Source organism: Scleropages formosus, chromosome 20 (assembly GCF_900964775.1).
Source record: "Scleropages formosus chromosome 20, fSclFor1.1, whole genome shotgun sequence".
NCBI classification, from domain to species: Eukaryota; Metazoa; Chordata; class Actinopteri; order Osteoglossiformes; family Osteoglossidae; genus Scleropages; species Scleropages formosus.
In genome coordinates this window covers 8,641,682-8,713,770 of record NC_041825.1, presented here as the reverse complement: position 1 = coordinate 8,713,770, position 72,089 = coordinate 8,641,682, and positions in this window count along the sequence as shown.

The following is a 72,089-nucleotide window of genomic DNA, read 5'->3' as shown; positions in this document are numbered from 1 at the left end:
ATTCAGGGGACAGCAGCTATGCCATAAAGCATAAACTGTGCAGTCTGTGAGTTTATCCTGAGAATAAGGCAGAGACCTGTGCCAAGACTAAAGCCTGCCTGATGTTAACTGGGAAATGTGTTTGTATGGAATTTTGATTCACCAGCACCACCACCACAACAACAACAACAACTTCAGTACACTGAGTATTATTCTTCAAAATTAATTATTACTATTTTATTGCTGAACTTATTTAAATTATATCACATAAACATCATGGTATGTTCTTAAACCTTCGCAATGTAATTTTAATGACTAACACTGGCTATTTCAGCTAAAATTTTTACCAGCCCTCTATCTCTGTACTCCTATGAAATGCTGAGCAATTGTTTAATTTTACAAATGTCTCTGTGATTTGCATTGTTTTCTTGACCTTAGAAGACAAAAAAGTGTGCTTTGTGGCTTTCGAATTTATAATCCTCTTTTGGCAGGTGACAGCAGTGCCAGGTCAAGCAGTCATTATTTGCTTTTTTTTTAAAAAAAAGGGATTATTGTCATCTTAGTTACATTTTTGATCCATCTTGTGATTGTTACAGTTTATAATTTATACAACCAAAAAGCTCCATCAAATTATGTAGACACTATGCCACTGGAGTGCCCAAAAATCACATTGTAGATAATTAATTATATTTAATTATTGAATGACTGCACAGTTCAATAGTGATTCATTAAAGGTTATTAAAGTAAAAGTAACAATAATAAAATTTACACTCAGTCCCAGCGGGACAGGCAACCGTGTTGTTGCTCAGCACCCCTAATCTGGCGTAAATAATAACGTCTCTCTTCACACTCCCTCCTCCAGCCAATTCTCTAATTATTTATTCTGGAATCACATGGCTGAGCTTCATAACTCATATCAGCACGTGCCAGTTACCTAGTGATTGGCATTTCTGCACGTCTGCTGTAATCTGTAAATATATAAGCACATTTGGAGAGAAGAAGTTGCCATCACAATGTTCTGGTAATGCGGAAACATGCTGGAAAATGAATGTTGCACTTTTCTCTAAGGTGTTCCTGTGACCGCCTCTCATGGAATATTTGGATTTGGCCACGTGAACAGTGGTAATGTACCTCACAAAAAGACTTTGAAAGGTCTGGAAGGGCTCTGTTTATTCAAGTCTTCATCTTCTTAAAGCAGCAACCTGCCATATGGGGTGAAACATAGCTCTCCCCTTATTTGGCATGTAAACAGAAGCGCCAGCCACATTCTCAAACAGCACAAAATGCTGAGCATTGGTTTTTTAATACAAGACAAGACATGAAAATAAGCCAGGTAAATACATAAGCTCATAAGTAAGTTTTTTGGTGTGTTTAAAGAAGCTTTTAGTGTTGAACATCTAGAGCTAATATCCAAACATGGTACTCACCTATTTAGAGGGTTTTTACGTGCAACACAACAACTGTATTCTTTTATTTGAAAGTGGAGATACAGCACATGTGCTTCATATAAGAAAAAAGATTTTCTTTTTGCTCTGTCATAAATACGGATGAACTAACTGATCTAACGGCAAAACACCGTAAGTCAAAGTGCAGTAAGTAAACATGAATTTTGCAGAGTGAAAGTGCAGTTTTTGGTGGCTTGTTTGACTTTTTTCCCCAAGTAATTTATCATGGACTATTGAGTGGAGACACAGGAGCTTTGCTGAGTTGTTGGAAGCGAGGTGAGAGACGACTCAATGCTGGAGACTGGCATCAATAAATCTTTCCAACAGAAAATATAACACCTGCCCAATTTTCCTTAGCCAATAATTGTTTGTCACTGTGAGGGGCGAGTAAAACAAACAAATAAAAAAAAAAACATACAACACAGTACATTACTACATACTTCAAGGCCAGTGATAACGCAAACAAATAAAAAAAAAAAATACAACATTGTACATTATTACATACTTCAAGGCTAGTGATAATGCAGATACCTACTGTTCCAGCCATAAACTTTATCTGTTTGTATCTTATCAATTGACAGTTCAAGTGTATTTTCATATAATACTTGGAAACTGTACATTGCCATCTGTATTTACTCTTCCCCTGAAATGTTTTCATGTGTGGTCATCAACAACGACATAGAAAATGTACATTGTTTGTCTAAGATATCATCTGAAGGATTTCCCAGTGCACGTTTAAAATGAAAGTGCTGTCTGTGAATACAATTTTGAATCATGTTATAAAAGAGAAACAATGAGTGAACTGTAGTCATTGTGGAAGGGCGGCAATTCTCATTTCAGACCAATAGTGGTTTCCTCTGTGCAAAACTACTCTAGTCATGTTTCTGCACAGCTTTTTCTGCATCTCACCTTCAGATTATACCAGCCATGTTTTCACATTGCTTCATTTGTTTTATTGATCTTGAAGCAAAGATACAATAGTGCAGCATTATTCCCCTCTTTCAATGGACTCCTAATACTGACTGCAGAATGTTATAGTCAGCAATTGCACAGCCTTGTTATAGAACCGTCTGATGTCTTCAACAATGCCACTTATTCTAAAACTAAAATGATCAATATTTGTTATTTGATTCCATCCATTATTCACAAATGGGCTATACTATAAAGAAAGGGTAATGTACAATGTGTGGCTTAGTATCATTATTTTAAAAAAGACAGCATACTCAGATAAGGCTGGGATTGATTTAAACACCTGAAGTATACAAATTTATTTTGCATTCTAGGTTTGCTAGTGATCAGTATTATTCAATATTTCAATATGAGTTTTGCTTTAATAAATTCAATTAAATAGCATTGAAATTACAATGTTTTTAATATTTCCTTTTATTGACATTTAAAACCATGGTCAATAGCAACAACATTTCATTTTTTTTCTTCTGCAATAGAATATTTTACGTTTTTACCAGTTATAAAAAGGCTTCTTTTTTTTTCAGAGAAATTGCTATTGCTAAAGTACCTTTGACTTCCACATCTTCAGGCAGTGGCTAGGCTCCAGTTCCAGGGCAGATGTATTTACTAAAACCTTTAACCCATTTTACTATCTTTTTTCTTATACCTCTTTGAAATAAAAGCTTGATGCCTTTCAGAAATTGCATTATCTGGGCAAATATTAATCTGGCTGTTTATTTAAACAAAACTCTTCTGAAAAGACAGACTCGCCCTGGCACGGGTCCATAAGATATAATGGGTTTGAGCTGGCATTGCTCATAACCAAAATTAAATAGTGCCCAATGTTTCATTTCACAAACCTTAGTCTAGCTTTCATTTGCTCTACTGCAAGCTAATAGGCAGCTTCTGTTTGCAATTAAAATGGTTGGCATGGAGCTCCCAATGTTCCCTCTAAGTATGCAAGTCGCCAGCTCACCACCGTCTCCCTTCTTCTCCGTCACACTGGCGCTGAAAAATCTCCTTTCACAAAGTGAAACCAGAGGAATAAAATTGTAGCATTACGTGAAAACTATTAAGGCACGTTACTAAGAATATAATCCGTTGACTGCTTTCAACTACCGTTGTGTGGGTGTTCATGTGAGCTTTCATTATTTCAGAATGGATGATGGAAAAACTGACCTGGAACACAGTTTTTCTTGTGTCCAGCCTTTTAAAATAGGACCTGAAAATAGGGGTCAATCCAGTAATGTGCCCCATTACAATACAGCTGTGAAAAAGCTTGTGTGTTATGCTTGGGATCCAATCCATCATTCAAATTTAAACAAAGAAAAACAGGAAAAACAAACATGTTAATGATCTGGGAGCCATACATTAAAACAAGAAGGTCCTGTTCTTCCCCTGCTGGTAGCCGTGATTAGTTACAAAGGATCCTGTTGCGGATGTGCTGAAGGAAAATTAGAGGAGATAGTGGGACTCAGTCGATACTATTTACCCCTCTGAAGTGTGACCGTATTTATTCTCAGCATCTGGAAGACAACCAATCGCTTTTCCTGAACACATTATTGACAGCTAAAAGAAAAGCTGAGGGAGGAACACTGTAAGAAATTACACTTGTTTCTGCTTTGCATTTTGGAGTAGAACTTAAAAGAAAACGTAAAATAATTAACCCTCCTCGTGACAATTCATAGAAACACATGAGTAGAAAAAGCACGTGAATCATGCGGAAGAGACAAATTAATACACTGTCGGGAGGCAACGTAAAAAGAAATTAATGTAAATAAGATGTGAAAAGTGTTAGTTTGAAGTTGTTTTCAGCTCTGCAACACAGACAGATACATCCAACAGCAGTGTTTAACCCTCAGACAAAAAAAAGTACTACATCGTAATATAATTCAAAGTACTTATATTCACCCATTTACAGTTTAATTACATTTGCATCATTACTGTTCTCACAGTGCCTCAAAGTGGACAACAAACAGCTCTCTAAATCCAGCCCAGACATTAAGAATTAAATGTAATCATAATGGCTATAATTATGAATATATAAACAGAATGTTAGAGTGGGGGAAAAAAAAAGTTTAGTGTGCCCTCTAACATTTCTACAATATTGTGTCATAATCAGATGCCTCCTCATTAGTGATTTTTGTTCAGCAACCCTGCAGCTTGACATGCTAATCCCATCTGTTTACCAGCTTTGAGACGCCCTCTGTACAGAAGTCATGTGTTAATCCTTGAAACCACTGATTGAGAGCATTGACAGTGCCATGGCTTCCAATCAGGAAATTTGGACTGTAATAATATCTAGACCACTCTGAGATCCCAAGGAAAAAAAGAAAAAAGTTTATTCAACAAACAAAGCTGCATACTTCAGCTAGCACAGAAGGAAACTGCCTCTTTTAGCGGATCATAGTATATCTCATGTTGACAAATGACATATGGATATGGCCATTATAATATGTTGCATATTTTTGGTAATTATTTGAAGATTCATCCTCATCTTATTAGGAAATGCACAGAGTGGATTTAGAAGTCTATTTAGCAGCTAAAACTGTTTTATTGTGGCATTGGCTCATGACTTATTTCATGATGCTTAAAACATACAATCGGATAGATTTCAAGTCAGCTGGCATGTTGTGAGACCACATTCATCTTGCTTTTTGGCTAAATTGCCAGAATTTTCTGGGTTAGAGCCCTGCTGGGACCTCCATTTGTGGTATCTGAATACATTCCAGCATTTTATTTTCTCCTATCTCCATTTTCTCAAGACCTCATATGTACTAATTTTAACCTTATTCCTATGCTCAATTGCTATATGATTTCTCAGATTTAATTAGAATAATATTTTATTTTATATTCCCTCTGGCTACTACGGTGGTTGTGTGAATACTTTATGTCAATAAATTTTTTTAGAAACTGCCAGTGAAAGTTCCCTGTCGCAAAAAAAGTTTTTTTTTTTTTTTTTTTGTTCTCATAGAGACAAAACTTGCAATGCCCAGATTAATGGAAGAATAATTACAAAGCTATCATATTATGGAATATAAATCTTAAACCTTAAATCAGTTTAAATAATAATAGATTTGCTTCCAAAAACAAAAAAAAAATACAAATACAAACAACAGACTCAGTGATATTATTCATCTAAGAGTTGATATTGCATAATATGAACTGTCTGTGTTTGCTGTTGATCAGTTACCAGTTCTGTAATTATCAACTCATTGACTAATTATTAGTAATTGCTTGTTCTAACATACGGTTGCAGCATAATTCTCACTTGTAAAATGTAAATATTTCCAGCACAAGCTGCTTTGACAGAGAGAGAGGGTGGTCCACTTATTGAAGTCATAATTCTAGTTTTGTCTCTAGCTATCTGTGTTTTTACATCCTGGCTGACAGAGCGAAGAGGGACAAACATTTGCTGTCAGCCACTTCAGGTGTTCTACAAGGAAAGGCAGATTGGGTATCAGTATCATAAAGTGGTTCATGCTTTACTCATTTTCAGTTATCGCGTCTAGTCAGAAAAAATCTGGCAGGCAACGGAAGACGGGCAATATTTTGGAGCGGGCGACTATAATCAAGCATATGTCAATGAAAATACAATGTTTCTGTGTTATTTTGACACATGGGCGAGTGCAGCTGAGGCCGTTATAACAGTAGCTATTGCTGTAGTCATTCCTGAGAATAATGGATTAACTCTGCTTGATCAAAGCTGACATTATTATTTTAAGGCAGCATGTTTTCAAAAATAATAGAAAACATTCAGCATTATTTTCATTCTGGGTATATGAGCATGGCCTGAAGTTCTGCTGTAGTGGAACCTAATTATCATCAGTCAACTGGAATTGGGAGATTTTCTGTTGACCAAGATATTTGGATGGGCTGTCACAGGTTCTTCTACATATCTGTTTCAGTACTGAGATACAGTACACTGCTTCTCAAGTTGGTGCCAACTCTCCTTTATGTGTCATGTGCCCTCTGATATGTATAGGAAGCAATTGATTTGGAAGACCGTACACTGGAGAACTACACATTCTGTCATTGATATGGGTGTTATCTGGGCAGGTGAAAGGTAGCACTCTGGATCAACACATCTGATACAGAGCTATTTTAAGACAAAAAGAAAAAAACAATTAACTAAAAATTTTGTAGCCTAATGTATATCTTTATTAAGAAATTAATGTGAATTCTAAATATCTTGTGTGCCTATTATCAACATTTACTGATTGATTTCTACATTCCAGCGAGAGGGCTTTGTTCATTCTTCGTCGCCCACTTACTTGTCCAACTCACAAAGTGTCCAAAATCAAAAGCCTGTCAATTTTCTGTTTTTTTTCGCTAATGTGGTAGGATTAGGGTTATGTCTCTCCCTCAGAACTTCTGAAACCCTCTCAGTGTTCAAGAAGGGTCTCAAAACCCATCCCTTTCCGTCCCATTTTACTCCCTATTCTGTTCATGACAGCCACACAAATTTGTTTAAAACCTTCCAACAATTATGTACATATTTGCTGTGTGAATTTCAGTCCTCACTTCTATATATACGAGAATAATGTTTACCGTCCAAATGGTTGTGTTAAACAAGCAAGTTGTGCTTTCAAGATAATGTGACTTTATGCAAAGCTATTTGTCTGTTACCTAATGCTCATTTGTGTGCTGAGTTTATGTTCCTTTGGAGAAAGGTGTCTGTTAAGGGAATCCATGTACACACACACACACACACACACACTGTGACTGAAACCACTTGTCCCAGGCAGGGTTACGGTGAGCTGGAGCCTAACCTGGCAGCACAGGGCATGGGGCTGGAGGGGGAGGGGACACACCCAGGATGGGACACACCCAGGATGGGACACACCCAGGATGGGAGGCCAGTCCATCACAAGGTACCCCCAGCGAGACTCAAACCCCAGACTCACCATGGAGCAGGCACAGGCCAAACCCGCTGTGCTACCGCACCCCCCCCATGCAATCCATGTAGATATAAGTAATTTCTAAAAACAAGAAATTCAGTCTTATTGTCTGAATGTGAGCAGACATTCTATTCGACAGAAATTTTTGAGAAGATGCATAAATAAAACAAATACAAATCATGTACAAACAATACAACCAACAGAGTAAGAAGGAGAGCACTCTGTTGAAATAAATTGGACTGAATTGTCTGGATTCAGATGTGAGGATGGTTTTGGGTTAAGGTTTTCAAACAGAAAATTCATAATTTCATTTAGAGATTTTGCAATATCTTCTAAATATGGTGCAGACAAAGTAATAATTTTGCTATTTTTCTGCTTTTGCTGAGCATTCAACTATGATTAAACAGTGAGCCCTTCACAGAACTATCGCAGAACACAGAGAATTTCACTGCCATCTCCTGTTATGTTCATGCAGATCTTCAGTCTCACTGCCCCCTTTTCACATTTTTATCTGAACAGTTAAGGAGGATTCAGTAGGGTTCAAATATTTTACTCGTTGCATTCTGCAGCAGTTCTGGGAAATTCTGCTCACACTGTTCACGATACTGACCAAAAATGGAAAATATGAAGGGCGATATAAAATTACCCACTGTAAGTGATGAAAGTATGGCAAAATCCAGTGTGTGTGTGTGGTGCTGAGGAAGACTCAAGGGCACTCTGGGCCTCATAGTAATGAAACATTACTAGGGCTCATTTCAAAGGCTGTAATGGGCCCTTCCTGAGAGGGACACTACTTTGCTGTTCTATAATCCAAGATTATGGGCCTGCAAGATAACACTCTTTCTGCCTTGCCTACATACACCATGCATAAGTGGAAGATGTATACTATTGGACCCCGAAGCACAGGTGTTGGCCGCTTCTATTACTATTCCCACAATGCATTGTGGGAACCATACTCTGGTCACCTGATAGAACCATGGCAATCTTGTTGAGTTCTTAGGGGCCTGTCTTAGCCTGATACCAGCTTCATGCTTATTGTACCTTGAAGAGTGCCCTAGTTTTATGATAACACTCTCTGTGATTCAAAAAATAGATGAACTCTATTTGGGAAGCAGTGATTTCTTTTGCAGTCTTTATTATTTGATTTATTTATTACTTGTGGCTCAAATATGAATTCAGTGTCCTCATTTTTTCCTTGAGTCATTCGCTTCACACTTCCTGGGTAGGAAATAGGTAAATTGTAGATATTACTGTCTATGTTTTAATAATGCATACATTCACTTGCAGTGTGACAGGCTTTTACACATTGCAAAATAAACAGTAATTTTAGTGTGCTTACCTGTATAATTAATAATGTATAATTAAACAAGTGTAACTTGTGATTTATTTAAAAGTGTTACTCTGATGTTTATATCTCAGTGATTCCCATTTCTCTAGCTGACTGGATACAAGAATAAATGTCTTTAGAATATGTTTTACAAACATTTGCAGACACCCACGCAGATTGCAAACACGAACACCACCTCCACTTAACATAGCTTCCCCTGCACTCTGCATGACACTGAAGACATTTGAATATCAACAGAGACAAGACTCAAAGCATAAACAGTCTGATTGTCAAACTGAGAAACATGTTTAATTGCTTTTGTGCTGGCCTGCAAATAAATGCACATTTGGCACTTTTGTCATCTTCTTTTTCCTACTGCCACATGACACTGGCTCCCATTTACTCTGCACCTCATCAGAGTAAATGAAATGCCAGGGTAATAACAAGGCAATCTTTTTTCTGGTGCCCAGTATCACTGTTGTGGACATGTGTTCAGAGCCTGTGATGTCATTTCAATCTGCAGGAGTCTCACGGCCACCCTGAATAATTTATGATGCAGAAGATTCATTCATTTCCACAAACCACCTAATCAGACAGGTTTCTGGCAAGCCAAGTGCCAATTCCATGAAACACAGGACACATGGTGAGGTATGTTCTGGACAGTATACCAGTCGATCTCAGAGCACTCACACACTTAGGGCGGTACAGAGTCATCAGTTCATGCGAGTCTTTGGTATTAGGTAAAAAAAAAAGCCACTCAGATATAGAGAGGACATACAAACTAAACATATATTTGTGACCTTAATGAATCCTATAATCCTGGAATAGTTAAAAGACAGAACTGCCTATTGAGCTACTATGTGGTTCTTGATAGAGATGAGATTTGTTTTATTCTTATTGATTATACACAGGACACATATTCTTTTGGCACTAGGTTAATTACTTGATGGTTAGATTCATTACTACTTGCTGAGTGATGTTCAGTCAAAAACAGAACATGGTGTACCTTGCTGCTTGGTCATTATGCAATAATTATGTATATTACACAATAAACAAAATGTTGAAAAGAAACACGTCAGGAGTGGAGCGCAATGATTTCAATGACTTGGATATTTCCAAATGAGCTCTTATTTAATCATCTGTGTTTGTAAGATAAATAGATTTGCTTGCCGAATATCATGCCAATAATGTGAAGAAAGGGATCAGCACAATTACACATTCCCAATGAAATTAAATGATGCCACTCAAACATATGCTGGTAAATACTGATTTAAACAAAAAAAATGAATAACATATTTCAAAAGAGAATTTAGCCTGTGTTTTCTTACAGTTTGGCATTCGCAGGAAACGCTGACCTTTTTTAGTTTTATGTGTTCCCCTGAAACCATAACTTGGACCACTTGTGATATCTCACAATGACTGACAAGCACTCACTATTTCCCTTCACGTGCATGTCATTCTCCTTGATGGATCCATCATATTTGTAGCCATAAAACCTAGGGGGCCTGAAGTCAGAGTTACTAGCATAACAAATATTCAGTATAACAGTGCTTGGAATTTTACAATGAAGGGATGTAGCTGTTAATAGTGCGGTTTCATATATGACACTGCACCCTGGATGTTTCAGTGGTGTGGGCTTGGTGTAAACCACTGTTCGGAAACTGGAGAACCCAGAGTTTTCTTCTGCTTTTCTGGCCTCCTTATCACTTTCTTGGCGTTTTCCCTCGCAGTTCTTTGGAGCAGGCCAAAAGCAATCGGACGAGGTGGTGTCCTGCTCATCTTCCTGGGACCTCAGGCACATGGAAGGAAGGCATGGGAGCACCGAGTGCTCCTCCTGCTGACTGGCACCCTGCACATTTCTCAAGGTGAAATTTCTGGCTCGGTCGAGTCACATACATTCAGCAGCAGCGGGTAAAATGTCACAGCCGCGCTGAACTGCGCTCGATGACTCGGCTATCCCATTCCATTTAAATTTACTCCAGTTTTCCTTTCTGACACCTGTTTAAATCAATATCTTCCTCTCTGGGTCGCGGGCCAAATATGCCGAGGCGCTCGCCGACCGCTTCTCAAATCCACTAAAATCAACACAATAATTGAAATATTTTCAAGCTGATTACACCGAGGCCCGAGGCTAGACTGGTTGCTAAGGGTATGCTCCCCGGTTGCTAGGGGGAGTAAATCATCTTGCATTATTTGATTTTTGTTATAGATATGAAACCGCTACTCCCTCGATTAAATGTCTCACAGTCTAACACCTAGGGGACCAAGGGAAAGAGAAAGAAAGCAGCAACCTTGACCCTGTCAAATAAATATCTCTAACTTTTCCTGTCCTCAGGCTTTAAGTCTTTCAATGCAACCCGCCTGCTTGTTTTGTTTCTTTTTTCTTTTTTCACGTTTAAATAACAAAGCTCAGGGAACAAGAGGATTGAAGGGAAAAGGAAAAAAGGAGACAGAAAAAGAGGGAAATGGAAAGGAAACAAATAGCTTTATTTGGTTTATTTATTTTTGACAACCTATCAGCTTCGCAAATGCTTTGTATTTCCCTGAACCATTTTCTGCAACCTGAACAACCACTGACACGCTATAGCTGTCTCATCTCACCTCAGTCTAAACACTTTAAAACAGTCTTTAAAAATATGCACAGCAGAAAACAGAGGGAACTTTTCTATGCTACAACACAGCAAGGTTTATTTTAATAGCATAAAGATGAATGGCATATATTGTGATGTTGTAACATAATAATACTTTAAATAAATACATAAAATATACAAAGTATAGGGCTTCCTTTTACATAAGCCAACAGATAATTGTCATTGGGAGCTGAATTTGGTCTATTTCTTATTTTATATATATTTAAATATTTCAGTTTTCTATTGGAAATGTGCTTCAGGTATACTTAACATGACTATCACTGAAAGTATAACAATAACAAACCGTTCAATGTATTCCAGAATGTCAGCCTGGGTGCTGCTCAGGAAAACTGATAATTTGTGAAAGTGTTTTTTGTGAGTGGATGTTGTCGTAGTCTGAGAACAAAGACACTCGTAAGAAAAGAAGAATTATATGTCCAGTTACTTGTATTTGCATATATTGTATTATTTACTACTCTTTTTACTTCAAAGTATTTTATTGAGAATGTCCTTTTCTTCAGCAGCAGTCCTTTATATTCACATATCTTTAAAGCTTTCATTATTCAGCTCTTTGAACTTTAAAGTGTGAATTTAAATGCATAATGAAAATCAAAATGATTAATGTCATAAACATTAGCTGAAAGACTGAATTTAACTGAAAAGGAAACACTTGAAATCTATGGAAAATGCTTAAAACACAAACATGAAATTAGTGTATTAATATTTTAGTTTACAGTACAATAATTCCAAAAGATGCATCAATCAAACCTCTTCTTACATTTAGCACACAAGCATTTTGATTGCAACATACAATTTATTATGTGCTGGAAGGTCTTAATGAGAAAAATACACATATTATGCTAAACAACAAACTAAGTTGCAATTCAGGGGATGTTTCATTCAGTGAATTACTCTGATCAGTAATTGCTGAAAAAAGAGTGGGATATTGGTGATACGTTCATTTCTATCAGCAACACAGGGATTGGGTTATATGTTCTAGGATAAAACTTTATTGGAGAAAATACAAGGGCAGATCAATAAGGCACACTACTATAGATGGGGTAGCAAAAAATGATGGAACTAATGGAACTCCTATATTGTTGACTTTTTTGTATTACAGAGCCTGCTGGTCAATCTATAGCTTTACAGGATGAAGTGATTTTTTGCTATATAGTTAATTAGCATTTTCATGTACTATTTGTGTCCTTAATGTCTAAACCATTGTTTTCAGTTATACTAATTATGACATTTTAATTTTAACACTGGATTTCAAAGTGCATATTTATAACTAATTTACGTATAGTTTTATAATAACATATTTTTATGTTTTTTTAACAATTTTTTATAAATTGAAAACTGTATCAACTTACAATTAAGTCAGCAATATTTTTGAAACTGCAGTCATACTTTTTAAAGAGAAAATCCTCATCAGTTCTTTATTGCTGTCTGTAGTCTCACAAGAGCAACCTGAAAAGTCAACTAAAGTAAAGAAAATGCTTATCATGTGTGCTGGGGACATTCAGTGATGTTTTGATCCTTGGCCTCACTGATTTGTTCAGTACTACAGTGGAACCTCGGAACTCGAACGCTTCTGAACTCGAACAATTCGGAACTCGAACGGGTTGTTCGAGAAAAAAATGTCTCAGAACTGGAAAGAAATTTCTGAACTCGAACCGATGGACCTTTCAGGCTAAAACCTGTCAAGAACACGTGACGCGTCTTTTTACCCGTAAAACAAAGGGTGCGTATGACACGTATGACTCGGTATGAGCCAGTCTTGCCTGAAAACTCGCGGAGCGAACATCGCGTTGAATTGTGCTGTGAATTTCCACGTGTTTTTATGGTTTTTTTTACATCTTATATTAAATAAGCCATCATGGGTCCTAAGAAGGTTACTAATGAAAGCAATCAGCCGAAAAGGAAAGTAGTGAGTGCCACAATAGAGGTTAAAAAGGAAATAATTGAAAAACACGACAGAGGTGTTCGCGTGGTTGATCTGGCTGCACAGTATGGAATGCCTAAATCTACAATTTGCACTGGGTTTTACACTTTTATTTATGGTTTTAGCATCAGGTATGTATGTACATAAGTTTAAATAGGCAATCATTTGGAGGTCTGGAACGGATTAATCCAATTTACTTTATTTCTTAAGTGGAAAAATTGATTCAGAACTCAAACTTTTCAGAACTCGAACGCCCTTCTGGAACGAATTAAGTTCAAGTTCCGAGGTTCCACTGTATTGTCCTCTAACTGGGAATGGATAACACAATTCTTAAGTCTATTGGTCGACTGAACCAACACTTTGGCCTTGTACCTTCACTAGGCTTCCCAGGTGCCAAAATGTTACTTGTGTAGTGTACAGTCTTCATTTCTTTTGTAAATTAACCTTTAAAAAGTTGACCTTTCTCTCTTTGAATGAATAAACTTTTGGATGAATAAAAATTTTATGTGCTGCCGCCTTCAAAAACGTAAACATTTTGAATTCAAAAGATTAATACCATTTTTAAACATGAGTATTATATTTTAGCAAAGTTGAAATATTTAAATGAATAACTGCATGAACTATCATTACCCTGAGATAGACTGGCATCTGGTCCAGAGTTTATCCCCTCACCCTTGGACCCCGTGACCCTGGCGAGGACAAGCAGTGAAAATGGATGGATTGATGGATGGGTTAACTATCATTAACTATGATAGATAATATAACAACACTAACCAAACACTTAAGCAAATACCTGGGCCACAGGTTTTTTGAACTCCTCACATTCGGCAGGTGCTACAGATCACTGTTTGCCAAAACAAAAAGGCATAAAAACAGTTTCTTTCCCCATGCTGTTATGTCCATGAAGAGTTGACTGCAATACCTTTTCTCTGTGCAATACTTTTCCCCTCTTACTTATTCCCTGCTTCATTATTTATTCCATGCCCTGTTATTTATCCCCCCCAAAATGAATCCCTGCATGTACAGTATGTATGTTTATATGTGTGTATATGTAAGTTTTTTCTTCTTTTTTTGTCTACAATATGAGCCATTGGGAACTGAAGCAAAATTCCTTGTATGCTTGTGCATACTTGGCCAAATAAATCTGAATCTGATTCTTAGGTAGTAGAAAAAAATGAGCTTAAAAATGTAATCATGAGAGCTGGTAACAGACTGTACAAGGAAAGCCAGTCTGAACTGTGTCCAGGGGCCAGGAACTGAAGCAAGGATAAGGCATTTCAGACATGAAGTAGTCTGAGCCAAGAACTTGATGGAAACATGAGTGAAACAGAAACCTGAACAAACTTTTTAGAGGGACATGTGTAGCACTGGCATGTTAAAATTTGAGGGATCATCAAATACCATGAAGCAATAGCTGCAGACTGCAAAAATTTTGTCTTGTTGGGGAGAATTTTGTCTCATTACTGAAGCTATGTATCTTATAGCAAGTTTGGGGTTGCTATTGGAGATGACTGTACAGTGAAGTCGATGATGGATACGTAATGGATACATGACCCAAGCCTAATGGACTCAGTGAGTTTTAGGTTCAAGTCAAGTCAAAAGAGGCTTTATTGTCATTTCAGCCATATGTAACGGTACATAGCAAAACGAAACATTGTTGCTCCTGGACCACGGTGTTACATAAAACAACACAGAGTTACCAACTCAGACTACACAGACTACATAAAGGGCACGCGGGCAAGACTTGCGCAAGCAGTGCTAGACATTACAACAGTTACTAAAACAGGACAATAATTACTAAACAGGACACGGTAGGTTGAGCTCAGGTTAGGCTCAGTTTTAACTCATGCACAGTTGTGCTTAAGTCAGATTAGCAAGTGCATGTACAATTCTTTAATTTATAAGCATTGGAGAATCACAAGAAAATTCATCAAAATCAAGTTGTCCTTGCATTGTGTTTTATATGAAAAAATACAGAGTGGTAACATTGCAGAAAACATACATCAAAATTTAATTCTGGCTTTATGGCACTTTTAGGAACATTTGTACAGATGTTTCGCTTGTTTATATTACAAGCTAAAGTATATAATGGCAGGGGTTGGGCTACAATGGTTCGTTTGCAGTGGTCACTTTATGTGACGATGTGCCAATTGCTGCATTGGGCTTTGTGTTATTTCACTGAACAGCCAACATTTTCGGCATACTCTGGCTACTCCTCGTTGGCAGTAAAATTAGGAAATGTTCAGACCTGCTCAAGTTTTGGCTGAAGGTAGGCCTGACAGCTGAAAAATCTGACAAGTGAAAAACTGAATTTCGGAGTGGAATTTTTAGTAGTTAGGCCTGTTTGAAACAATAACAATTTATAGTTTCAAACAGGCATGACTCATTTTTTATTTATTTTTATGAACAAAGTTGATAAGTTGCCAGTAAATTTCATTTTGTTTTGCAAGACTAGTCACAGCCAAAAGACAAGCTGTCACTGACAAGAAGGCAAACAGAATGTAGGGTGTCTCAACAAAATGTATACACATTTAACATTTTCCACTCACTTGTCTGTTGAATTTGGAAGTAGCTACATGCTCAGCACAGTTCAGTTCAGTTCAAATTATTTTTATCGCATGCTCTTCTGCACAGAGGAACACAGAGTGCTGAAAAAAAAATCACAAAAAAACTGAATGTAAACAGAAATAATTACAGAGATTATTGCATTAACGGTTACCAAATAAGCCAGCTGGCAGCTGAGGAGAGGAAAAAAAATCCCAACACGAATAAGGGGGGAAAATAAACCCCGGAACTCCAAGTACCAGTGGTTGCGCACCTTTCTGGCCATTCTAGACTAATACATTCCACCTGTGTATGTAGATCCTAGTATTTACAAAGACCAGCTCATCGTCCAATGTAGAGCTAGGGTCTATGAAGACAGAAGTAATTTTTAACACTGAAAGTTTTCAGCACTAGGCCTAAATCAGAATTTTTCATAAACCTGTTTCTCTTGGTACACCAAATTTCCATCTCCAATAAGTTATGTTAGGTTTATTTTCTTTAAACGCATTTCCATTTTTTGAGACACCCTCTAGTTACTCTTACAGCCACAAATGTTAATACATTTGACTTTATCAAGCAGACTGCCATCACAGTCTCATACTTTCACAGGCTTTCTAGAAACCTATTGATATGAAATGCTATAATTCTTGGGAAATTTTTATTATTAGGGAATTAGAATAACTTGGCAAAATGAAGGTACTTTCTAATGAATACATATTTATGGCCTAGTAATATTTAGGGAGACTTCTAGGTTTGCTTTTCCCAGAACATTCCCAGATTGAGTGTCCCCAGGGGAAATATATGGCATGTCATTTGGCTTTAGAAATCACTTTGGCAATATCTTTTGACTTATGTGCCAAGTTGTGAGACCAATCATCAGCAAGCTTTATAAACACAGCTTACCCCATTGCTTCCACTTATTTGTATGAAAGCTGACAGTCTATGTGAAAGAATGAAATGCAACGGTTGGACAACAGTTTTCTTGCCCATGAAACCATTAAGTTGCAAGAAACATCTTTGCTTTCCAATTAAGTTGCCGAAAAAGTAGTTATAAATGGCTATTAATTAAAACTCACTATTAGAGAAGTATATAACCTTGAAGGATGGGTGAAAAGTAGAAAACCAAAATCATACAATAGCAATGCATATATACAAAATCCCTTACAAGCCCACTTACATCCTATGTCTAAAACTTGCTTTCTTGTAGGCACTTCAGCTTCTTTATAGCTGTTACTTAACTTTGACAATGATAAGCTTTGTGATTTAAACACTGAATATTTACTCAGCTTGTGCTGAGAGACTATGGAAATTGAGAAATATCTTGAATACTGAGACTTTATCCACAGTAGCTGGGAGTAAGCTTAGATGTTAATGACTTCCTGGTGTTTTCACAGGCAAGTCACTGAAAGTTCAGTTTCCTATGTATTAGTTTGGCAGTATAACCACCTTAACATGACCACTTAACATGAGTGAAGCACCAAAACAGAGAGAAAATTTGCACTTGCACATCTACTGAACTCTTACAATTAATTTCTCTCCAAAAGAGACCATTTATGAGGACCACAAAATCCATCATCTTACTATAGTAATACTCATCTGAAATTATAGGCTTCAGAGTGTTTAATGACCCAAACTCCACCCATTGTATTGTGTAGCTTTGTTCTGACAAAAATTTTTTTCTATATTTGCAGCTAAGTGCCAAGAACATAATGTAATCTTTTCTCTGAGGCCTTATGACCATAGATATGCATTTCTCTCTGTCTCTTTTTAATACGGCCTTGGTGACCAACATATGTAATTTGGGCGCACTAATCAGAAGCACGCTCATATGACGGTAATTAGCCTTAGAGATACTGAAAATATTTATAAAAATGAGGACTGCATATGAAACAACAACGCATAAAAGGACTAGAAACCTGATTGATAAAAATAAATATTCCTTAGCCCTGTAACACTGTTTTTCCTGCCTACTCAGTCTTTTTTTTTGATTTAGAGAAACACAGGCCAGAGAACATATCTGAAATATAGAATTTGAGTGCATACATCACTTGGAATATTACTTTTTTGGGAAAAAGAAGAAAATATCACTTTATTGAAGAAGAAGATGATATACTGATCTCTTTGTCTGAGGATTGGGGTTTAAAAGAAGAGATAAAGTCAGAGTCTGCAAATGAAGCCATTTCTGTGCCATTGATGTTGTGCCAACTCAAGCAGCTATCTTTCAATACAGTGCCCGGTTCCTTGTTGACTTAACACTTTAAAATATGGAGACAGAGAATTAAATAAGATATGTACACAGAGGGGGATCAGAGGGCTTTTGAGACAAATCAAGTCAGTCCAGTATTACTTTCATTAGGACTACACAATCACACAGCACTTGTTTTGTTTTTGTTTACTTATGAAAGCATTGCAATCTGTTGGCTTTCTTCATACTCAAATGCTGATTGTTCCTCCCCTTCGACACTAATTATTATTAAGAATAGCAGACAGATATACCACTGAAATATTTTAGTACAACTATAATAGCTTTGTTAACATCCTTTTTTGTGAGAAATGGATGGTGTAAAAGGGGAATGAGGGATTAAAAATTTACATATCTTAATAGACAAACATGTACTCGGTCTCTCATCAAAAGTGCCATGTTGCATCTTGGGAATTGTAGCATGTGGGCTTGGAACCCGCTCGGTCCTATTGTCTCTTGCCCTAGTAGGGCACACCATGCTACAATAAACATGAATAGATTTCCATTGCCCCATGGGACAATTACCATAGATTATTCAGCAGGCTAGGAGTCTGCTTTATTGTACCAAAGGATAAGAAAAGAACCTCAGCACCGCACTCTGGTTTTGATGCCTTCTGATATCCTATGAAAATTCTGTTTCATTCTATTGCCCAATTAGTTCTGAACTGAAGAGGATTTGCTGAAAAAATGTGTCAGACACTTTGAGATACTGCTGGCGCCTGCTTTTCTAAATGAGATCATTCCTAGCGCTAATGATGGGGTCAAGTAGAAATGAAAAGTAGCCTATCGCATCCCTCTTTCAGCCTGAGATGCTGCATTACCCATGGTGCAGTGTTTATGTGTACCACCACAGCACAAAGTGTTGCAAGTTGCTATTTGCAAAGAAGTTCCATTACAACCGAGCCAACATCCCCTACGTTAGTTGCTTAGACAGTGAGATTGACTGTCATGGTTGCGCAACCTTAACCAATAAAAGCTCTTCCTCGAGATGGCTTTGTGAATGTTTCATTTGCTCTCACAGTGTGAAACAGCCGGCACCCACTGCACTCTGAACCATGGCTTGTGCTTAACCAAAGTTTTTTTTTTTTTTAATATCCAGTGTAGGCATGAGGCCCAATCCACAGACGGCCAGTAAAGCAGATGAGTGGCTAGACATTTCTCTTCCAGGCACTTATCAGCGTTACATCACGACATTGTGTACACTGCCCCAAATTCTGTGTCACTGTTTAGAACGGATCCTGTATTTCCAGTTCCTCGGAGAGAGGACAGGCTGTCAGCGTTGCAAGTCCCTATGGTGTAGACCAGGCATATGGATGCGTGATCGTTGACCAACAGCCATAATGTTCATTCTGTAAGGCAAGGCAGAACGTGGATATTGGAGTGTTCTTACGCATACAGATATGGTGACATACAGTATTGCTGCTCCCAATGAACCTTCTGTCAAAAGTTCAAAATGAATAATGGCGTTTGCACGTGTGCGTGTGTAAACAGCAGGTGCGGGGCAGGCAGATAGTGCCCTGCTGGGATGTGGGATGTCTGATGGGGCCTGGGATCAGGTGGGGCACAGAGGGGAGGAGCAGGGACAAATCTGTCAGCAGCAACAACGTGCATTCAAAAATCATGTCTGTCTTCTTTTGAGAAAGATTTATCAATTTCATCTTTTCATACTATGTATGTGCTAATTATAATAACAAATTATGGAGATTGGTTTACTTTAAGGAAGGTTCACATGCAAGATTCTGAAGAATAAATAACATTAGCCCGTAATCAGCATTCTGTTTCTGTTTCCTTAGGGTTAGGGACTTGACTGCAATGAATACAAATCATTCGTTATTTCTCATTAAATAAGATATAGAGCCTTCTTTCTCTTAATGTAAACGTCTGCTGAGTGCTAAGATTGTTTTTCTGTATTACTGCATGTTTATGTTTTTTACTGTAAGTATACTGCTTTGTCCGTGTATGAGAGCTTCATTCAAGATTTTTTTTTTTTTTTGTATCCTAAATAGAAAAAAACCCTCTGAACTGAAAACATATTTCTGAATTCATGTAGCTATAGTTTTGTATTCTGATAACTGAAAGTTTATGTTTCAAACAAGCAAATAATTATATATATATTACAATATTTAGCTCAAATTCATATATTTTGTGTAATTTAAAATAATATTTTTAAATTATATGTATAGTATCGCATCAAGAAAGGGCCCAATGTAACACCCTCATAATTTGTCTTCATAATCAAGGGCATGAAGATTCTTAAATGATGCATGCAATGATGTTATGTAATGCCCTTCATAGGCAGCGCAATCAAAATTTCTAAAGTGGTCTTTCGACTGGCTATTTTTACTGAACACAGAAGACTTGGGTTAAGCACTCTAACAACTGAGCGAACATCTAAAGAGACTGAAGAGATTCTAGAAGAACATTAAAATGTGTTTTGCCTTCTGCCAAACTTATGACAAATTCTTTCATTCGAGCCATCACCATTATGGACAGGACCTGAACTTGGATCACTGCCTTGTATTTTCCTGATTCGCCAACCTCATGCCATAAATTGCTTCTCAGCAAAGTTAGTTTTTTTATGAAGCTTTCTTTTTTCCATGTACACTCCATACAGAAATATACAGTATTTTGTAGGTATCACTGTTTATAAAAAGAAATTTTCCTATTTTTGTCTGATGTTTTACAAAATGATCACACTTTAAATTGTGAAGCTGCAAAAATTGCATTATGATAGCTGCTAGAAATACTCTTTGTTTTCAATACAGTGGTGAACTCATGGTTCTGTATGAATAACAGTGCCGGCTAGTATTGCTCGGGAACATTTATTGAACACAGGGAACATTTACAGGCACTGAGAAGGAAATCCAAACTTTCAAACAGAACTGCATGAAATACCTGTGGACTTTCACTTATCTGACCATTTTGATGGTACTGTGGTGCAGTTTCATTGTTCATGTACACGATTCACAGATTTCTTTTATTAATTTATTTCTCATAATTAAATCATTTTTAATTTTTTATATTTATATATACTTCTGACTTTTACATTCTCTTTCATCTATTTTACTCATACTAACATATGCCTTTATTTAATAGCGATTGACTAATAGGCTAATGACGCTTTCAGAGAAAGGCATTTATTGGACAGCACAGTGGCACGTGTCTACATTTAGCTGTGAGGCTGAGAGACTCTCGGCATCACCGTCCATTTCCCTGCTTCCTTTCCCACTCACGCTGTGCAGCCGACAACTCCTCTGGGTGAGTGTGTGTGGGGTGGGGTGCAGTAGGAACGATCAGAGCCCAGCCCCCTAAATAAACCCGACGCCTGCTGATTGGGGGCCATTCATTAGCCTGCAGTTTGTGCCGGACTGTGGCAGCAGGATCGATAAGGCACTCTGGCTCCTTTTATTTACAAACTAACCGCTTTTTAGTGGCTGAGTTTTTAAACCAGTGGCCATTTAACCGCTTTATTCAGATTCGGCATGAAACCATCTGGTCCCATTTGCTGTAAGTCTCTGCTAAAGCCCCAGCCTGACAAGCAGGAGATATGTCAATGCAGTTATCAGCATAAAGCAACATCTGCCATGCCTGACACTCACTATTGTACGGCCATTTAATCTGTCCCCCTCCTCCCCTTAACTGCAGACAACAGCCCCCTATATTATATTTTGCCACTCAATTAGCAGTATCATCCCACTGAAATAGAGGCCAATTTACCTTTAATGACATCATTGTTAGACTGGTGGCGGTGGTTGGTGTTGGGCCTGTCACTGGATAACAGAAGGCCTGCCCTGCTTCCCCCACTGGCCGTACGCAGACTGCCAAAGCCCGTGCTGGCCTATCACGGCGCCGCCTTCATCTCTCCGCCACCAACATTGTTTCCGACAGTTCACAGAGGCAGCGTGGCGGAAAATTGAGTCCAGATTCATTAGGTTTTCAGTGTGCTGCTCAAGTCAGTTAAATTGATACATTTCCTAACAAAATTGAAGTGCTTTTGTGCTGCCAGCGGAAGGCTGGTGACCCTACTCGGCCCACTGAGCAGCCGAAACGAGTTGATGGATCCATTAGGACGCTTAGGCTGCTTTTTGCCTCTCCCTCCATCTCTGAGTGACACTGTAAATCTGAACCAATTTCAGACTCTAATCATCATTACAAACCTCTCCACTGTTCATTTATTACTCTACAATTCTAATACACCGCACAGATGGGTCAGCGCGCAGAGGGAGAACTCCAGAAATCCAAGTTTAAAGGAGCAGCCTCGCCGTTCCCTCTGGTTAAATGGTTCATGACTGGTGAGACGTGGCTCATCCGGTGCGAGAGCACAGGCACACAGCGCTCTGCCACTTCCCTCTTTTTCTCTCTCTTTATCGTTTTAAGGGACAGACACTGGACGGCATACAAGTTCCAAGACCATCCAGAGCAGAATGTAATGCCCTCTCTGTGTACTGTCAAATAGCCATGAAACAAGTTAAAACAAGTGTTGTGTCACTGAGCAAAGGCGCACAAAAGACCCTTGGGAAATATCCAAAATTCCAGCTGAAAAAAACTATTAAATTCACACAGCTGATTGGCAGAGCCTCTAGCTTGTCCAGCAGCAATGTCTGATGGGTCTCTTTCCTAAAATAATTACTGTAACACCTCCAAAACATTTGTAGGTTTGGTGCCATCTCCAGACTAGCCCTAGAGCTTCTGCCTTTAATGTATTTTATCCAATACTCGAAGATATTTTATTCTTATCAGCCTTATCGTTCCACGAGACTAAATGCAAACTGTGTGAATGACACTTAAAATAAGCAGACCTATTACTGCATGTTTTCGCTCTTTTCTAATCTCTAAATTTGTTCAACTTTGTATGACTCCTTTTGTGAGGATTCACTCTGTGTATATAACAGATGAAAAGCACAAATATAAATGTCTTTATGTACATACATAATGGCGCTTTCATCTGTGGGGTTAATTTCAAAACAGCAAGTGCAATTGTCAGTTTCAAAATCTACTGTAATTACTGTTGCTCTTCATATCCTCTGAGTGTGGAGGAGGAAAAAAACACCATAATGACAGCATAATTAATACTAAGATGTTTTTATCCTTGGAAAGCAATTAGGCTTATCAATGAATCAAGTCTAATTTGTGGACATCTTGGCTCGATGTCCTTGAATATTCGCCGATTACTTCCGAAACCTTCACAATATTAAAGAACATCAATAATTTTGCAATGGATCGCAGCTCCCCTAATGACCTTGACTGAAGCTGCTTCAACTTTCAGATGAGGCACAACTCAACCGCAGACAAACAAAGACATGGGGGGGCAGGATCACTGAGGATCCTTTAAAATCAAAAGGCCTTCAGACATATTAGTGTCCCTCTAAGCAAAAGAATGACATCACCAGGCAGGGGACCAGCTCCAACACGAAAAGAAAGAGTGAATAAACATAAATATAAAGGTGTGAGAAAAGGCTCTTAAGAAATCAATAACCTTTTCAAAGGCACATCATTATTTCGTGGAAATTAAAAAAGCAGAACACATCAGTCCATCCATTATCTCACTTTTTTTAATTGTCTAATTCATCACATATAAATGTAGGAAACAATGGGAAAGCTGTTTCTAAGAAAGACAACATAAGAGTTATATTTTGAATAAAATAAGAATTAAAAAAATTGAGGGGAACAGGCTGAATGTCTTTTTTCCATGTGATATTTGAAAAGAAACAGAATTTATTTTTACTTCCAAGCCTGATATTTACACTTAATATACAGCAATGCAGCTGAATTTAAAATGGCAACCCTCAGACTACTGAAATCTTTCTGTGCCAAAGGTACAATGTGCAGCAATCAATCCTGCCAACCCCACATTGCTGTTTTACTTACACACAGAATTACCTGCCCATCCCAGCAACAATATTACTGCTGGGGGGATTATGGTGACATAATCTTTGCAATGGCTCACGAGAGGGGACTGAATAGGGTGGACACTCTATGCCATGCGGTGATAACGGTTTGTCACTGGGGCTCTTGGGCTCATCATTCACAATCTCACAGATTAGTAGGCCACGTCTTTCAGCCTTCAGCGGCTCGGTGAGCGGCGACATGTTTATTTTCAAGCCTGTACAAGGCCTGAAAGGCAACGGAGAGAGTGCCTCGCCCCTTTCTCAAGACCGTTGTTGCGTCCGCTCATCCCCTACATGCCGTTCAGCGAATTCCTTTGTCTCGTGTCCATGAAAAGGAGGGAGAGCGACACAGAAGCCGTTTAAGAATGACACTGAATAAGAAAAAACACGTTGTCAAGTTTTCCAGATTCAACCTTGAGCGCTGCAGAGAGAAGCTCAAGGAGCAGGAACATCTCAGTTTGGACATGAAGAGAACGATGATTTTACCAAGCCTGGGATGAAGCATGGAACAATGACAATCCCAAATGTTAACACAAACTCAAAAAGCATAATTTTCTATTTCAGTTCAGCTCTCAGTAACAGTAGGATGGAACACTGCGTTTTTTTTTGTATTCCTTAAAAGTTAGGCTTTGAGGCTAGACTTGATGAATGATGCTATTAAATTATATATGCATTTTTTAAATATTAAGATAACCTGTATTTGACTGGGGTGAACGAGAAAAATGTGACACTGCTCTGCATCCCGTGGTAACAAACCCTGGGACTGGATGATCGGTCTACATTGCATATCAGTGTTCCTGATGTATGTGCTGAAGTCTCGAACCGCTCCTGTTGAGCTAACAGCTTTCAGAGAAGCTTTAATCAGACTTCTCCGATTCCCATGTAATAATTTAAAAAGATCCTTTGCATCTCACACTGAGGCTGCAAATGAAATGTGACGTTTCATTTATGTCGCGCGGAAAGGCGTCGCAAATAAATAAATACTAGCCTGTCACAGGCAGGGGCTTCTGCAGGGACCCTTCGACATGACAGTCTCTGGTAAACTGTCACACTGCTAAATTGTCTCCCACAAATAACCTGTCTTCCGATTGGCCGCCACATGCAAACTAACGCGGCACTCCTTTAAACGGTTCCTAAAAGCATGAAATTGACATTGTGAATCACATTTGACACTGGCTTCTCCACCTTGTAATTGATCTGCATTTAGTTTGTGCCCATGGACCTATGGTCAGCAAAACAGCAATTTGAAATGCTGTGGCTGTATCAGCCCGTGCCTGTTTTGAAGATGTTTGTTGTACCTTCAGTATTAACATCACGTTTAAATCCTTTGTATACATACATACATATATGTATACATACTCAACCCTCCTTCACAACAGAGACCTGCTACAATGGTTTCTGAAAATGCGTGTGCCTTTTTTCATACAATGACCCTTTTTCCTCAGTTACATAGTCATTTTAGTTCCACAAAAGGTATTTTATTCACTGCTTATTATGTATTTCATTCTGCAAAGTATATCGATTGTGTGCTTCTTCCATAATAAAAAAAACATCTACCACCTATGCTACTCTGTATGCTAGTGTAGATGCTTGACAGTCTCAACCAATCACTTGCTATTCCTTTAACTAATGTTTTTCTCTAAAACAACTTACACTGTTAGGCTGCTTTCCGTGATTTTGCCAGCAGGGCAATTTTTACTGGAGCCATTCAGAGCAAGTGTCTAAATCAAGGGTACAACAAGAATAGGGATTGAACATTTTTAGTTACGATACACAACACCTCTAACTGCAGTGTCCCTGCCCTTTGCAGAGTGAAAGTCTTAGTAAGCAGTAATGTTGTGAACTTTACATCTTCGTACCATAAATATCTGTGAACCCAATTATCGATATTTTTCCATCCAGGATGCCTCCTGTCTCATGCCCTAAGCTTCACAGATAGACGCCAAGCCTCTATCATCCTGCATTAGGAGAAGGGGTAAATTATAATGGATGAATGAATGAATAACTTTAAATGACAAGCACGAAATAATTTATAGAATGCACGAAATATGTTGGTGTTAATAGTTCTATACATGAAACTACCTCATTTTGATATTTTCTAAAAAAATTACGACGTATTTTTCCTTCTGGACCTTTCTATTTATTTGCCTTTTTTGAAATTCAGCTCCCTCGTACCTGTACACTCTGACTCCTTAGGTTACAAACACGCAAGTTAATTTTTTAAGACATGAACAGTAACTTATTAATTTATTTTTAATTGTGTTGACATCTAAATTTCTGCCTGTTGCCAAACAAATGCCATTTGCAAAGCAAAAGCAAAAACTTGCAGCTATTAGTTGGCAGTAAACTGCACCCAGACAGAAGAGAAATGTGAATGTGAACTTCATTCAGTTAATTTCCACAGTGTTTACAACACATGTTCAGCGTTTCAAAGTGTCACTGGTCAATAACAAGACGATGAATGTTGCACATGTTTATGGTGTATCTCAGTCAACAGTGCTCATTGAATTGCAACTTGAGAAGAGAATGTGTTCTTCTTTTCAGTCATTTTAAATTTGTTCTAATTTTAATGCATTTCGTAGTTATAACATGTTAAAATGAAGACCACTAAAAAGTATTTTTATGTATATAACCTTGGTCATAAATAAGTTAAGGGGCATCTGTTTTTTAAACTTTTGCTGATTGTATAGATATTATGGAAATTGAAGCCTGAAGCTGAAGAATACCAGCCAGGCTTATGCGATTATGTAATAAGTCGATAGCATTGAATGGGAAGTTATGGAGATGTGTTTTTATTTTCTGTAAATTTAAACACATTGAAATGTAGCTTAAAGTGAATGAAAATAATAAAATGATTACACAGAGATGTACAGGTGCCAGATCCACGGTGTGCTCTGAATCACCCCTTAGGCTTACAGGATAGGCTTTGTATTTGGTGACACTGCACTAGGCAGGCAGTTTTTGGTAATGGATTAATAAAAGTGTTACAGGGTATTTTTTATTCATTGTAACTTTATTATAGCTATATATTATAATGTTGTCAGAGGGTTTTTCTAAATTTAAAACTTTAATCAGTGAAGGCACATGTGCATTTTCCGGGTTTTATTGAGTACAACATAGTGAAAGCGTGACTTTCGAGTTACAAACTGGGTGAAGAATACACCTCCAGTCACAACTGCGTTTAAGCTGAAGACCAAAAGTATGTACTGTATATCACAGTGAATATACATCACAATATTTAACACATTAAGAAGATTAAGAGTAATATAATACTCTCACTGAGTGGTGAAAAGGAACCCCATGTTTCTTTTATACCTTATACTTTTCCACTCTTGCATACTCCTAAATTCGTATGTACTCTTAATTGATTAAACTGAGAAGTTTCCTTTTATCTATTATTTTCATCAACACGAAATGTAATAGAATGGCTGTGTTTTCAAAATGGAAACAGTTCTATTTGTCTGCTTTCACCACTTGTGGTGGGATGTAAGAAGGCCCATAATTTGTAATGTAATAATGTGCCTTTCTCTGTTGTTTTTTTATCACATGGATGGAGGAAATTCACCCTGTGTAGTCTTCAAGATCCAGATCAGCGGTGTAAATAAGTGCCGGTGGATAAGCCTTGTTCTAGCAGGTTTGCCAGAGATAGGGGTCTTACCTGTGAGTCATTTTCAGCATGATCGCTCTTATCTGTGCTGAACTGGACTCCCATGGTTGCCCAGGTTCTGTGTTTTTAGCTGCTGTTCTACACTCCTATGGCTCTAAATATAAAGCCACTTTCAGGTCATGGCTACTTATTTGAGAAGAATCACGGATGTCCCCCATCGCTGCACCAGGTACTTAACGTCAGTAACAGAGCTGAGCCATGACAGTATCCTCCTAGTCAAATAAGGCCATTAGCTAAGAAAATTAGCACACTTCAGCTGGTGCAAGCTGAGGTGTTTAGTTATGGAAAGCCCCATTTCTCACTGAGAGTCAAATGGAAGATTTGAGGTCAAATTAAATACGTTATTTAATTTACAATAGGTGAGAAATATCATGACACTGATAAGTAGATCATGACAATACGTTGTCCACCTGGCAAACGTGGCAGTGAAAAAAGCTTCCAGGTAATAATCTTTAAGCTGTCATTGCTGCAATTAGAAATTACTAAAGTAAAGTCAGTAGTTTGGCAGTTTTATTAGTCATTTGAACTATAGAAAACCATTTTGAAAATTTTAATAATGCTAAAAATCACATTTAAAGAAAACTTCAGATTGCTTATTATTAAAAGAAAAATTAGGAAATAGTCTCCAATGAATCTGAGATAAATCCAAGATAATCCAAAAGTGAAGTTATTTTTGATTTAACTGAAAATAAACAGATATTTACATTAGCAGACGCTTTTCTCCAAAGCAGCTTTCAACAAACTCTATGTAGTGTTATCAGCTCACACACCTTATTCACCAAGGTGCCTTACACTGCTAGATACACTACTTAATGGGTCATTCATCTATACATCAGTGGGACACACTCTCTCTGTCACTCACACACTAATGATATGAACCTTGCACTTGGTCTCAACTTGTTCTTGGGGTAAATTATTTAAGTTCTTCCAAAAAGTACAAAATAAACATTTATTTATTTGTATATGCGCTAAATGTTATCCAAATTCTTCAATTTGAATAAATCATATAAATATTAGTTACATAGGCTCTTTCCTAACTTGCAATGAGTTATATAACTTTCACAGTAGTGGCTTAAATCCACAGCAAATGCTTTTCCTTCATTTCATTGGGATCGTTTTCGAGCACTCTGAAAATCCTGGTTTAAGGGATATTTGGAATGACTCATTTGAACTGGAATCAGGACAGCCATAAACAAGAAATTATATGATAACAAGAGTGGAAGCAACAGGAAAGGGATTCATTAATCAACATGAGTGAAAACTGCCTGTCTAGCCCACTAAATATGGATCCAGTTCAGAAATAAGCAATTTAACGAACAAGGGTTAGATATTTGACTCAGTTACCATGGTTGTTGGCTAGAGTGATATTTTCTATGCGCATTGCCCATGGTGGTAAGATAGATTATTAAGGTGTTGGAAGCTCAATAAGGATCAGCCTGTAGAGAACAGTTTCTATGGTAACAATTTGTAATGACACATTTAGACGGTATATTTACATTCTTCTCTCCTGGGACTGAACACAAGAAGGGAACTCTCTCTGCCGGGATACGTCCTGTATCTCCTTGCATTGCACACACACTCATTTAAACATTTACTTGCCAAAAATTATGGTCTCACTGCATTTACTAAAACACTGAATCATTGCCACCCTTGAGCTCCGACAAAAAAGAAAATACTGTATATATATATATATATATATATATATATATATGTTTGTATGAATTTTGTTGATAGTAACATCAAATTTAGTGGTGTTACCAAGAGATTGTAAATCCTAGTGCTTCTTTTGGAAAACTGTTTGACAGGTTCTTCACGACAAAGATGTGTCAGTATGGTATTGTTGGCGTTACTGAAGAAGCTTTTCAGATCTATTACATATGCTTACTCTAAACAGGCGCTTTAAACATGTGCCATTAAAGGGCAGCGGCATGAGTTGCTACAGAGCCCTCAGAAAACAAACAGAAGGCTGGCTGGGCTAGGCCTGCACACAGCCCCACTTCACAGGCTTTGCTGCAGGGACCTCTCCACAGCAGCTAAAAGGGATCAGGGAATATTATGTCCCAGCTGGAACCTGTCCAGATTGTGATATTTCTCAACGCAAAGCGGCAATAATGCAAAAACAATTTTCACAGCTGCAGATTGTTAAGAAACTAAGTGTCGGTGGCCCCGTCGCAATTGATAGTTCAGACTAAACTGGCTGTTGTCTGAACCCTGCTTTTAAACTGCCTGATGAATGAAAACCACTTGACGAAGTAGCTCACAGCGTGATGGAGAGGTGCAGAACAATGACAAAAGTGCCATAGCAACACTGTGAAAAGCATTGCATTCCCCGGGTACCTGCCTGTTCTCAGACAATACCTGCGACTCATAGGGCAACACGGGTTGGAGATGCCGTGGCATGTTATTTGGACTTTAAACAACACATTATAGCGAAAAGCTTCCCTTGTTAGTTGCTTTCAAAACATGGGAAGTACACTGTACATTGCGCTTCTCTCTGTAAAGCGCAAGCAAGCCTGAGAATAATAGGAGAATAAAAGCAGGAAAGATTTAATGGTGACCGTCATCACACCAACACTTTTTTTAAAAAAAATCAGTCAGTACTCGCTATAGGTGTACGCTACTATAAAATAAGACATGCTGCACAAGTTTATATTCATTACAGCAAATGTGTACTCTGCTAAGTAATAACTAAACTTTTGCATGCTCTATGATTTGGGGATCAGTGCGGATTAAATTCCGGAGCTCTTTATCTCCAGATGAGAGCCCTATCCACTTCGCCAAGTGTTTCATCTTTAACCTCCTTAGAAGAAAGAGCAAAGCACAATGGCAAAGACTTGAGCTAAAACACTATTTTCATTTGCTCCAATAAAACTTCTTTTGTAGATCTAGAATGAGATGCACAGTGGTGGCTAAACTGCCCCCTCCCACCCACCACCTTTTTTTTTTCTTTTTTTTTTTCCACCAGTTGTGTGGGATATTGCTATTTTGAAGTTGTTTTCAGCCCAACATCAGCGCCGCAAATCTGCCATTACAGGATTCATGACACTCTCAGACAGGAAAACAAAAACCATTTTTGCATCTCCATTACCCACATCACCTCACATTGGGGGTGACCTTGGTGCCTGCTTTCTAGTTTTGGTGGCAAAATTGAGGAGCTTATACACACTCTCACACACAGACGCACACACAATGTCATACACACACTAAAAAATGAAATAGAATAGAAATTGCGTGGGCCACGGAAGCTGCTATCAGTTGGAATCTAACGGCCATGCAGTTTCAGAATTTCAGTTTAGTTTCCGATTAAGGTAAAGTCCTGGTATTTTATTCCCTACATCTCTATGCTTCATAGCGTTCAAAGACTGCCAGGGTAACTGCCTATTATCCAACAGTTCCACTCCACTGACCTCTCCAATAAAACTTTTCATATCCTTATAAACGAACTAGATTGCCGTGTTATAAACATTTACACTGCGCTAACAGATCATCTCCGCACATCGGAATTGGCTAAATTTCCTTTTCCCAATGAATATATTGGAGGAGATTAGAGATATGATAGCTTTTCAGATTGCTGAACCCAAAGAAATTAGTTTAGCGAGCGTTTACGGAGGCTAAATTGGAACCATTAAATAGCGGATTAAATTGATGGTACTTTCATTGTCTGTCCTTTGGTATCGCTGTAAAATCAATTAGCCGTCACTATTCCATTCTCGATAAAGTGTGATTGTCAGTCGGAGGGGCGAACAGGAGAGCTTCACTGCCACTCAGACCTGGAACGGCAACTGGAAACAAATCTGCGCGTGTCGGTGGGGGGGGGGGGGACGTATGGATGGAGGACACATTGCGGGGGATTGTGTTTGGGAGTACCCTTGTTTTCATCATGACTTTAATGAGCACAGAATGTGTGCTATTAGTGTGAGGAGCTGTCTTACTCCATCTGGCCGGAGAACTTTCCGAAATTGCTACACCCTTGGGCAGATAAAGTGGGCCGCTTATTGATTCTTTATTATTATTTTCCCAAGTATATGTACTTGCAGGTGGAAGGCAGTTAATGGAATGGGTGAGTGTCGACAACTTGCTCACACAAATGCCCGACATGATGCAAAGCACTGTGTTTTCGCATCTGAAGATATCTCGCGTCAAGCGTTGTGTGATCCTGTGACTAGTCATGGGACTCTAAACCCACTGAATCAGCACATTCGCTCAAGCTAAAAGATGTTTTCTTCTTCTTCTTCAAAAAACATTCTGTGCAAGTAAAGAACATTTTGCAGTGTACAAATCAGATGGAATTTTCGAAGAGAAATGAAACTCAGGGATTGCTGCAAACAGTCTGCAATTCATAGGCAGGTGAAGCATCACAGATATATTTGGAAGCAGTTCGCATCAAATGAAAACCCAGACAGCCCTTACATAGACAATGTCTTTGCAAGTGTTAGAGTCTCTTCTAACAAACTAATTAATATCACATCGTGTTTCCCATGCAGCCCATGTCTACATGCAGAACTTTGAGAATATTATCTACATAAGGTCATAGCTCCAGTTTAGCAGATTGCATCACATAAATTTTCAGCATTATAACACATGAACATTCCAACCTAATGAAAATGCCCCAGACAGTCTTCACATTGTGTTTGTCAATTAATAATTATAATTTGCATTTCAGGAAAAGCTGTCTTTACCTTTACATTTATGTTTGTTCATTTAGCGGACACTTTTCTTCATACATCTCACGAAACATACAAATTACATCAGCAGAAGCAGAGATTTTGATTTGGACGATGCATGAATAGGAAAATAAAACCTGAAAGCCACTCCCAAAAATTATGCCCAGCCCATTAAATTAATTTTTATGTGTCCACTTTGAAGCACATTGATAGAGGAAACTCCGCTTTTCTGGGGACAAAAAATCTCGGGATATGACCCTTGTTTTCGACAGCCAGTCATTTTTCAATGGTCTTGTTCGGCCCAGGGAACAATTCCACAGTTAGTGTTTTCCAGCTAAAGTATAAATATGTTAGACTCCACTATAGTACACTAGCCACTCTTTTAATACAACTGTCACTAACTACAAGTTGTACAATGCCCGTACACCGCGGTGTCTTATTTAAAATAGGATCGTTACATTAATACCCATAAATACAAATGTTCTCCCTGTGAGGTTGTTTGCCCCAATGTTATTGTATGCTTTAAAGTGTCTGGTTTCTATATCCAGAGTGTCCATTTACAAGAGAAGGGTGATAATAATCGTTTCTTTCTGGTCTGAATCCATGCAGTATGAGAACACAAAATGAATAGAATAAATGTACCATTCACAGCATTTTTTTTTCTTGATATAAAAAGCAAACATCAAGCGCCAGTGCTTTAAATTACTCCATCAGAAAGCATAACACACAGACTCCTGTCGACAAGATTTCAAGTCTATTAAGTTATAAGTCTCTCCTAAAGTTCTCCACATCCCTGCAGGATTTGTGTCTAGATCAGAAACTGATTAGCAATTACTATGAATATTGTAAATTCATTCTGTCTGGATGAGGTAGTGCTGTTTAATGCTACTGCTGTCTGTCATAGGCGCACGCAATTTATGCTAAGTGCTTCAAACTGGGGAGGCGATGAGCACAAAAACAAAGCCCTTGACTCAGTTTACGACACACCTGCAAAGTTCTACATTCGGTCCTTGTTTTTGCCATAGCATTTGGTGCGTGCTGGATTTTTGTTTTTCTCCTCATTCGGTAATCAATCAGCCCCACCCTGAAAAGCAATATAGCATCACCACACCCACTGACTGCAACATGATCAGATGAAATGGCTTACATGTTTGAAGAAAAATGCTCCTTTTCAGGAATAATTTGAAAGACAACAATCCAGAGCAATCGGTGGACAATTTTTAAGCAGAACTTTGCGGTTATGATATGCCCGAATGATCCCCCCTATGGTGTAAAGTGACTCAGAATGCTTTTGCTTCTATTCCTCAAAAAGTATAACGTGAGTCTCAGTTCCTGTTTTTAAATCTGCCCCGTAAGAGGTAAACCTTTGACCAGTTGGTATTTGGATGCTAGTGTTTTGTTTTTAGAAGGTGTGTTTTTGGCAATATCCAAAGGTTTGCATTCAGCATGTGTGCCCGACCATTATTATGAATGACCTAAAATTTTTTTCCCATGGCAAAAGCAGTAAAGGATAAACTGGAAACTGGAAAAGCACCGAGTTTAGTCAGAGCATTCGCTGTCGTACAGTGTGACCCAACATTCCTTGAGGCCCTTGACACAGGAAGCCCGCTGAAAGCAAGACACGATTATGTATGCTGCATTTTCTGTGCTAAATGCAACATTGGCAAGTCCTCCCCATAATTGAATTGCGAGGCTCGTGTTTTTGGCAGCCCCTCTTGCGGTGGGGTCTCCTCTGATTCTCCGGGGAGAGCTGTCTCCACTGACGCCGCTGAGCCAGGCCCGTCTCCTCGCATGAAACGCCCCTGTGATCCTGGCGCGCCGGTCACAGCGACGTGGTATCGCTCCACGCGGCTGGCGGCGCGGCATGGAGATCTGCCGCACTATGGAGTCTTATCGTCGGGCTGACAATGGGCAGCTCGCCTCTCTACAACATGTCCATCTCTCAGGGAATGGTGAAGCTTGGGCCTGTCTGTCTGGATTGTCAACTCATTATTGTTATCCATCAAGGGGATAGAAGATATAGGAAAAAACAGTAATGAGTATTTTGAAATGTTGAGGCATGCTTAAAATTACAAGAAGCACTGATTGTATATAGAAGCAATGAAGAGTTATCAAAAAATAAATGTAAAAAGTTAATAAATGCACTTTGGCTTTAGGTAAGCTATCCTCTAAATAGAGGGTTTTACAAGGGTTTTATTTATATATTGGCACATCTTTTTTCTCTGTGCAATAAATATTGAGCTGTATATATGATGCACTTTGTCTACTCTCCCTTTTCATAATGGTTTTGATCTGATACCTAATGAAGCCAAAGGGATCACGTGTCTAAAATGGGTAAAATGCGTGCTATGTAAATTGTTTTGAATGAAGTTTGCAGCATATTTAGTGAGAAAGGGTCACTGTGATGAAGAATGAAAAGCCTCCGAATCTTCTCCTACATGAACAGATGTTACATATGTATTATATATTATGTATATTTCTGACTTTATTATTCAGGCAATATATAATGTGATCCATGAGAGTGCATCGAGGTCAGAATACTTAATAGCCTATAGATACCGCTCATTTTAGCTGATCACTTCTGTCCTTCTACACATAAAGGAGACTTTTCCTTATTCATGCAACTAAACATACTGTGCATAACAATCAGTTAGCAAGACAAGGAAGTAGTAAAAGTGAAAATATTGTGTCTTTACAAGTGAAAGGTGATGGTACAGCTAATGGATTTTACAGCCGTACCAAAGGACATACAAGATTGTTCCTCCCTTTACCGTTACTATACTGGGCTTTGGGTTGAAACCACAAGAAGGAGTGCAATCTGAAATATAGGGGATAGCACACAGAGCAAAAGTGACCACAATAATTCCATCACTCTTGAAGACAGTAACATTATTAATTGCTGACAGCATTAGTTATTGGTCCATGGTTCAGAGGATAGAGTTTCACCCACGACTGCAGCCACAGTTTGGCAGAACAGCCATCGGGGGTTCCGCAAAGTTCAGGGAATACATCAGGCAGCGAAACATCCCTGGACCAGCTGAAGCCGCTACGCGCCTTTAAAGAAGAAGGTGAGAAGGGTGTTGAGAGGGCTTTCCCATGAACCTGGCTGACCTGGGCCCTGCCACCAGTGGATGGGTGGGTTCAGCGGAGCCAGGATGACAGTGCAGGGTGACAGCTGATGTTTTTGCTTGGGGGGTGGGGGCCTGATGTAGGGAAGACCGGGCACAGTTCGCAGGTGCAAAGCAGATGCCCATCCAGAGAAGAAGCAAAGCATGGCCCTGCGCACGGGGGCTCCCGAAAGAACCTCAAGCTGGCAGCCTCCCCCCACCCTACCACCACTCCCCTTGCTGCCTCTCGCTGAGCGCTCACATCTGTTTCATTGTTCTGCAGAAGAAGCCACTATGCGGCAGTACCACATAATGCTGTTTGTAAAGCAACGGTGGTGTAAACAGTCTAGGGGGAAAAAGGGATGAGAAACAGTTTTTACCAGTGCTAAACGAATAATTAGATTTCAAGAGTGTGCGAATGACTTAAGGGATGGAACACTTTTTTTTTCAAGCGATTCACACTTTTTTTTGAAACCTCAGAAGGTATGTCAAACATAAAAGGAATTAAGTGTAGGTATGCGTTCAGCATTAAAACTATTCTTTCTGCACAGAGTTTACATGCAGTTTATTTATCTCTCCATCTACCCATGTATTTATTTATTTTGTAAGGACACTTTGTACGTCGAATAACTGATTCAATTTTCTGGAGCAAGATAAAGGTGCTATTGTGATTTACATTGTTTGGTTGTTCTAAGAATTAAAGTAGTATCTGTTCAAAGGAGAGAGATAAAGGTTAAAATCAAGTAATGGGAAATCTGTTTGGTGAGGTGAGGACTGTAATAACTCATTGAGCCTAATAAACTATAACCAATTTAATCTGAGCCTTATCAGGCTGAGATTTCAACCCTTTCCTTTTTAATTGGCTATTTTGTAATCCTGGTTCCCAGCAGAGCTGATGGTCTGTCTCTCTCTCCCGAGAGTTTGCATAAAATTGGTTTGAAACGGTGTGTCACTTTCTTTCTGAAGTGGCCATCTGGCTGGTGGACCAGAGTTTCAGATAAAACACTGACCCCGGGAGTATCTGTGAAACAAGAACGGGCAGATTTGCCCATTGTTTTATGATAGATTTATTACACCAAACACTCACCAGGTTTAATAATTTTTTCATTGTATTCAATGGCTTGTCCCAGCCAATAAACACTAAAGTCTAGTGCAACAAACCTGAAACACATAAATAAACTTATCGTTTTCTTCATTTGCTTTATTCAGACTGAAAAAGGACCTTCTATAAGTATTTACGTTTGCAGTGAAGTGAAACAGTCAGAGCTGTTAATTATGGAACTCATGTCCTTTCTCTTGTTTAGAGTTTACATCCTGGAGAAATTCATTGCTAGTGGAAAAAAGAAACAGATGTGAGATATTTTATTAGTAACACGCTGCTATAAATAGTTGCAATATCCAGTAAATATGTTCGGACTCTGTCTGTTCAGTGCGACTGTTTTTGTTTTTGTACTAATAATATTGTCAAAATGATTTCATTCTTACTTTTTCCTCAACACGTACTGTAACTGCTCTTTCAAAACTTTGTCTATTAATGATAAGTGAGTTATCAATTAATTAAATTTACAAGTAATCATGTTTTAGCTTTGTGCTGACAAAAAAAAAAAAAAAATACAGATGTATTTTGAAGCATAATAGAGGTAATATTATCATGTTGAAGTCAATAGAGTGGATTTATGATGGCCAGAATGTGGAACATTGGTGCAAATGCAAACCTTTGATTTTCTTTGAAATGCCCCTTTACAATGAAAAGAGGGACTGAAAGGTTTGCTATCTGGAAGTTTCCATTATTTTTAATTAGAGCTGGCACTTCCGCTGACTGGATGGAGGACGCCTTCAAAAGATAAGTCAGGCGAGCTGTCCCGGGAAGATGAAAATGGACTATTTATCATCTCTTAAAGGCCAATAATTTGAGGCGGTTTTGAGCACTGTGAGAAAGCGTTCGTATAAACAGACCAGCAGTTTCAGCCGACTTTCCCACCATTCCTTCCTTCTCTTGGAAATGGTTTGGAAGTCTTTATTTCTGTAACTAATTGATTTCTTGCCAGTCTGCTACCTTCAACTGATGCCGTGCTTATTGCCCTTAAACAGAAGCAGGTGGGGTTCCTGGTAAAAACAGTGCCTTGTTCCTGTTGCCCACCCCCAGGGACATTTACTAGGGACACCGCTGAGTGTCTGTACACAACTCGATTAAAGAAAACTTTCACCTGAATTCACGATCAATGGGAAAAAGAGCAGAAAGAAAAAACAAAAAACTCGCCCTAGCAAAGGTTGGCAAGTTCACAGCAACTTCCTAAGATGTGCAATAGTTGATGCTTTGCTTTTAACTGAGCACACGTTGTTATTGATTTAACACAGCACCGGCCAAATTTGGAGAGGATGAACAGGCCCCATATCCTATTAAATATATAGTGCATAACAGCACATCACTGTTTTCATGGCTAATGTATTTTTCATCATTCGTGTATGAATACTTTTGCATCGGGGCAAATTTGTTTACAATGTAAGCATATTCAAACATTGTTAAGCACTCAGTTGAGAATGCATTCTTTTTTATGCAAACTTTGACTCTGAAGGCTGTGAAACAAAGGCAACGGGAGATGCACGTTTTACAACATTTGCGTCTGTATATATCCAGTGACTACTGCCATTTCACAACAATGGAAAAATCAGATTGATAGTTTGCCACTAGACACTTCTGTGAAATAAGTGTACAGAGCATGTCCTGCATCAGCATTTTACATCTAACAAGATAGAGATTAAAAGTTGAGATCTGTAAGAAGCTGATGGACACAATCATCAATGTGAAAAAATAAACTTGCCTTCTTTCATTCTTATGTACAGTTGGTAAAAAAAAGAAAAAAAACAGACACACATCCAACAGTAAAAACCATCTGTTTGTAATCTTTGCAAGCTCAATATTTTTTGCTGGAACAAACTTCTTAGAAAAAGGAAATATGGTGTGTCAAACAGTTTCATATATTATAGCTTTGAACAATCAGTGACTAGAAAAAAATTTGTTTTCATATCAGCATGTATTATGCGTTTTAATGTATTTTAATTGTAAATATTGAACAAACCACAGCAATTTTGGAAGACTGTTTTGCTGCATTAATAACTCAGTAAAATTCCCCTGTTATGAATCAAGTCCTGTTGCAGAAATGATCAGCTGGGTTTCTGATGAAATAAAGATGTGTTGATTTTCCTATGCAGATGCCAGCTGAGCTGACAGTATGTTCCAGTGTAGCTGTCAGCTTGAAGAAAGGAAGGGAACGGGGAACTAGACGACCCTATTCAGTCTCCCAGTATCCTACCAGAAACTGTTTAAGGGAGACATTGGCCCTAAAGTGATTAGAACCATCTATCTTGTCCTGACAACTTCCCATTAGGCAAGGGGCTCCTCAGTTTAATTTACCCAACTTGTTAACAGCTTGCTGTCTGAGCTTTGGAGAAAAGGAGAACTGATTTTTTGAGTGTATATCCAGAGCATCACTTCCCCATCTGATGGATAAAATTCACAAATAAATGAATCACTTCTGCTCAGTGGGCAAGCCCTTAGGGTGGCCCGGGATGAGGGGGGTCCTTGTCAATAAGTAAAGGAAGGCGCCAGGCGGAAGATTGATCGAGAGACTTATATGTCTAGCAAGCACTGTTCCAGGACAAGAAACGAAGCCCTGTTAGCAACATCAAGGTGGGAGAGTTTACAACACAGATACAACACGAGTTGCTAAACCCCAAATACTACCTCGTGATTTGCCTTCAGCTAGAAATGCTGGAGCTGAGAATCTCTAATCCCTGTGTATATCTCTCCACTGCACATACTGAAAATTACTTGCCACACCTCATCTGACTGCATTGGGCCACATAAATAGATATGAATTCTTCTCTCCTTTAGCTCATAAAGCTGTGAGCTTCATGGATGTTAATAACAAGGTAGGTTTATTATTACATCATGTTTGTTGTTGTTGTTTTTGGACCCACTTTTCTCCAGATCTGCCAACAGCTCCATACGTTTGAATGACACCATTTGTTACGATAACCTTTGCTTTTCCTATCAGATTCTCGATTTTGTAGGCAGCTACACGTGTATTGTGTGGTGGCAAGAAATGGTGGTATGAAACAAATCAACTGTGCTTCAAAAGTCAAGTGTCTGCACCTAAAGCTCTTTGTCGATTGTGAAAAGCTGAGCTGCATGTTACTTTATTGAAAATCATCTGTGAAATGAATAAATACAAAAGATAAAATGTTGTCACTGCACTACAATAACATTAGTCATTATTTATCTTAAGTTCATAAAGGGCAGCTGGTAATACAGCAGTCAGAACTGCTGTGTTCGGACCTACAGGTTGAAGGGTTGAATCCCACCTCCATCTATAGTACCCATGAGCACGATACTTACTCTAAACCATTCCAGTGAAATTATCCAGCTGCATAAAGAGGTAAATAGTTGCAGGAAGCTTATTGTTCTAAGTGTCTCTGAAGAAAAGTGTCAGCTGAATGAATAAATGTGAATAAGGAGGTACCCAAGAAAGTTACTTTAAAATTCAAGGTAAAGGTCAAAAGATGTTCTTGGCTATGTTGTATGAAGTCATGTTGCTAAAAACCCCAGTTCCATTTGGGAGTGTAATGAAATTTATTGCAGTCCTGACCTCCACATAAATTTTACCTTTGTTTCTCAATCTTTTATACCTCAAAGACAGCAAAAAAAAATTGCTCTTTAAAAACAGCTGTTTAAAAAAGAAACTTGGATGTGTATTTACAGTTTATTTGTTTTAGATTTATGCAACACATTTATGGTATTCACACTTCAGGGCAATGTGGCTACATACAGTATGTAACTTGCTATAATGAGTTCATGGTATAATGAGTGCCATTTCAAAAGCAGTAGCGAGCCTGTCACAACCTGCTACTGGGATCCAACACAGCAGCACAGAAATCCTAGTCTACACCAAGCATTAATGTGAATCATAGCGCAAAGATGTCAAATACGAACAGTTACTTTGGTTTGTTTAATGCCTACAGCATAAATACTAGGTCAGTGATAAGAAGAAGAAAAAAAAAACACTCACTAGCTAAAAAGAGCTGTTTCAAAAAAGAGAAAGCATAGCAAAACAATTTTCAGCTGAATGTCTTAGATGCAACTGGAACAGCACTTGTGCATAAAACTGCAAATTGATAAGGATTAAGAAACGTAAAATCAAAAGATAGGACCAGATAGCGTCAATAGATATATTTGGAACACATAAGCAATTACAGAGGAAGCGTGACTCCCATGCCTTGTGAGTGAGCTGTTAAATATGATGAAGCCGATGTTTCGACACTCCATAAATATCAGCGATAAAGATGATCAATTCACAGTGTTTCATAGCGGGCTGCATCTGAAACGGGAGAGACCGGGGTTTGTTTTGTCAATTCTGTGAGAACCTGTCAGCAGTCATCCCCATCCTCTGCCTCCTATCTATTACTCATATAACTAGTGAACCCATGAGGCATAAAATTACCGAATTTCAAAAGGTGATTTATGAGTCCTCCGCCGCCTGCATTCAAAATATGCTTCTGATTGTGAAGGCACTGGGAAATCTCTCGCCTCTCACGCGGAGGCAGGGTGCTTGATCCCACTGCAACAGATGAGGAAATAGCCTCCTCTTTGACAGCTGGTCAAACAAACACAAATAAAACTCATACCAGAGACCTACAGAAGACCACATATTTTGATAACCATCTCACTGTAGATTTCGCTAACACTTTTAAGGAGGCGCTTTACACCGTTAAACTCAGGCTTACTTTAGAAAATAAAATTTCGTGAACCATTTTTTGAATGGAATTTTGAAATTTGTTGATAAGTTGTCATGGTGTTTCATGAATAGAGAAAAACTGTAGAAAAGACAGAAAAGATGGATTTCAAGATGTCACCAAAACCCACCTTCATTACAATGTTCCGTAAATAACAACCTTTTTATGAAAGCAAGCAGAACAGTTCTTAACTCATACCAGTGACCCCATGCCACGCACATATATTGGTTTGTCTTTCTTCACTCACGGGAATACTTTATTAAGTGTACAATCTCACAAGAAAAGGAAGAAAATCAAATGTAAAGTACTGCGTCACTATGCTCAGCAGTTTCAAAATAGGTCTTCACATTGCTGGTGAGGGTATTCCTCTTGAGGCCCTTTCTGGGCTGGAGATATGTATCTGAGCGGGCCACCCAGTCACATGACAGAATGCAGAACACTTTGGAAACAGGCTATCTGGGGCACACGGGTACGATGAGAGCCTCCGGGAGAGGTTTTCTTGCATTTCTGAATTTCTGTTGACATACAAAGCAAATTACTTGACAGTACTGAAACAATAGCAAGAAACAAAACTAGTATTGCAAGGTAGGTTATATGATTTCAGAATATGGATGGTTTAGAAAAGGAGTTGACAACTAACAGATTGACAGTTTAGCCGGTTTATCCTTGAACTTGTTAAATCAGGCTCTTACAATCATGATGGGAGGTGTGATGGCACAGTGGGTTTGACTGGGTCCTGCTCTCCAGTGGGCCTGGGGTTCGAGTCCTGCTTGGGGTGCCTTCCGATGGACTGATGTCCCATCCTGGGTGTGTCCCCTCCCCCTCCAGCGTTATGCCCTGTGTTGCCAGGTTAGGCTCTGGCTCCCCACGACCCCATATGGGACAAGTGGTTTCAGATGATGTGTGTGTGTGTAAGTAATTGTAATGCATATCATGGCACTAGGATACCCACCTTCCTCAATGTACCATTGGACTTAACACAACTGAGTATGTATAGCTGTTGCAATGTGGTAAGGAATTTCCAACTTCTTTTTTTAACTTTAAATGCATCAAGACCATGAGGCAGATAATTCAATGAATTGAAAAGTGAAAGGCACAAGGAGAACATACTTTTCTGTTTTAGTTTTGGACTCTGCCACAAACACACCAATCAGCAAAAGCAAGCCTGAAAAATTCAGTTGCCCTGAGAATGACCTTCCATTTTCATAGCACCAAAAAATGTTCTGTCACGGGTTAAATTAAGTTACTTGTACCTATCAGAGGGCATGATTATTGGGAAAGCTTTGTTTTACAAAACGCAGAAGGCCTTGGTGACAAGCTTCTAAGGAGTGAGGCCCATTAAATATATTAAGCCCAAGGACTGGGCCCTGGTCATTTATAAAAAAAAGGCAGTAACAGGTGTCACCCAGGAGAAAGCAGTAAAGAAAAAGGAAAAAAGGAAAAAAAAATGCTATCCTTTATAAATCACAGCCCCACTACTTCACTGTCACACAGGAGCCCCTTCCCCACACTGATAAATTGTCAAACAACTGCTGAAAAATCATTCAAAAGAGGAGATGAAAAAACTTAATCTGACATTATGGAGTGTTGAAAGGAAAAATGTCTGTTTTCATAACCTACCACAGCTATAATAAATACCAAGGCTCACATTAACTTCCCCCTCAAAGGCACAATAACTGTGTTTGTGTTGCAGCAGACAGGTTAGATTTAATTAGCAAACAAAGTATTTTCTTGTCACTGGATTCCTGTTTAATTCAGGTACATTTGACCTGACACACCTTTTATCATCTTTTTTTTTAACTCTTATGAGATAAAGCAAACATTTATGCCATCTCTTGGTGTATCAGGTGTAAATGATCTTCTTTGTAATGAATTGCATCCATAACAAATAGTCATGCAAGGTCTACTGGTCAGGAAGGTCATTCCCAGATGTTTTTCTGCTCTGTTTTAAATGTTAACATTCTGAACTCAGAGTCTGGCCGGGTCACAAATATACAGAGGCAATATTCTGTTTCGCTAAAGCAGGAGGTCATACAGCAATGCCTTCCAGGCAAATTACGATGAGCATGTGGAAAAAAAAAAACGAATGGAAGAAATTTAACAGCTTATTTAATTTATTACCTTTTATCACCATAAAGAGAACTGTCAACACACTTTTTTTCTCAAACACCAACCTGGAGGATTTTTTGGCAAAGAACACCATGGGACAGATTGGTAGAAAAAATAAAAAACCACATAATTGCAGATACATAAAATTTTCTTAATCATTTATTGTACATGTTTATGGAAAATGTAAAAACAGCTATACATAAGAAATGGAGTTAAAGCATATTTACTGCAGCTACACTGTATGTGTGAACCAGACCTTTAATATTCATCAGTAATTATATCAGTGTGTATATCAGTGTTGTCATTAGATTCTTTAGATGACAGCAATATTTAAAAGAACAGCAAACTTGAGTCTCTCTTAAAGAAGATAAAGTTCAAGAGGTATAACTGGTTCTTCTTGCTTCTCACTACAGAAAGGCTTATAATATTAGTTCAGAACTGATTTTGTTTCAGAACAGAATTAAAGAATGTCATCAATATGGGCCCTCACTGCACTGGCATATTTCATCCACCAAAATCCAGGAACAGTCTGATTAATGGCAATTGTCTCTAGGATTTAATTACAGTTAAATATTGGGTTGAAAGTTGGCCACTGCTCAGGTTACGCTGGGTACAAAGGAAACTTATGGGAGGGGGTCTTAAAGTAATTATAGGCAAGACCATGTGAATATTGTTTTTCATTTGGTTTTTAATGAACGCATAATAGCAGCACTCCATCAATCCAGACCTCTCCAATGAATTCCTTGGAGAGACAGAAGCGCCTGGCGAAGATTTTGGGGTTCCAGCACAGTGGGAGCCCAACACACTCTGTCATTAATCATGCCTCTGACAACAGCCACACAAAGTTTCTCTCTGCCCCCCCCCCACTGGACAGCCCATTCCGCCGCTGAGCTGGTCCCGCCAGTCACCTGGAACTGCTCCCGGCTCCCCTAAACAGCAGGAATGGCCATTAAATGGCACGGATCGCCGGGAAGGGTCTGTACACTCCGGATGCCGCACGAGAGGCTGACTGTCTCCCCGTCACACCTCCGTGCCGCCAGGCCAGCTGAAGGAACCTCCCAGCGCAAAACAAAAACAAGGACCTCTCAGAGAAAACAGAATGATCTTCCAGACTTCCTACCATATCCTCCAGTCCCTGTCTGCTTAGAGGTACTGAAAAAAAATACAATCTGACACAGTCATTGGTGCATTGTTTTCTGAAGGTTCAAAATTCTAAAGAAATTTTACAACACCGATTGCAGTGGACACGCTTACCTTCAGACTGTAATATGGGAGTGTAAGATGACTCCCAATGCTTAAGTTGGCTTTAGTTTATCATCAAATCCCAAAAGGCCCCAAAAACTGGAAGAATATACCAAAACTGAAAAGGAGAATAATTTTTGGATTGAATATACAAACTGTTTCAATATCTGCCTATATTAATGAACATTCATTCTTGCTACCTTTCAGATTAACTGTCACAAGACCTATATTTGGGTGATTTTTTTGATGTTTCCATTGATTAGGAATATGAGTTGGAAGCCTGGAACAAAAAGCCTGAAGAAATTAGGGCACTGAAACACTTGGACATTGTCAAAGTCACAGGCAACTAAAATTCCTTAATAACCAGAAAGCCCAATAGAGTAAAACCTAGTTACATACTTCTAAACATCTAATAGGCTCATCTGTCAATACTAAAATTAGACACTTTATACCATTTTTACATGACAGATGGTCCTGTGGTCATAACTGACGTATTTTTCCACATTCCAGGAAGTCATTCTCTATATTCATTGGCATCCCCTTGCCATTAATAGCATCCTTCGCTTTTCAGTGAAATAAAATGGTAAGTGTTCCATTTTGCGTGATGAAGTAAGACCAAGAAAAGAGACAGCTAGGCTCAGTGAGTATGGTAGAATTTGTTCAAAGAAAGCCAGAGAAAACAGCCGTGGTTCACAATTTTATTCCGACCATTCCTGGCTCGTTCAACTCAAGAGGAGCGAGAGCTCAGTGCCAGTTAGTGATGTTGCACGCTCAAGGGATTGTGTAGTCAGGGCAGAAATGCAGACAGACATCCATCAGGATTTTAGTCAGATATTAATATGTGACATAAGAGGTGATGGAGACACTTCTGAGGGGCTGAAATCTGTCACTGTTTGCAGTATTTAGCAGAAAGGAACAGACTGGGAAAATAAATAAATAAAATAAAAATGAGGCCATGATTTGGAGTCCCATTTGGAGTTTGAAAAGACCTCTTAATTAAATTTTGCATACATTAAGAGTTTAGCAAGAGCCTCAACAAGTTACTATGTTAATTACAATTTTTAAGGTTCAATTATCCTTTCAATTTGGTGATCAGCAGGGGAAGCAATTCATATGTGTGCAGTGAACTTAGAAAACTCGGTGTTAAAAATAGGTTCTAATATCATTCACTCAAGACAAAACTGTTTACACAAATATTGTTGGTAAGTTTAGGAACATGTAAAAGATTTATAACCATTTATGTTCATAAATAAACATATTTAATCCCATATAGCACTTTAACTGTAATATACATGCAAAGTAGATAGTAATAATGCAAATAAGTAAATTCAGAGCGGAGTTTAATCATTTGTAGGCGAGTAAGAAATCTGAAACTTCAGTATACGGCAAGACCTGAAAGTGAATTGCTTTTTGGCTTTGTTGTGTGAATAGCTATCAGTTTCATTTAATTCAAAAGCCTGCCCAAATTACCCTTTAATAACCATTAGCTAATAAGAGCATTTTGAAGAACGTCTTCGCACGATAACTGAAAGCTTGAATTTATCAGTGATGGCAGGGTCACAGTTGAAACTGCTCAAGCAGATTTTCGGGCTTTATTTTCAGATGTTTTCCTCCATTAAACCTCAACGTAAACTTCACACCCAACTATACACAAGTTCACAGCAAACATTGGAAAATAACTGGATTCAATAAAAAGTTATTCTGATACACATTGCACATTTACGAACAACATTTTTGCCATAAAAACACAACATCAGAAAGCTCTAATGGAAAAGGGTGAACCTGGCATCATTAATAATGGAGTTTCTCTCCATACGAAATCACCGCGGTCACACTGAGCGTATTAAAGGTGATTGTTATGCCTGTAATTGTCAACATCATCAAGCAACCATCTTGGCATGCATAATAGATATGAAAGTATTTTCCTGCACCATTGTGCCCTACCTCTTTATTTAACCATGTTTTTTTTCCCTCTGTATCCCCCTTTCCCCTGATAACACCCCATTAACATCACAATGGGAGGAGAATAATGGGTCGGCCCGTCTGGCAATAAGTCAGTGGAAACACTGACAATGCTATCAACAGAAACAAGCCATCAACAACCACCGGGAACAATGTAACATCCCCAGTTTTTTTCACATCTGCCTGAATGTGTCCTAGGTTAATAATGACATATGCTGCACACATGTGAGGAATGGCATGGCAGTGTAATCATGGGATTCATTTTAGGATTATTCACTAGTGTCAATTGATAATTACTCACACTTAACCTTTTCATCTATCTGCAGTCCACTGGCCTGATTTAATAAGAGAGATTCCCAGCTGACTCCTGAAATGACCACACAATAGCGTGTCAACTGCTAATGCAAAAATAATAATTTTAGCTTTTTCTTGTTTTTACGCCCCAATTTCTTCGTTTTAACCTCATGCTGCCGAAGACTTTGCAAATCCTTGACAGCTCGTGCATCAAGGGAGATTCTCAAAGCGTTCTTCTTCTCTTTTTGAAGCGCCGGGTAAGTATTTAATTAGTTGACTAATTGTCTGAGTAATTGGTAGACAACTTAGCTCAAGGAGTAATCAATCTCAACAGGGCTGTGTTCTATCACATCAAAGAATCAGTAATTAATGTTGTTGACAGTAGCGTGTTCGGGAGCTTTGGGCCTAAACTGTTGCACGGCGCTCTCTCTCTCTTTCTCGACTCGACGACCAAAAAACGTGATGGGAGAGAGAACGGGAGCGCTGCCAAGAAGCACCGTGGCTGATAGGAACGCCCGGCATCACAGCAGATGAATAAAAAGCCTACTGTATGGTTCGAGAGCCGATACAGCCATAATCCATATTGCATTTTTGGGAAAAAAATGCATTGAAACAAATGCTAATTTTGACCTGTGTGTCTCTTTAACATGCACCAAATGGATGCATATGTATATGTATATATATATATATATATATATAAATGACAATATCCGTGTCGATGAAATCAGTTGTCACAGATGCGGTCATTTTTGCAACGCAGAAAGTTCGCCGGTTCGATCCCGTGGATGGAAGTGGTTTGTTTAGTATTTGCTTAGTTAAGTTGTAATGGATGGTTAGCTGTGGGGGGTGCTCAGTAGTGAGAACGGCCTCATAATGCGTTTGGGTTAGGTACAGAATGAGTAGTGTACGTTAAATATTTAACAACATGAAACAGCCCTAGCTCTAAGCGATGTAGGAGGTGCGCTTCTGGCTTCCTTGCCATCGCTGAGCCCCCGTAGCATGACATAATGCACCAATTTTAGGAAATCCATTGGGAAATGAAGCCCTTCAAACAATGCTATGCCTGGGGTCCCACAATGCAAGCTAGGGTTCATCCTGATGGCAGTGGAAACAGTTGTAAACCACAGCTGATGACATGCGCCACTACATTATGCACACAGACCAAATAGATTTAGATGGGCTGAATGGACCAAGCCGCTGTGTATGGCACAGCTAGTTGTACACCGGCAGCCATTACCAACACCCCTTCATCCCCTCAAAAACAGACCAAATCACACAATCGTAAAGGCAGACACAGGCACGGTGATCTCTTGCAGTTAAAACTGAAAATAAAGCTTTAACTGTGCACTACAGGTGAGGTGTTTAATAATGAATGGCATTCATAAGAGTAATTCACACTTAAAATAAGGGGCGCAGCATGGCAAGTGATTCATTGTAATAAATTGGCGTTAAAAAACTACCTGAGCAAGCACCTAGTACGCACAATCTATCTCCATGCAACATTAATTAAAGCGCTGTGTTTTTTTTTTTTGCCTTTTTTCTTCACTCGGCGTTAAGTGACAGCATCCAAAGAACAAGACATAATCATGTTCGTTTCCTTGGAGCAAAACTCAATCAATAAGGCATCCACATTCAAATTTCCCCAAATCGTCATGTTCTAAAAGATGTATTAAACGCTTCCATACCTAGATATCGTAGCGGATTGAAAGCAGAAGGGTTGGATTATTACTGCTCCTCGAAGCTTGAATTGCTCCTTTACCATCTGGCAACCAAAGGTTAATTTCACAGGTATACTCATTTCTTAATAGGTGAGACTGACACTGAGGACAGATATCTGATGCAGTAGCACTGAAAGGTTGCGACTTTATAAGTAGGTGTTGGAGAAATTGCCTTAAATGAGCAGGTGTATTGATAGTGTGTCCACATTGATAATTGTCTCATGCCCTTTGACATTTGTCGATCCTCAGAGTTTTCCTCAGAGCCCCCCTGCCCCTTTGCACTTGCATAATTAGGGCTGGCCGCTGATGGGCTGATGGACCCTGTTTCTTCTGCGTAATGTGTATTGGGAAAGTCTCTGTTTTGGTCATTAATTGTCCATCAATGTGAATATTGTATTCTCCGCTGGGCCGGCTGGCCCCCTGCTTCTCTGTGTATCTCATTAGCAGAGGCCCCAGCACCTCGCAGCGCACGCGGCTGGGAGCCGACACACAGAGTTTCCCCCTTTCCTTAGTCATCACACCTGAGGAGAGGCGGAATGAGACCTCGGTCAGACCCAGCAGGAACCAAAAGCCACCCAGAAAACGCAAATTGTGGGGGGCCTCTTGGTGTCCATCCTTCTGCCCAGGAGCTACAAATCAGGTGTGATCACTGCACCCCTCTGCGGCAGTCACCAGTAGGGCTCATCTCTGCTGGGATGAAACCTCACACTTTAGCCTCTTCACAAGGCACATCCTTCCACACAATCCTCAAAATAAATTATCGTTTCTCCTCTGGGCTGAATTGTCACTTAGAGTGATTATCATTGCACAACAGACTTTTTCCTCTCTTTCAGGTGTTTAAAATTTCTTTCAAATTTCATGTGATGCCCAGATGTCAGATCGGGCAATTTTTTTTTTTTTTTTTTAATTTTTTGTACCTCTGTTGTTGTTTTCCTTGAAGCTTTATTTCTTCATTTATTTATTTGTTTATTTATTTATTTATTTAGAATGAGCCTATTACAGTTTTTTTTTTTTTGAAATCCACAGGGAGTTTAAGTACCATCAACATGCACCGTTGCAGACCTATAGCCTTTGTTTTCTTTATGTGCTGCAAAAAAATTGTATCTTTGCTTCATGCTCTTTATCTTAGACTGGGTTGTGTGCACAGCTCTGCAAATAAGACCATCCAGAAGCGTCTGCCGGACTGTCAGTCATGAAGGAACAGGACCACAGCCATCAAGTCACAAAGAGTGTCTTTAAAAGGTTTTCGCTTTTTTCTGAGAACTGTCTGAAAGCAATTAAATGGGATTACTCCTGTTAAAACAAAGTCCACCTTTCTGAGTCTCCAAAGTCCAATTCATCACAAATGATCTTTAATTACTTTTAAATCTTTACTCGTGGATTCCAACAAAAACAGAGCCTGTGAAATATCAGGGAATGCACTTGAGAGCATTCACTTTAACTACTGTTTCTGAAAACTGCGTTTGGACACTGAAATAACTGTCCCGCTGTGTGTCGGTCTGGATTCCCCTCACGCGGAAGGGGAGAAGTCTGAATAGAACGGGAGAAGCTGCTGAGATAGTAGAATCTCACAGAGCACATTTTAATCCAAGGGCCAATCAGTACAATTCCATTTCCCATTTCTAAATGATATTTCAATTGTCCCAAGGATGGCATTTGTTAAATGGTTATGTTTCCATATTAACGGTGACTTGTAGAAAAGGGGGTATCTATCTTTTTAAGTATTGGAAAAGGTTTCTTTGTTTGTTTCGTCAATTTTGTATGCACCTAAAAATACACGTTTTGAAGATGCAGTTGAACAATATTCATCAGATGAAAGTGAAACTTTATTAGTTTCTGGCAGCAGATAGCAGATTGCTGAAAATGACTTTGACCAAGATGTTACAGGTAGTTCTGAGAATAATTTCGATGCTGTAAATTTTAGCAAAATATGGAAACAGTACTGTTAAGTGCAAGGGGCTGCAACACATAATTCCCATTAAATGGTATGTCATTTATAATATAATATTAGGACTGAATAAGTCATTCACAATCAGGTGTTTAAAAAGCCTGTGTTTAAGTCCATTTTGCAATAAAAAAAAATTAAAGATAATAATGGTTGAAATACAGCTTAAACAATTAAATGGTTAAAATACCATTTAAAGAGATGTTTCTGGAACACATCTCTATAGGTAGTCATGTAGTAAACAGAAAAGGCCACCAAGAAGGGTACGCAAGTGTTACGAGATGTAGTTGCTACTTTTTTTACTTTATTACACAGTTGAGACACTGCAAAGATATCATTGTTATTCTACTGCAGTTTTGCAGATATTTATCTTCACCTTGAAATCATATCTAACTCATGGCTTCAAAACTTTGTCTTGAAACTACAAATTTGTGTTTGGTTTCACTACATCAGCAAACAAGAACTAAAAACAGTACGATCAAAAATTTTCAAAAGATCCTTTTTATTCTTTTTGATTGATAGCAACTTAAACACACTGATACTGATATGTTGTATGTGTAACTATATGATGCGGTAGGTGGGTTAAATGGATGTATTCTTACATTACAATGTGAACCTTCACAATTTCAAGACTGAAATAATGTCCTGCATCAGCACTTACTTTTACTTCTAACTTTGACAAACAATTAGATAAAAACAAAATTTCATATACACTTTTTCTGTGGAGCATTTTATGTACTAGACAAGCTCGTACTAGACAAATCCCAATAGAAGACCACATCTGAATCCACTTATAAAGTTTATTTCTCAAACATTTAAGCTCATTGATTCTCAAAAAAGAGTGGCTGTAAAAACTGTCAGTTCCTGGAGGACTGCGAGCAAATCCTGACTGTCAGTTTTTTGTCGGACTACCCAGACAAGTTTATGATGAAACTCTGCAGCCTGTGCAGTGATTGACAGTCGGCGGATAATGTCACTCCCTTGCTCTGTGTGTCTGTAAAGGTGCCATTGTAAAGACCTTTGTCTGATCTGATTAGGCAGATATGAAAAAAACGTGAGATAAAGTTTTTATTGCACGACAACTGGTGATAAGTATCTTTTCCAGCAGATTAAAATGTCTTTTATTGCATGTATAAGTTCTGAATATTGATTGTACACAAAATATGAACATACATGGAGTGAGGAAGTGTGTATGTTCGCGAGTGAATGTGGAAATGTATAAAACTGCCTCCTGTTATTTGCTTCAGTTGTGAACATTTTTCTAATACTAGATGGGCTGAAACATCTCAGATGTCTGCAACAATACATACCTTGACGGCATAACGTTGCACCCATCCAATTAACATGTCGTCATCTCCTGAAACCTCTGGGATACACCATCAGTTTACCACATTCAGGCACCTCTGAAGACAGGGAAAGAACATATACATACCTCGACAGCGTAACATTGGTGGTGTGAGAGCAGCTGTAACAAAAATACCCACGCTATGCATTTTAAAACACACATATGTATGTTTTGAATGGAACTCTATTTTAAGATTTATCGATTATTTCAACTGCTACACCCCAACCAGACCGCTTCGCTCATCTACTTCTACTCACTTTGTGGTCCCGTGCACGAAAGGTAAAGCACGGAGGTTCTCAGTTCTAGCTTCGTTGTGGTGGATGACCTCCCCCTGTCACTCAGAACTGCTGAAACTCTGTCCACATTTAAGAAGGGTCTGAAAACTCACCTTTTCCAGACACACTTTGCCCATGATCTCTCAAGCTCATGTATGGTGTAAATGTTCATGCACCGTAACTTTACGATCATGCCCAGATAAGCCTTTATACAGCCACTACTCCTGTATTGTATGTAAATGATCGTGTACCTTTAAAAAAATTAAAATTGTAGGAAGGTGATCAGAAATCGTCTATTCTGAGTTTCATGCACCTACTCGTGCATAAAGTGGAAAGAAAGAAACTAGGTTTACTTAAGAATCACACGTCTGCAACTATGTTTGTCTTTCTTCTAATGTAATGGACAAATTGTACTTTTGCTGAGATGTACGTCGCTTTGGAGAAAAGCGTCTGCTAAATGAATAAATGTAAATGTAAATGTAAATGTAAGATGAACCCTATTAAACACACTGGAAGGTGAAAAAATGAAGACAATGGCCCCTTCTCCATCTCTCCCCCACTCACGCTGTCCGGCGCAGAACCTTGTCCTGACAGATTGACAGATAAGGTTAATAAGTGCCGTCCCCCCTTTCCTCCAGGCTAATTAAATATTAATCCACGAGTTAGGGTCAGCAAAAAATAACAAACAATCGGCAGGATGAAATTCATTTAATTAATTCTCCAGTGCAGGTCTGCAAACCAATTGAATTCCCCCTGTCGTAGGGCTCTGTGGTGCAGAGAAATGAGATCCGTTTTGTTTTTCAACGCTTTTCTCCCTCGCTCCGCCACGTTCGCCCCATCCTCTCCCTCCAGCGTGCAATTCACATTGAACATTACCTTTGACCAGTGAATCAAGTGTTCAAGAAGCCAATCTTTGAACTGGAAATAAGAATATTCATAGAATAGTCTCAGGCCTGACCAAGTGTCAATTAAATCACTCGAAGTGGATTTCTGAATCTGGCATTTAGTTTTAATTTAAAACATTGATGCACAGCTACAAAGAACAATGTGAATATCTATTTAATCAAAATTCTTTTAGCCTTACTTAATTATTCAAGAGATTCTCGTTGCTGCATTCCTCCTTAAAGGGACTTCTGCTAAATCGGAAGATAATAATTTAGACCTAATAAAATTAAGAAATTTTTGTTGTGTTGAACTTCGTGATTTATTTTACCAATCATTATTCCCTTACGAGTACAATATAAAGTGTTTTTTTTTTTTGCAAACATAACTACAAGCTATGCGGCTTAAGAACTAAGGACACAAACGGTTAAATCTCTTCAAATATTTGGTGAACATGGTAATTACCACAGTTTCGTAAAAGTCACAAATTTTTAATGCAACAGTAAATTATACAGTCCTACTTCCACTATAATGTGATGGCTAATAATTTATTGATGTACTGGTATGCTTATATATATTCATTTTTTCCTGTTTAGGTACAATATGGTTTCATAGAGAAGCACAGTTTTCTGACTGATTTTGTAAAAATGTGCTGAAACTCCTGATTGTTTCATGCTGTAATGCTGAGTCAGAAACACATTACATCTCACCTTTATTCACCTTTATTCACCTTCATTCCATTAGCCAGAGAAATAGAGGATAATTGTGATCTGTTACACATTAGAAATATTATTTTTTTTTTTTTAAATTAAAAGCAAAAATGCTCATTGTGACTTGCTTTGAAAGGTATTTGGTATTTAAATATCTGTTTGGTTTACTTACAATAGTATTAATGATAAATCATAAATAAATGCTGCTCTGGTCTAAATTATCTGTGAAAGTGAACTTGATAATGGATTATAAACATAAATTCAGTTTTGCTGCTTCAGGTAATTTGCTCACAATTTAGGGCTGCGGCTGTGGATTTTCAATGAGGTCTGAAATGGTGTTTCCATTCGGATGATGAGTGGAGGGAAGCAGAACAGGGTCTCTGGATGCCGGGAGTCCCAATGGGGGACAACAGCACCATAATAACTATTGTTGTTTCATAATCAAATAACACGGAAGCAGACACAACGAAAGGAACAATACTAAACGGAACCACAGCAGTCATCCATCACCTACTGTAACTTATATACATTTCTGTAACATAATACACATGAGGAGCCATTTTATTGGAATCTGATATTATGTAAGCAAAGGAGAAAGTAAGATTCACCGCTTTCAGTTGTATCTTTGCCTCCTTCCTGAGAAACCAGCAAAAGGATAAATTAATAAATCTGATTTCATGTAAATACTATTCCATCCTTGAGAATACAGTAAACTTGGCTTGGAATTCTTTATATGTAATATGCATCATGAAGTCCATACTTACATAATTATAAATTAATGTGTACCTTATCAGATTTTTTAAAATTAAAAAAAATATGCACACAAACACACACAAGAACATAAATAAAATTATTTTTCATTAATTGCCAAAATTTGCTTTGGTTGTATTTTCTCAAAACATACACAGCTTTCAATGCAATTTTGACAGAATTTTAACACCTAATACAGGAAAGGTAAGAGGGCAAAAAAAAAAAAAAAAAAATCACAAAAGCCCCAGTTAAAAAGAAATTTATAACAAACCAGCTGGTAGAAGGTGAAAAAAAAAAAATTAACCAGGCTGTGAACTGTAATTGTCATTATACCATCTTGTCACTTTGGATTTTAACCCTCCCAGTAAAGATGCTTGTAGACAGCTTGCTGTAATCATGGCCTCTCAAAGGTCTCCAGGCTCTTGGCCAACCTCTTCAGCCTTCCAAGGTGCAACTACTGTTGCTAGAAAAGAACTGACTCCATTAATATGTACATAGTGAGGGGAAAGACTGATACTGTTAATATGCATATCAGTAGCTTCTAATAGATGTGCTCAAGACAATGAACCCCCTCGGAAAACGTGGTGGAAAAAAGCTCAACACATAAACGTTACTGATTCGTATGTATCTCCTCAACATACTGAAAAAACATAAAAAAATAAAGCATATTTGTTTGCATTATTTGTCACACAGCAAACTTTTACTAATATTTGTAAGTTAGTAATATTATGACTACTTTCCAGCAGGACACTTTTACAGCAGAGTAAAATAAAACTAAAATTACTGAATTTTATTATTTCCCACAGCAGTATACAGGGGACATAACAGGTTATCTTTTGGGTTACAGTTGCACGATTGTCTTGTTCTTCATTATATTATTCAAATCACTGAAAGCTCTTATTTTGCATAACCACTTCATTTAATCATAGCCCATTCAATGTTCATAACACATTTGTCAGGTGTTTGTGTAAATTAAATCCTTTATACAGCCTCAAAAGAACCTGGTGTGAGAGGGTTAATGTTGACATTTTCTGTCTCTTCCAGAAGTTATACACCAATATATTTCTTGCACCTCAACTCTTGAAGCATAATGTCTTTCTGGTTCCAGGGAGAAAAAAAAATCTTGTCAAAAATGAAGTATGAAAGAGTCTTTTTCCTATGTGATATTTAAAATGTATCTGTCATTTCATTTATGGCAGGAATTATTCTCTGTATACTGCCATCTCCCAGTGCTTAAGTGTCATACCTTCATCTTGGCTGCATTTAAAAGCTCTTTTTTCACGTTGTACTGAATATGGTTGTATAATCACGGATTAGCTCTGTAAATGAATCGAACCCTCCTTTTATTTTGCAAACCTGGAGTTGCTAATTCAATGTTTAGTACGTCATAAGAGTGTGAGCCCTATATTTTAGGATGACATTTGCATTTCTCAGAAGGCATTTCTTCCAAGAACCTCAGCTGTCTTGAAAACCGTATGCACCAGTCAGTTTGAGATAAAACTAATAAACAATAGACACATTTACAGAAAAAAATGGTTTTAATTCTGAAGCACAAAGGGTTTATGCTAAGTGATCTTCTTTCTCCTGTTTATATCGCCTTTCTGTACATAGATATTCACATGGATATAGGCACTGATTTGACCAAACACTGTCTTTACTACCACATATAAAATTTATTGTAAATGTGAAATGGCACAGAATCGCCCATTAAGCTGTGCTTGATTACAGGTGAAAGAAAAATTACAATTTTTGGCATGTATACTTCCAAGACTACAATGGTTTCATAGGGTTTCTTCTTTACAGATTCCGATTTTGCACCTGCACAAACATACCTTGATAATTATTGAACGATTTCAAGGTGTGAGCAGTTATTAAAGGTGTTTGTATTAGCTTTCAGGACTCCTGTCTTAACTTTAAATACTAGGCCATATTCTGGAAAAAAAAAAACCTTGTGGATTAATTAGATTTGGTACATTGTGTATTTCTTCTGCTTTTTGGTCCTTGTAAACCAGGTATAATGTGCATCAGAGTAATTCTCCAGTTCTAAAGGAGAAAACTGAATTTCTCAAGCATTTTGCATAAACCCTAAAAAACTATACCGTGAACAAATGTAAAACCCTAAACTATCTCAATACTGTAAATAAGGTATGATTTTAGCTAGAATGTACACATAAATGTAATATTTTCAACATAAAGTAACTTAGTTATATTTTATCATAGGCTTTTGTTATTTTTAGTCTTAAAGAGCATCCAGAGATTTATCCTCTAATATTGACAGTATGAGTTGGTTCTCAGTGGATTTTTTTTTTCTTTTACCTGTTCTTTGCACATGCGTACATAAATTTCAGCTTTTAAACTTCCCATGTCACCACTACTAAAGAGACAGCATCTGCACATAGGCTGGAGTTATTTATGTTTTTAAGCACGTTCATCAAATCCTACTCCACCTTGGTATATGTACATTAAATATTGGCTAAGTACCACTTACATAGCACGATGAACATTTCCACACTTCCTGAACCTAAACACATTTCTGGGAGAATCACAGGGAAAGTATGTAATTGACTTTCCCTCTAATAGTATGGAACAAATTCAACTAGGAAAAGAAGTCCAAAAACTTCACTCAAAAGCACCCAGTCAATTTGCCTTAGATTGGATATGAGCACATCCTAGTCTATCCCCTTAACAGCTTGAAATGTTTAATCTGCAAAACTGCCCTGTGCACCAGGAACCCCTCTGCACACACGCAGGCGCCCATACATACACTCACACACTCGCCGCCCTGCTTGTGTCTGCACATATCTGAAACAGAAAAAAAAGAAATGATGTGATTTTAATATTTACAAGTATATGCCATTTTTTTTCGACTGTGTGTTTACTGACTACAAAAGAAAACCAACCTGTGCATCACCTCCTAGCATAATCGAAGTTTAGCATGACTTCAAATCACTATTCCAGCCGGCAAAACATGCAAATGTCTGTTACATGGCTGAACAGATTTAAACATGTATTAAAGTGAGTATTATTACATGTAAATAGGTTTCGATCTGAGCTAGGCGAAAATGTGGAAAACATGCTGGAAACTGGGTACAAATGTGAGCGTCTATCTGCCAACTCACAGTTCCTATGTATTTGTCTATTCTCTTTTTACGCAATCTTTGGAAACCAGGCCTATGGCGACTAATCCTGTTTTTATCCTCACCCCTCTTGTATCAGACTTTCAATTTCACTTGCTAGTTCTTTTGTGAACATTTCATTTGATCTAGGTTTAAAATTCTAAATCTATTCAGGGATGTTTAGTTGGTTTCATGCCGTTGTGGTGAAACCTTATTTATATACCAGATTTAGTACTGCTGAGCACTCACTTTCGTGCAAAAAGGAATGTAAATGCAACCTTCCCCTGTATATTCCCTTTTATGATAATAAAGATTTCAAATGTAAACTAGATGTTTTCAGGAATTCGATTAGTTTGTGGGTATCAGTTTGTTGGTGAACATTTCCAGAGCCTCTAAGTCTTTAGACAGAAAGTCTGTTTTGTTATGCAAGATTATAGCACTTCACGCGCAGATGGTTTAATTGTTCTAAACATTAATTAAAAATTTTGAAATAACAGCTTTAATACCCTTTAGGGGATTTTAACGAAGGTTGTGAAGGAGGGCACGCCATTATTTTATTGCTTTCTTAAAAACTACAGTAAGTCTTTTTTTTTGCTGCTAAACAACTTGCACATTATATATTAATATACAAAGCCTTGCAGCTGTGTACACTGTATTAGTTGTATTTTTTGTAGATTGATATTGATATGTTAATAAATGTATAAAATGCTTGACCCTTGCAAGTTTTTCGCAAATTGGGAAATGCACAACATCCAAGGTGATATGTCAGCTAACTCTACAGTAGGTCGAAATAGTGAACAGAGGTGAAGGGGAAAAGTTATTGGTGACTCTGGGGCCAGCATGACCAAGGTGTTGAGTTGCTCCTCTCTCTGTCTCTCTCACACCCCGTGTCAAACTTTCCCATCGAAAAGCGTTCCCCAAGGACTTCCCCACAAATTCGCTTCAAAGCTCCGAACACAACTATTTGTTTGAACTCTGACTTGGACCGTGGACCACATACACCGTTAATGAGATTAATGGTAGTGGACAGTGAGGGAAGCCTGGCTTTGGAGGAAGGGGAAGGGAAAACAGCTGGTAGCAGAGACCAAGAGAGGATAATCAATTGTTCTCACTGCGCTCCTCAAGACGGGTGATTCCACAGAAAGATGAAGCGAAAACTCATGCGACAAAAAAGAGGAAATAGCTCTGTATTAATCCTGGAGGGAAACTATACGACTTGTTTTCATTCCAAACAGATATCTGAAATGTCAGCTCAGCTCTCACCGCATTATCATGCTGTGCCTCGGCAAACAGCAGGAGAAATGTAAAACAAGGGAGATGCTTATGTTCCGCCACACATTGCAAATCTAAACGACGGCAAAGTCTATATACTGGTATTAAAGGGTTTACAGTAATTGTATGTAGGCCAGACTCAAACAGAATTCCTAATTTCCACTGGTATTTTCAAGGTTTTATTCTGAAGTGCTGAGACATTAAATACTAAAAACACCTGAAAATCTGCATACCGTCTTTCCGCCCAATGGCTGTGTGACAAATGTAGAATATTTATAAATCTTGAGGTTTCAGAGCTGTTACGTATCAATGCCGTTTTGCTAAAGTAAAATGGTCATCAAAACAAACAAGAATTTCAGCAAACTGGTACAAATAAGTGCAATATGTCATCATTAGTATTCTCAAAAGTGAAATTGAATATATATTATACCTATTTTTAGTATGATATAACCCAATTTTTGTTATAAATGGTCACTGTATTTCTGAACAATGTATTGGATGTATGTTATAGGAATTTATTCTTATGTTTCTTATTTACTGCTTTAGAGTCATAAGTCCTGCCCTTACATTATCAGTGTAAAACTCTTCCACATGTGCTGTGCTTTTCATTATGCACACCTCTCATCCTGCTTTAAGTCGTATATTAACTGTCTGCAACAGGATCAGCTACTAAATTTATTTTCCCAACAGACATTGACTGTGCCTATATGGAAAGGCCCCACTTAATGCATAATAATTTCTGACTCCATCATCTTATCTTATATACCCTTCATTATTCTAACAATCAAAGAATGCAGATAAGAGTCTGAAATTAGAAATAATATGGAAATAATGGTTTCAAGCAATGGACAATTTCTATGAAATACTGTTCTAATATGCATATGTCAACAATAATTAAAAACACACATTTTTAAAAGAACTCATATATAATAAAATCAGTTCTTGTCAGCTTGTCACACATTGAAAGTAAATTAAAATTGTATCATTCTTCAAGTTAGGGAGAGGGATAATTAAAAAGCTATATTTCTTGGGAAACCATCGTTATGAACACATTTCCTAATTGAAAATTCTTGCACTTCTGTCACGATTTGAAAGTAAAAAGCATATTTACAATGATTATCTCACAAATTTAATGTGGTGATTTATGGTATGTGGTTTTTGTGCACAGTTGCTGGTTCAGAATGACAGTTAACTGTTTTAAAGCTTTAACGGTTTGGACGAATGTCGGGCTATTGTAAATATATGTTCATCTGTCAAAGAGTTTTAAGTTGCTCTACCCAAGGCCATTTAAATACAGCTCTAAACACATCATTGAGGAAAGCAGTACAATAAAACCTGAGCTGTTTTTAAAGAATACCAGGTTTTCTGATAAATAATTGCTAGTTTTACCACCACAATCAAAGTCGCACTTGCAAAACTTCAACGGAAACAGTGGGGTTCTTGTTTTTTCTTACTATTCTAAAACGAAGGACTGCAGTAATGTCTTGTACTCCATTCAAACTTCTTGGATGAACACTAGGTCACGAAGCTGAGAGATGACCTGTCTCTCTTCTCTTTCTCCACTACGCTGAACGCAGTAGGTGAGACGGTGTGAAAGTGAAACTTGTGCACAATTCTGAACGCTGTATGAAATTGTTCCGTCTGCCACTAACTTCATTTGTCTGCAGGACATGATACCATTTCTCAAATTCCGCTCTTCTTAGAGTGCAACTACTGTGGCTTCCAGTCTTTTTTTAACTTATGGCATCTCTCAGTACTATTGTTACTCACCTAAACACCAGGAAAGAACATTCCTTAAGTGGACCTCTTTGGGTAAGAGTGGATTAAGTATAAACTGCCACTGTTCTGTCTCTTTGACACCAGATCTTGAGGTTGCTTACAGAGAAAAGGGGGTATGAAGAACTCCTGGACTTCTTTTTTCAACACTATTCATCACCTTCTAATGGCCCTTCAAATGCAATCTATGGCTTCAACCATTTCCTCTGAGGGGAAGGGAATATATCATAAACAATTAAAGGGATTACCATTTATTCTTATCTTGGATTGCACTGATAAATTCTGTTGGCCACCATTCAAAATCCCATCATGTTCAGTTTTCCAGACAGGCAAAGATGAGCTCCTCTCTACAACTCTGTCCACTGAAACCCAGCTCAACTGTACATCCCTTAAGGCCCGCTTGCCTTAATTATAGGTTATTAGCCTCTAGTAATCGACGGTTAAGACAGAAAACTGAAGTTCAGGGCAGGGTGTTTGTGTTACAGTCAATGATCTGGCTAGTTGCCTTCATCTGAGATTTTATGGCATTAGTCATGCAACAAGACATAATTTCTTTTCATTTTGGGGAACATTAACTTGTAATTCTTCAAGTTTCCAACAGTGAAGGAAATGGGACAGGGGTTTTATTTCACCAGTATTATTTTGGTGAAAGAGAATAATTTTTACTTCACCAGAAATTGTACCTTCTGCATTTTCAATAACGCTGATAATAAGCCTTTTAGAGGAAAACACCCAGTGCAACACAGTGTGATCATAACAATTCATGTAAAATTACATTTATTAATTTAGCAGATGCTTCTCTCCAAAGTGACACACAACTTACAGTAACGAAAAGGACATTTCACAACTGATGATACACGACCATTGAAGTGCAATTTGTTTAATGCCACTGCTTTTTGACGGTTATGATCAGGGAAGACAATGCAAAGTTATGTAGCTGTCGGAAATTAGCTGAGAAGTGGATTTGAACAAGATGTGTTTTGAAACCCATCTTGAATGCTGGAAGGGATTCAGCAGTTGTGGGGAAAAGAGAAATTAACCACACTACAAGATGGCATACAATCAGAACTCAGTGTTGAAGGAGGTCCAATCCCATGTTTTCTCGGTGAGACAATTGTGTAATTCTTATGTATGTGCTATTAACCGATCATTTCCTGACCTGTAGGCGAACTGTTTGGCTACTTCAAGTGCAGTTAAGGTGCGCTTTCTTCGTGTATTTCACCTGTGGTCTCTGCTATCCCTGCTCCAGATCAGCCCTGCCACCAGACAGTCCCCAGCTGCTTCACCAAAGTCAACAAGGGCACCAAGTTCAGAGCCCCTGTCTTTCTACTCATCCCAGAGAGAAAGGGACCCGCGCGGGAATGTGGTGGGGCAGCGTCCTCATATCCGGCAGCCCTGGTGGGGCTCTGTGTGTGTAAGTGTGTGCGTGGCCCATTTGCTGCGCTAATTGTTTTTGGAAGAGGCAACCTGAGCCAGTTCCCGGAAAAACAGAGAGCGGCAAGCGAAGCAGAGTGAGCAGAGCCCAATAAATTTTCAGGGCGGCGGATATTCAGTTTCCGTCTGGGGGTCTGACGGTCTGTTAAACAAAGAAAAAAAAACAGGTGAAACGGAAAGACAAACATCCCAACGTTCTGCCCTCCCAGCAGGAGAGAGACTCCCCTACACATCTTGGCAAGGGAGGAACCAACTTATCAAAACAGCCCCATGACAAACAAACACTGCAGCCTGCTTTACTGCCCAGCCAACCTGGGGAACCAGGAGCGGTTCACTTACACACACAGCAGGGCCCCAAATAAGCTCTTGTATATGACTCTGGCTTCTTGAAGCTCAATAATGCTGTTATTGGTGATGATGTTACTGCGACATCTTTGTTTGGTTTTGTTTTTTCACTTCCTTTTTACAGCTTGTGAACTCATCAGAAGAGCTGCAGTGATTCAGTGCATGACTCTCACCAACAAAGCGGTGGAACGTTTTTCTTAGCTCTCCTTTTAGCTCTCCTTTGAGGAAGCTCCTGGGAAATTCTGTTTCATCCTCTGGCCAGGGTTTAAACTGTAAATCCTTATTTCCACTGAATTACATGTTAAGGCACCACCCGAGAAAACGGACTAAACAAAGTATCACTGTAAACTGGGCCAGACTGCATATATAAGCAGTATAGCTACTGCTGGGTTCTGTTTTTACAACAGTTACAACTCTCATTGTGAGGTGTACTTTTACAAAAATTATTTTCATTAGGTCCACTTGCTTGAATGAATGCTATCAGGCTGTGGTGTAAAGCTTAGTTGACCCTAATTAAAGTTTTTATGCCATTAAAATTATGCATGTTAAGACACATCAATCTGCATTTGAATGTGTTTTACCTTAATGGCTTTCCAGGGTGTGCTGTAGAATATTAACTCTGTTTTGTGTAAAGGTATGTCCATAGATAGGTAATTAAAATGACAATGTGATAATGACTAGTATAGGTTACTTATTTAGCCACTTTGTCCAGTAGAAATCCATTCCCGAAAAAAGCGAATGCACAGAATACAAATGAAAATGGCTTTTTACTGTCTTTCCAGTGCCAAGCCCTTCATTTTTTAAAATGTTTTAATTGAACCATGCTTGTGTTTTGTAAGTGCCCCATGTTTGCTTGAGCATAAAACAAAACTGTCCCCCCTCTGGGAACAATGTATTTGACATCAAATTTTCCCATGACGGTGGGAGTTAATTTGTATTGGTTCACAGTAAAAGATTGATAACTTGCCTGGGAATTTGCATTAATCATACCTTTTGCAGACAAAAATGATTGATATGGCACCTCATCAAACAATGTAAAGTCAAGAGTGAACCGTGTAACCTGATCGCAGTGAATTCCAGCAATTACGATACTGGAGAAGTGGAACTTTTCATGCTGCAAGAACGAGTTCTTCTTTAAAACACCGTAGTACTGAATTCAGAACAAAGCAATCAGACCGACAGTTACTTTAACTCAGGTGCACCATTGAAATATAGGTGTAGATCAAATCATGTTCATTTTGCTCAGTTTCTAAAACAGTTTCTTCAGGTTTCGGGCATTGCTCTACAAGTCTACACAGGTTGCTATCTGAACACTTTGGACTATATTTTCGGGGATGTGAAAAGGAGTAAAAGGCTTCTGTCAGAGCAATCAATTACCAATAAGTAGAGTTCCATTTACATTACATTACGTTGCAGTAAGTACAGTTCCACTTACATTCAGAATTTTTCCGGAAGTTTCATGGAAATGATTATAAAGTTTGGCAAGACCCTTTTCCACAAGCACATCACACAAGGGATGCTAATGCAGTACAACAAATGGTTGTCTTCTTATTAATGGTACGTATATTTTTCCCCATTTTATCTATGAAAACATTCAGTTTCATTAGTGTAAAAATTCTGGGGTAAAAATTGTTTTGAAAATTGTAGGACCTGTAGCTACACAGAAAACGACACCTTGTCTGCCCTTAAAAGGTCATTTTAGTTCTCCACATGGCTAGACAGTTAGTTTTGTAATAGCTCCATTTAGAAGAGTAAGGCCTTTCACTGCTTACGGTAATGAAATCTCCTCCTGGTTAACATGTGTCTTTGCCTCAGTTGCCTTGGCACAAACAAGTCAATGTATAACTGCTGTTTAAAAAGCACTAGGGGTGTGTTTTACAATGAGTGATTTAACACGCTGTGTTTTTCTACCCATAACTTGGAATCATTTTTTTTCTTTGTTGTTGTTAATGGGTTAGCACCCTGCCAGGTCGTAAATCGGCTGCGTGGGGTAACGCTGACACCGGCCTTTGATCTGACTTCACCGCCTTGCCAGGAACAGGAAGAGGAAGAAGTGATTTTTCATGGATTAGTACGTGCTCCTGTCCGGAGATTTTTTTCCACTCTGCTGACATTCTGACAGCTCAGAATAATCAATCACCCTTGCTTTCCTGTTCATCCTAATGTTCATTTGCCCTTTTTTACAGGGTTTTTTTTTTTAGCAGTTTGCCCCTCTTGACATTCACAACAGCTAAAACCGCCTGTTCTGTGAAGAACATTGTCTATCTGTCAGTGAGCGTTCAGCTGGCAAACTCACTGAAACATATACTTCCAGTATCCAAAATACTGTCTGTCAGTCTTTACCGTTAAATCCAACCACTTATAAAACCTCCACTCTTAAATGTAAGAAAATTGCTCTTGGGTGTTTTTCCGGTGGTCATATGAACATTTTCCACATCTGTGCTAGAGTAAGTTCACTTACCACAGCTTTCTCATCGTACCTCGACTTATGAACACAATAGGTACCACAAGTCTGTTTGTAACTCATTGTTATAGATCCCAACACTCTGGCACAGTCATAAAAACCTGGGTAACACAGCTAAATCCTTCAGTTTATTATTGGGTTAGGGTCTGCTAAAAACACTGGAGGAAGCTAAAAGGAATTCACTGTAAGTATCTTATTTGTTCATTATATTTTCATCAGCAGCACGGTCTCATATTCCTCTTGCAGATCAGATGCCACAGGAGAATGGAGCAGTGGTGTAGAGAAAGGGGAGTGAATTGCAGTATAATGGAAAATCATGTGGGGAGACAGCGTTAAAAAGTTCTTCAACTTAAATGCCACCCACATGTCTCGTATACATTTCAACCAAGTCAGCCACGAGGAAGCAACTGAATCTTTACATAAACATGTTCCGCTTCCAATAGAAGAAATGTAATAATACACATCTATCCCTATTCCTTCACTGAATAGTTTCTGTAAAAGTCTTGGATATAGCTACAATAAATAAAAAATATATTGGATGAAATCAGTTCCCGTACAGCTCCATGATGCCCACAGTACCATTTGAGCTTTCATTCTACCTGAATGCATTTTCCTGTCCAATAATAGCACAGAACAGAATCTCAAGCCATTTTAAAAAGCAATTTTAGAAAATTCAAGAAAAAGCAATTGACGGTAAAGAAAGAAACTGGGAAAGGTTTGCATCTTTGAACATTTGTAACTCAGATGTTTTTTCAAGAGGTAAAAGTGTAATGTGAAAGTCAAAGCTTAGTGCAAAAAGAGATCAATGGTACAGCATCAGACAAGCCATTCTGATGATATTGGAAGGAACTAATCACAAAGGTGTACTGAATGAAAATGCTTCAGGTTTCCTTTTGTGTTTTTTTTTTTAATATTTGAGATAAGCAATATTTGCATACATAAATACACCAAGGAAATATACATTTACTTGAAATTATCTTCAGAACTGGGGATATAGTTTTTCACACTGTGGCTGTCTTCCATGATTCATCAGTATTGGGTTATGCTGTTTATACTTATTCATTTACAGCTATATCATAAAGTAAGCAGCAATGGTACAGCACTTAAACAGATGAGTTATTAAGAAACAATTATGTCAGAATGCTTCTCATTCCATATTACCCTAATTACAATAATTATTAATGTAACTAAAATGTGAAATTCTAAATTACAATCCCCAACACTCATTCAGATTATCATAGCTAAAGAACTAAAAGATTGATTTTAATTAAATGCTAATGTAAAACAGATACAGTGTTTATTTGGTAACAGGTTATATTAGATTGACACTTTGTTAATTAAGCTTCGTATTCAAACCATACAAGAACACAACTCAGTATTTGAAGAAGATAACACATGTTCAGTAGAATCGTGTTATATTTCCTTAGCTCTTCGGTCAAACCGTAGCTCTGAGTCACAGTATTTTTATTTATGTTGTATGAAATGTTCCTTCCTGGCACAGAATGCATAATCTGAGATATTTTCAGCTTTATAGTGAAAATGCCTCCAGGTAATGTAATAGAAAAAGGTTGGTTTTAATATATGCTTTCATTTTGGTTCCAGAGCAGGCACATTGAATATCAAGTGAGTATGCTTCTTTTTCATTTGTTTTTTTTTTTCACTCATTTTCCTAATGAGGCAAAATTACATATTAAATATACATTTTTGAGAAAACAGCTATGCCAGTGTATATTACATGTATATTAAAAGAAATGAGCAGTTCAGAACAGAAGCACCGGAGAAGAACGACTTGAACAGAAAACATCGCTTGAAATGTTTGCCGGAAACTTCTGAGCTGAGAGTGTTACTCAGTGCACATGAAGGAAACAGTCATTAATTTCCATGCCTATCCCCCAACAAAAAACACTGGTGGGAGCAATGTGTTTTTCCCATCCCGTTCCCTAAAGCCAGAGGTTAGAACTCCACATTGGACGTAAATGTGTTAAACTGCTGTCAGACCCATTTGTGCAAACAAGTCAGCTGCCTCCTAATTCACCCGTCCCAATTTAGGTGGAGAACAGGGAGCCATGGATCCACAATGCTGACCACAAGCTATTGACACAAGTCAACACTACCACCGGCACTTTTTGCCAAGTACATGTTTGTAATACTTCTTCTTTGAGCTTTCCAGCTTCAGATCTTACATCTTATAGTTCTCCTGCAGCAGTCCTACAATACTCCATGTATAACACTCCATGCTGCAGAAAATAAACATCAGTTGGTCTTCATTCCATAAACTGAAGAGACAGAATAAACATGTGCCGAAAAGCTTCCTTTATACGTTTGTTTATAACGTTTCACAAATATAGCAAAATCTGGGCTGATGGTGATGAGAACTAAAATGTGTTTTTCTTCCACTCTCAAATCAACATTTCCTAATTCCAAGGAGATAAGGTTAAATGTGTATAATTTCACATCCATAGATTGGCATGGCATGTCACCAGTCTAAAATAAAGTGTACAAATGTTCAAAGGAGTTCAAAATATGAGTGTCTAGCTCAAAGCAGTCGACACACAACTGTCTTTGCAGTAAATCTTGCTAATCCATTTTAGCATTCACAGTATCAAAAATACTTCACTTTGGGTTTCTATGATATGCAGTATTAATTCACAGCTCAAACATTAAATGCAGAAGTACTGTAAGCAGATTTTCTACTGATGGATTTAGTTTTTCTCAAACATTTCATTTGTTGTCCTTGAGGGGATTCGCTTGAAAAAGCAAATAAATAATTATTTCAAATATGTGCCAAGGTTTTACACATCTTTGTTTGACAGAACAACAAAGTTTTCTGTCAGACAATGCTAACTTTAAGTAAAATAAAAGATTAGAAGAGCATGAAGAAAAAAAAAAACATGAATGTCACTGGACGAGGCAAGTTCTGAGATTTCGTAAAAGTGTAAATAATAAGGCTTCACTGCTAATATATATACTCGAGGATCTTAAAGTAATATTGGTTTTATTTGGATGGGTTATTGAACATAATAAGATCACATTTGTTATTCATATTTACCCTTCAGGTCAAAATTAATTTAACCCGCTTCAGCTTATGTGTGTTCTCAGTCAGTTTATTGGAAGGATCCTTCTCTGCCGATGACATGTTTTAAAAAAGAAGATTCCTATAATAAGGCAATGTGAAATAATGCCAAGTCTGGCAGTCTGTCTTGACTGTGACTTTACAAAAAAAACACTCCATAAAGATCTTGGGCTGGTTAAACACTCATACAAGGCACTATGCACACCTCCACTGAGTAAATAAAAGTAAAATTTCTTTGAAGGAAATAGGTCCCTGAAAGATATAAATACATAATTTAAATCTGCTGCATTTCCCAATCGGCTTATGGCACCAGCTTTCATTGCAGCAGTGTCAGGTGTAACTTCCACAAAGGGGGAGACTGCAAAGAGTTCTGCCTTTAATGTTTCTATACATAATTTAAAGACGGTTCGATTTCAATAACATTTCGCACTGCAGAGATGGTTGTAAATTACATCATCGCATTCATTTTGGTTGTTTTTTAAAATAAAAACAGTATTTAAAATAAAAACAGGAACTAAAAATGAAAATCACAAAAGCTCTACATTTCCCTGCCCATTGAAAAAAAATTATTTGCTCATTGCCGTTCGTCGGCCTATAATCCATGTTTCTTCTTTTTGACAAAGCCCAAGACTCGTTTTCATTGTTTCATTTAAAAAGTGCTTTAACATCCATATTTGCAATGAACCTGTACTAGAAGATGTTACCCTTTTGGAATCACCTTGTTCATAATCACATATGAATAATGAAATTTTAGATTGGGAAACACCAAGAGTTAGAATGAAGTCTTTGAAGGTAATTTATTTCATACAGATATGTCAGTTAAATGTGTAAAGGTAGTGAAAGGTTTAAATTCTCACTGTACGTATTGTATCTAACAATTGCTGCCCCAGACTTGCATTAAATTTTAAAATGCTTCAATTTGGCAGATCCAATATTGAGTTTTATTATTATTATTTTCCTCATAGCAAATTCTTTGCTAAAATTCTCTCTTCTGATGAAATTAAGATGCCCAGGGCATGTAAAGGGAGATCCTTCCTTTCGAGTGCACATGAGAATATTTCCATATATCAAGATCATTCACTATTTCCTATCATGTGCAAGGAAAAACCCACCACACAACAAAATATAAAACAATACAAAGAAATAATTCTGATAGTGGGGAAGAATAAAGACTTGAATCGAGGACTGGATAAATTTCTAGTTGACCCAATAACTGTGCCTAAACTAATATTGAAAGGGGAGTATAAGAATGGAAAACATAAAGACACATGCTTTTTATAATTTGTTACTTAATATTCTTAAAAGCGTACATTTAGACTGTGTATGAGGACAGGGAAAAACAGACCTGCACCAAAGCATTTTTCAAATAAAGTATGACACCTTGGACGAGGTCAGAGAGGTCATTGACAGATCAAAGACTTTTTGTCTGTATTAAGTAAGAAATGACCTTTGAGATATGTATGTTTACAGTTCAAATTTATGTAAATATTTTGACAAACCAGCCTATATTTTTCCTGGAGAACATATTATTTGCTATTACCCCCATTGAATGTGGCTGAAGGGGACATGCATTATGTGATGCTTCACAGCAGCATCTATAATGTCTCAGACTGAATAACATGAAAGGTACTTGACTAACAAGGAGTCTGTTTTAAACAAAAAAAATAGAGGCAGTTTTAGAAAATTATCCATAAACTGAGAAAAGGATGCCAATATACTGTAGTTCTGTTTCTGATTAAAACTTTAAAATTAAAAAGTAAAATAAATATAATGGTTAAATAATAATTATTATTAATTACTAAGAAGTTCCGAACCCAGCTCCTGCAAACAATAACAAAAAACAATATGGTTTGAATATCTTCTCAATTTCCTTTTACTGCATTTTTTGGCTTTACTTCTGTTACTCTAGAATGAACTTAGTAGCACATTATTGCTTCACTAAACCAAACAACTATGACTTAACTATCAGTATATTAAACAAGTACTGCCCAATTACTCTTGCTGCTCATCGCTGATAGTAATTGCAGCATGGGAACAGTAAGTCAATCAAACAAGTTGAATCACAGTTTATAGATGTTCTGAATACTTTATCATACAGCACTGTTCATTTATAATACCTAATAATGTATTGTGGACTGATATGGGTGATGCAGTGAGTAGCACTGTTGTCTCGCAGCACCTGGGCAATGCGAGATGACATTGATTTTGATCCCTGCTCATTTTGTGTGGAATCTGTACGTTGTCCCCTTGTCTGGGTGAGTTTTCTCCAGGTGCTCTAGCTTTGTCCCAAAGACACTCCGTTCAGATGGTCTGGTGATGCTAAACTGCCCATAGTGTTTTAAGGGGTCAGTCAGTGTGTCTGTGTGTGTGTGTGTGTGTGTGTGTGTGTGTGTGTGTTGGGGGGGGGGGGGGGTGGGTATTTTGTGATGAACTGGAATCCATTCACGACTTAACAGTATTAGTACTATTTAATGCAGCTAAAGTGAATGCTCACGTTGGCAAGCCAGACATAAGAGCTGAGGTACGACTGTACCACTGCTATAAAGTTCAAGTTGTATTTCTGTGATTTGCTCAGTGATCAATAGCTGACATGAATGTATATTTTAATGCCTTCAAAAGCATACAGAAGTACATATTGTGGCTCAGTTGTTACTACCACCTACCGCTGTTCAAGAAAATGATCTTGTGACCTAGCTGATACTTCTCTCCAAACCAGCTTACAGTGATTTACCCTTTTATACAGTGACAATTTTTACTGGAGAAAATAATGCAAGCACCTTGCGCAGAGGTACGAGCGCAAAAAGTGGAATTCAAACCTCTGATCACAATGGTAACAGGTCTAACTACTACAGTGCTCTCATAAAAACCTATGACAGCTAAAGGTATTACACTTTCCCAGAAATATAAATTTGATGTTCAATTTGCATACTTTTTAAAAGCCATTAAACTACAGATATGATCAGACCCCTTATTCCTCACATAGTAAACACTGCAGAAAGGCAAAGTTATATTGTTACAGAACTAATTGTGGACACTTTTCTTTTGCTTATTAATCTCTTTTGTAGAATACTGCATTCAAAATGAGACATTTTTACAAGTATAAAGCTTTGGGGGCGGGGGGGGGGGGGGGGGGGTCTGCTTCCATTTGCACTGCACTTTTTAGTGCTTAGCATTGGTTAGTAACTGATCCATGCAGATGAAGCCCCCTTAACATTTTCTCTCTGTCTTTACCAGAAAGACAAAGGGGACCTGTTCCGTGTTTCCGCTTCTCATTCTGCACTTCCACGCTCACAAAGCTCCTAGCTGATGCTTCCTAGGAAACAAAGAAATAATAAAACTGTAGAATGAAAGGACACAAATTAGAGATAAAACGTACCGCCATCTCCCTCCCCTCGTCCTACGTTCATTTGCCACACTTTTTTTTTTTTTTTTTTTTTTTTTTCCTGAAGAGGACTGAAGAAAACATGTGCTCATCCCAAAGCAGCGCTCCGGAGGTGTTAACTAATCTCCGATGGCCAGTCTGCGAGCGGCTCCCTCTAATTGCTCCCCCAATTTCAGTCTGGTGTGAGAGCAACCATTGTAGCAGCCGCCCAGCCGTCCCCCAGAGGTTTCACACCTTCATTATCACTCTTTATTGCAGAACCTTCCATGGGCACTCAGCGCCAAACAGCCATGGCGATAAAAATAGAGCTTTTTTTTCCCTCCCCCCTTCTTCTTTCAGTGGTTTCAGTTTTAATTACCAACATTGAGCCGGAGCTGGCGTCCTCAGCAGGCTGTTTTTCACTAATTAAAGTGAGGAGGGAGTTTATTGAAAGGACACCAACTCCACTTTCTCATCTATTATTAACAGGGCAAGACAAATAAATTACAAATTCAAAATGGTGAGGCCTGTCAGAGAGGATGGCAAGAGTGGGGGAGTCGTCGAGGTGGTCAGCCTGTTTCATGCGCGCGGGCCTCTTGGTTTCACTCTGTCGCTCGCCAGGAGCGTCCCAGGAAACAATCACCTGTGTCTTGCCATACCTGCAAGGAAAAGTGCTTCCTCCTCATCAAAGATCAGTTTGTCAAAGCCCGGTTCATTCAGTGACTCTTTTCAAAGCCACACTTCATGCGTTTTCCCATATGGCTCAGAGAAGCCATTCATCATACAGCAAAAGAGACCCTTTGAAAAGGAATATATCTTAAAGTAGAATCATACAGTGACGCTTGAAAGTATGTGAACTCCAAGGGGATGGTCATTGTTCTGGTATAAAATATTAACATAAATGTATAAAATCTAAATCTTTAATTTTGATGATTGTGA